The sequence below is a fragment of the Spermophilus citellus genome (assembly GCF_964194105.1).
Source record: "Spermophilus citellus genome assembly, chromosome: 2".
Taxonomy (NCBI): Eukaryota; Metazoa; Chordata; class Mammalia; order Rodentia; family Sciuridae; genus Spermophilus; species Spermophilus citellus.
Window position 1 is genome coordinate 230304402 of NC_138183.1, and position 72089 is coordinate 230376490.

A 72089-nucleotide genomic window follows, 5' to 3' on the forward strand; every position below is an offset into this window, starting at 1 on the left:
TTAAGAGCACAATGCTATGCTTTTGAGTGTCTAATATAATAGTTTATTTTCTACTACTTTCTTCTTCTTCCAGTCAATGTTGAACATTGTGAACTATTTTAAATTTTGGTGCCTAATGAATTTAGCCCTATTATTTCTCTGTATATATGATTTCCATAAACATAATAATCTATAGCGCATATGCATATTTTTGCATATCTTTTCTTCAGTTTTCCTAACACTTTTCCACTGTTCACTTTATGTGGAGAGAAATGATTGGTTAAAGCATGATGTATTTTTAGGGAATTTTGATGCAATCTTTCACAATGCTTGTCAGAATGTTGCAGAATCCTTCATATCACAGGAATTAAAATAATCCTTAACATTGTGGCAAAATATTAAGACTACAATTCTTTTCTATTATTATTCATCTAAGTTCATATATAAAATTTCTTAAGTGCTGAGCAGAAACTGCTATTACAGGTATGTTTAGGTTTGACATTTAAGTGAAAAACAAGTGTAATTTTTAAAATGTATTAAAAAGAGTAGCAGTGAACTTACTTTAAAATGAGTTTAAAGCCTATTTATGGACTTCCTTAACAATGCTAATTTTGGGTAGGTTTTGTTGTATGTTTTCTGATATTGTGAATAACACTGCTTTGGACTTACACTTCTATTTAAGGATTTTTTTTATATGTGAAAGCTACAATTTTTATATTGAATTTTAATATATTCATATTTCTATCTTTTTACCTTTATCTTATTTATTTATTTTTATGTGGTGCTGAGGATCAAACTCAGCACCTTGCATGTGCTAGTTGAGCCACTCTACTGCTAAATGACAACCCCAGCCCCTATTTGTATTTCTTTTGGTTTTTAATGTTTATCTATATAATAGCAATGCAATTCCACCAAGTTTGTTTCAAATGCTCTATGGTCTTAATGCCTGGTCACCTCAAAATATGTTCATTAAAAACCCTACTCTTCAAGGTGATAATACTAGGAGACAGAGCCTTGGCGTGGTGATTATATCATGATAGCTAAGCCCTCTGAATAGAATTAGTGCCTTTATGAAAGAAGCCTCCGAGCTCCACCATGTAAAGATACTGTTAGAAGCCACTGTCTATGAGAAGGCAGCTCCTTTCCAGACATCAAATCTCTCACAATGCCTTGAATTTGAAATTCCCAGACTTCAGAATTGAGAGACAACAATTAGTTTTTATGAAATATTTACTCTATGGCAGGTTGTTATAGCAGCCCAAACAGTCTAAGACAGTTGTCAGACTCATGGCAGCCCCTGCTGAAAGGATGCACATTTTAATTATTATTTTTTTTTTTTTTTTGCTTACTGTGGTAAAGCACTTGGGGGATATGGGAGCTTATTTCTTGCAATAAATCATAGCTTTCTAAAAGGAAATTATTCACTGTTTCCCTGTAGTTTCTTTCTCTAAGCTGTTTATGTTAAATCCCCAAATGTAATGATTAACTGAAATTTAGAGATTTAGAGAGGAGTCAATAATGAAGATTTGGGAGAGAAGGAGAAGGGACTTGGTGGAAAGTAATAATTTTAGATGGACTTAACTGATATAAATGTTATTTTTAGGTTAGAATTTAAGAGTGTTTATTCCAATCTCAGTAAGACATAGATTCTTCTACTCCTTCACTGAGCAAAATTTTAATGGAGACTACATGACAAGTTTTGAAACAATATCCCTTTAAAAATGTTAGACTGAATCTTTTGCTTCTAATCTTACATGACACATAAAATTTTTATTTATTTATCTATTTAATTTTTCTTTCATTAAGGCATTTCCATTCATGGTATATTCAGAGTTAAGATTTATGAGTCTTTGGAGAAAAGCAATGGATGTGACAGTCATCTTGACATTATTGAACTTATGATTAACTTTCTCACATAGACTATAGACTATAGACTATAATAGACTATAATAAATACCCTTAAACATTTTGCTCTTAAGTATCCAATAGAATTTATCTATCTTCATTGTTATTATAAGTAGCAAGAGGTAGCTGGGCTTTATTAGGAATATTAACAATAATGGTTAATATATTTATGAATAAACTAATATTTCAGTTGTTGTATTAATGGTTTTATCATTTGATTACTCAACATTATCAGATGTTGTCATTTATTATTATGTTCATAGAAAAGGATCATTGAATGAATAAAATGAGTATGTCCTTTTACTTAGAAATTTATTTTAATAGCATGGGAGAGAAAGCAAGAGTGATCACACCAAGATGGAATTAAAAGTAGCTAAACTCAAGAATGGATCAGGACAAACAACTGTAATGTGGAAAAAGAGTAAGGGAAATTATGTAGGGAATGAATGATAGATTTCTGATCTATAAAAGTAGGTAGTGATTTTCCCATTAACCGAGAGACTAGTAGTAAAATGATATCTGAGAGTTCAGAGGTGAAAAATAATGACCAAATTGTGGAATTGTAAAGTTAGAAGTTCACGAAAGACAAACAAGTAAAGAAGGCAAGTAGGCATTTGGATATTCAAACATGAGAAGCAGAAAAGATAGTTGGATTAAGATCAGAGATTCTTTGAGTCTTTGGTATATGAAATTGTATGAACATAGAAAAACTATTACATAATGAAGTTGTTTAACTCATGCGTTTTTAAATATGCATACTTATTCAAATTCAGAGGTAAAGAGATAATATTTTAAATTGTTTATGTATCATGCATAGTATTTCAATGACTGTAAAAATGTACCAAGGAGAATGTGATGTGGGATACATAAATATAATAATTAGTATTACATTTTCCCAGTTTTTTTTTCTATGAAAAACATAGCATCTTGCTCTAGTGAGTGATTTCATCTTTGGACAGATAAATTATTTCTTTAACATGTTTCTAAATGGAAGAAAAATAGTTCATTTTATAATCAACAGAAGAGCAATAATTAGAACCTAGCTCTAGGACAAAATGATAGGCAGATTATTTGATTGGATTGTGGCTCTTCCTTTACATGATCATTTATGGCATGCACACTTTTCAAAACAATCAATCATTTTATTACCTTCATTTTTCTTGACTTTAAGGAGTGTATAATCACATGTAATATGTGGCATATGCCAAATAAAGGGATATAGAAACTACTTTAAAAGAAGAAATAATCTGGCTCAATGTAAAACCTTGAAGAAGACAGGAAGAGGTAATGTTTACCAGCAAAGGGTGTTAATTTTTAATCCCAGTAACTTATATTTATTTTTCTTTAAAATGTATTCACAATCGGATGACTTAACCTCATCTTATGCTACAACCTTGTTCAGGCCATCACTATCTTTATTCCAAAGAGTTCAAATTCTTTTCCTGAAAGTTGCTCATGGTTCTTGCCTGATCCTTTAGGCTGGATCTCCATGAAGTGGTCACAACGATCCCTGTAAAATGCGAGCCAGTTGATGCCATTATCTACTCAAAAGTCTCCAAAACTAAGAACTTACTCTCCAAGTTCTACAAGGACCTTCTGTGCCTAGACTATCATTAGGACTCTACTCATCTCAGGTGACTTTTCTTGTTACTTTTGCGTCACTACAATGGACTTAGTACTGTTTTTCACACATGCTCCAAGTCTCAGGGCTTTTGCATTTGCCATTTTTCTGTGAGATCTTCCCCAATAACTCTTCCTGTTCCAATACCTTGCCTCCTTTCTTGTTTCACGGTTCTCAGAAAATGACAGCATGTTCTGACATAAGAGGTCCTTTATTTTATTATTATTGTAATAGCTTTATTCACACACCAAAATTCACTTCCTTCATCTATACACTTTGAAGAACTTTGGTATTTTCAGTTTTTCAACCCATCATCACAACCTAATAAAAAAAGGAGAACAGGGAGAATCCTAGGCAGCAATTAAGCTGTTCTTGTCTCTATCAAGTTAGATTTTGTGGAGATATGGTATGAAAAGAATAATAGAAAGTCTTTTGTGATTAGCTTATTTCACATAGCACAAACTTTTCAATGTACATCCATGTTGGGACACATCACCTTTTCTTCATTTCTGAACACTATATAATATTACATTGTATATATTTATCATATTTTTATCTGTCCATCAGGGCATATTCATTTGGGTTGTTTGCACTTTTTGTTTCATGGATAGTGCTATTATAATGTTTGCATACATGTTTTTGAGTGTCTATCAGAATGTGTGCTACTTATCTCCATCAATAAGAATTTAACTCTAAGAGGACAGATTTTATCAGTTTTATTTACCTATTAATTCCCATTAATAAGAAAACTGCCTATAACCCAATAAGAACACAACAGCATTTATTTAGTTTTACAAAATGACTGGGGAAAAAAAGGCAGAGTTCTATAAATATGCAACAATAAGTTATGCACAATTTAACATAATTTCAGTTGGATTGCAGGCAGGTGAAAGAGAAAGTCGACCATTTAGTAGGATCACAGTTTTACTGATATATTGTTCTTTGTTGTTTTATTAATTCATTGTAATTATATACAAAATTATGGTTCATTTTGACATAAATACACGTGCATGGAATATAATTTGTTCCTGTGATCGCAGGAACCTAGGATGGAGGCTGAAGGAGCTTCATTAACTTACCCAAACTTACATGTCTTAGAAGAGATAGAGCCAGATTTTGAGCCTACATATTCTGGCTCTAATATCTAGACTCTTAATCAAAAATTTAGATGGACCACTTTAGTAGTTATCACATCATATTCACCTAAAATATTGGCGAATTTTCATAGTTTCTCCCCTGTCCGTTTGCCCCTAGATGTCTGCATTTATAGTTGGTATATGCATTATCACTTATGACTTTCAGCAGAGTATACAATGTTCATGAATCCTGAGTCTCCATCCTCCTGCAGAGTTTCTCAGCTAAGCAGTATTCTGAAACTAAATATAACTTATTTTCTTTGGTATTCCACTAGCACCACAAACCAAGCATGCCAGAAGTCAAATTCACTACCTCTCACTTAGCATATGTGCCATTACCAATATCTCTATTATTAGTTATTAATGACAGAAAAAATATATTTGTCCAAAATAGAAAAACTAGAATTGCATTTGCCTTCTGTATTCTCACAACATATTCCAAACCTTCTATTGATCAAACTCTATAGCTTCTGCTTTTTGAATAATTCTCAGGTTTATCTCTATTCATTACACATTAATCTCTTGATTCTTAATAATTGGGTCAGTACACTAATAAAGATAATAAATTTGCGGCCTCTAGTAAGTAGTACCTTCAATTCATACACACTACCACAAACAGGATATTTTTTTTAAAAAAAAGTATCATCATATTTATATTCTATTGTAATCTCTTGGGGGGATTCCAAATAACTTTCATGACCATTTCCACATATGCCATTCCTCAGCCTCACTCTTGCATCACATTTAAGTTTATGATGTTTATTATAATAAATGAAATAAAGATTATTAAGGAAGTCGCATAGTTTGAGTCAAGTATGATTTGCCACAGACTAATTTTTTATGCTTTAAATTATACATTTGACTAAAATTTTCAATTTGAAAATTCAGGAAATATACTCTTCCTCTAGAAATTCAATCTGGGCTCTAGAATTCACTTATTCAGAAGTTTATCTTTAAAAAAAATTATATAATATGTAATTCAATCTCATATCATGGCTTTATCTTTTATTGCAACTTTTTATAAGATACTGTTTAATAGGCTATCAATTTATTGAGGGAAGATACCATATATTATTTGAGCTGATATCCTAAGGACTTAACATTATGCCTGCAATACAGTAGACACAAACACATGATTGCTTGTTAAATGAATTTAATGTTGGTTCATACAGATATTGAGAAATTATCAGGTACTGTGAAGATAAGTACTTTGTTTACAGATAACTGAATAATAAGTTAAGTCTGGAAAAGAACTCTTCATCTTTGGATTTCTGCTCTAGGAATTACAAACTGTGCTTTAGGTCAGCCCATAAAGAGGAGGCTAGCAAAACATCATTATTCCTTGTCACGTATTAACAACAGTTACACTCTTTGTTTGTTATCTTCTTCTTGGAAGTAGTAGTGCTTCTTAAAATATTCTTAAGTCTAGAGAGTTTTGCAGTAACTTTATTTCAGGAAACACTGGGTATGAAGTGCTGAAATAGAAACAGTTGACCTAATCTTGTGGTAGAAATGAAGGCATGAGCTCCACTAATAACTATGGAAATGTAATTATCAAATTGTAGCATTGTTCATGCAGAGAATAATTGAGTGCTTCTATATTTATTTAAAAAACTAGTATAGATTATACATAAGTGACTATGTATAATCTATATACAGTGTGAATTTTCTTTTCAGTGTTATGTAACTGGCATACAAAGTTTCCCTGTGTGTGTCATTGAAAATGCTCCAAGGCTGAAGAATTTCATAGTTGTAATTATTTCCCAAAGTTTTATTTCTTATATAATTTCTTTGCTAAAAACCCAGTGTATAATTTTGTGATAAAGGATCTAACATAAATCTTTAGATCATCCCCTAAAATTCAGATTTCAAGATTCAGTACTTAATAAGTGAAAATGGACAAGTTATTTCTTTTGTCTGTGCTTTGCTCTTTCATCTGTATCTAGGGAATACTACTGCTACTACTACTACTACTAATAATAATAATAACAATAACAATAACTATAGTATGCAATTATCTGAAGCTTAAAAGTATGAAACACATCAATCATTGAGGAGTTTAAACATACTATTTTTGTAAATTGGTCAACTACGTTAGTTATCATTGAGGGTCACCATCACTCTATATTCCATATTTGCTGGTGCTCCTCATTGTAAGTAAGTCTAGTAACCAAGAGATTACTTCTAATAAAAATACATATCTGCATTAATACTGTCTTTATGCCAAAGAATTCCACAAATTTATTAGTTAATTGCAAAAATTAAGAAGAAAAACCTGCATGGAATAGGTAGATCTTAAAATGGGCTTTCATATCTAAATGATATCTTCTTAGAAGAATGTTGTCTCTATCTCTCTTTTTCCATCTCTCTCTCTCTCTCTCTCTCCTCTCCCTCCTCCCAAGTTTCTTTCTGCACTCTGATCTCAACACAATCCAATCTCCTCTGAGCATGGGTCAGAGTGTGTGAAATGCATGTAGGTACATTTCATAGGTAATGTGGCGAGCTACATGCAAATGGATCAATTTAAATGAAGCACGTCTGAGTTCATCTGCTTTATAAGTTGGTTTTACTTAGATTTCTTTTTTCTTTTCACCAGGTCCTTCATTTAGTTAAAAAAAAATGAAAATCACGGTAAACCTTGGAAAGAAATCTTCTAATTAAATTTACAAAAAAACCCTATTCTAATCTATGCATATTTCTTGAAAACTACAAATAGTTTATTCTTTAACATGTCAGCTGGGTTTCCTCAGTCACATAAAAGTTAGTTTCAGAGACTAATTTTAATGTCCAGAAAACAAAGTATTTCCACTAAATTGCAGCCACATTTCTTATGTTCATGTCACATGGTCTGCTTTTGCAGTAACCCTATATAAACTTTTGCACAAAGTGAATTTACTTTATACAATAGAATATGCTGGATGTTTGAGCCAGGAGATTGAAACATGACTAGCATGACTGTAGAAATAAAATGATTTCGTGGTTACATTGTATAATTAAGTCTTTTTTTTAAAAAAAAAATTAAGCCTAAATTTAACTAGTATTCCATTTTCATTCTTTTTTTCTGTGTACTGTTTAATAAAATATTTCCCAATTATCAACTATTTGTCTCAAGCACACACACATTTTTGTTGTCTTATAGTAGAGTTGGTGGGTAATTAGTTTTTTGTTTTCACATGGTTATTTCTTTTTGTGATAAAGAAAATTTCCAATGCTATTTTTCTGTCTTCTCTGTTAATATATGCATCATCAACTATAAAGAAACATCCAATTAAGAAGTGCACAAATCAACAACCAGTTTGTGACTATAGTTATGAAGTTGAATTTTATACTCTAGCCATGGAATTAATACCATCCCCCACCAAAAAAGGAAATATTTGCTTGGTAAAATTTGCAATTAGCAGTTTGGTTGTAAGAGCTTCTTTCCATGCTCATACAATTTTGTTGTGATTTTGTGATTTTTGTGTAGAAACCTTGAATTTGATACTACCATTAAGAAGTGGGAGCTAAAATTTGTCTCTACAAGTTGCCAACAGAACCAATCAACAGGGTAAATGCAGACACAGCATCAATCTTATTAACTGGTATAAGACATCTGTTACCTGCGACTCTCTTCCAAGGCAATTTCAAAGTAAATAAGATTCCAACCAAACCTACTTTGACATTGACTACCTACCTAAATGAAGACCTGATTTATGCATATGTGCAAAAATAGTGGTTTTGCAGACATTGCCAAATCAACCATCTGAAAGAAAGATCACCGTCATCCAGGAAACATTTGAAAGAGCCCCGAGAGTCTAAAATTAAAAGCACATGTTAAGAAAGGACAGAAATAAAAGTGTGATCAGTAACCATTTGAGATAACAAAAAATAATCAAATCACAAATCCATGATTTTTTTTGTATAACATGTATTTTCTTTTTTTTTATTGGTTATTCAAAACATTACAAAGATTGCAGAATCACATCGGTTACACATCCACATTTTTACATAATGCCATAATAGTAACTGTTGTATTCTGCTACCTTTCCTATCCTCTACTATCCCCCCTCCCCTCCCCTCCCATCTTCTCTCTCCATGATTTTTATAGGAATATCTCTATGGTATTGGATAGAGAACATCCAAGAATTATCAAAAGTAATATCAATAACATAAAGAATAAGGATGTAAATATAGCTCTACTAGAAAAAATAGGAAATAAAAGGCAAGAAGGGTACTAGAAAAAAGTTTTCAAAATTTTTCCAACTTCACTAATAATCAAAAATATCATTACTTATAATAGTGGAAACAAAACAGAAATAATTTAAGTATGGGTAAGGGTGATTTATTATTGATATTCAAATGTGTGTCCTATGTGAATTATAATTATGACAGTATTTCTTTCTCAAACTTGGAATAATGTTCTCAAATTTAACTACACACTGAAATTAATATATCTTCATAAATATTATCTATTGTAGTACATTATATCATATAATTTTACACCATATTAATCTTACTCTAGGATAGTTGTGTATATCACAGCTTTTCCTTTGCCTCACATTAGTAATTATTCTCAGGTTTTGTTAGGCATCTTGAAAAATGACTACTTGCTTTATTATTATTAATTATTATTGTTATCATTGCTATTTTATTGTGATAATGACATGTAACATAAATTCTCTTACTGAAGTTTTAAGTCTGTCCTGCCATAGGCCACAACCCAGATCAATCTTTGGTATATTATGGTGAGAGACTATCCATCTCTGCTGATAATTATCATTTGGGCTGGTTTCTGATTAATTAATATTTATTTATGCTTACATTCCCTCTGTGTTTCATAAAGACTTCATGAAAATATCAATAATCAAACTCATTTAGCATGTGAAGCCACGTTTCATTTTGGCTGGTGTTCAATGTTTGCATGTCATAATAAATAGCTCTGCCAAAAATGTTACAGCCTGGAAGGTATATTTTTAGATTGTTCATCCAAGGAGATTTTAAAACAAAGTCAAACAAGTTCTGGATACATTTATCCGTGTTTTCTCACCACATAATAAGAGTGCAAAGAGCAAAGGGAACTGATCTTTTAGCTCTGGGCAACATGTGGTTATCACTAGAGTATACAGTCTGAAGATTGAAGTGGGCTTCAACTTGTCACTGTCCCTCTGCCTGCTGTTTAGCACAATAAAGGGCTAGAAAGGCAGCAGTAAAAAGTGCAGCCCTGGATAATAGAGGAAAACATACAGTTCTCTTTATGTCTGTTAATAGGGCATGACAATTGTTCCCAAGCTGCCTGGAAGCCATTGTTCCCTGTTACTCTGCAGTGCTGCATTGAAGCAAAGACAGACACAGTTACTTAACTAATGCAAGCAAAGCTTTTGCCCCACCCTGGAGATGCCAAATGCTTAGAGCACTCATGGGTTTCAGAAAGTATAAGGGATTTTTTTTTTTTTTAGGCAGGTAAAGTAATGCCTTATTTTAACTCAATTTATTTGAAATAGATCGTTCTGCTTAGACTTGAAAAAAAGGTTTTGTTTTAGAAACTGTAATTGCTGTATGAAATGATACAAGACAAGGGCTTTGTTTCTTATAAGGGGGAATGCACATTTATCAAAACATTCGATAATTAATATCATTTAACAGAAATTTGTAGTTTTCTATGTTCTTGTTGAATTTTCATTTAGTTACAAAATTCTCATAGTAATATTGTATTGTGTGTTTGTGTATACATATATTACTATCCATTTTACAGGTAGAAAAAGAAAACTCAGGCAAACTAAATAATTTGCCTACCAATATAGAAATAATAATGAACACATTAAGGGTTCAGTCCATGAAAAACATTCAGAAGGAGAGCAAGATGCTTCTACTAGATTCCATTATTATTTTTTCCAATTATTTAATTTTGTAAAAATAAAAATAACATAAGGTGTAATGCTGTACCCATTTTAAGCATACCATTCAGTAGCATTAAATATATCTATAATATTGTATAACCATTACCAATATTATCTCCTTAATGCTTTTTATCTTATAAAAGTGAAAATCTAAACCACTAATGGATAATTCCCCATTCACCCCACCCTCCTGCCACTGGAAACCACCATTCTGCTTTATGTTTCTGTGATTTTTAACTATTTTATGTACTTCAAATTAACGAAAGTATATATAATTTCTGTATTTTTTTCTGCTTTTTGTTGATTGACTGAATGGAATAGAATATAGAGCCTAGAAATAACATCATGTGTATATCTCCTAAGCACGACATCGTCAAGCTTCATCCACGTCATAGCATATATCAGTACTTAATTCTTGTTTAAGGCTTCCTAATGTTCCATTGCATGCACACATCCATTTATCCATCCATGGACAGCTTGGATTTGTTCCATGTCTTAGTAATGCAAACAAATCAACAATGAACATGGGTGTAACAATATCAGTACTCTGCTTTTGATTTTGGGGAGGCACATACCCAGTGCTGAATCCTATGGTAAATTTATTTTTATTTTTTGAGCTACCAGTATATCTCATTCAGTATTTGTGCTGTTTTACATTCTCCCTAGCAGTGTACAAATTTTCCAGTTTCTCTGTGTCATTATCAAAGCTTATATTCTATTTATTTTATAGTAGCCATCTTAACGAGAGGGAGGTGGTATCTCTTTGGTGGTGTGAATTTGCATTTTCCTAATGGTTACTGATGTGGAGCAATCTTTTCCAGTGCCTATAGACCTTCTGATATGTCTTCCTTAAAAATGTCTATTCACGTCTTTTGTTCAGTTTGTTTTGTTTGTGTTACTGTTGAGTTTTAGGAGTTCCTTCTACACACTGGACAATGATAATTGATTTACAGATATTCTGTCCATTTGTGTTGGTTGCCTTGTCACCCTCTTCATAATGATGTTCAAGGACAATTTTCATGGCATTCAGGTTGCAGATTTTTTTCTTTACTTATTTGTGCCCTTGGTATTATACACAAGAAATTATTGCCAAAGCCAATTCCATACATCTTTTACCCACTATATCGTTACAAGACTTTTTATAGGTCTAATTTTTAGATTTTTATCTTTGTTTTGGGGGGGATAAATTTGTACATGCTTTTAGGAAGAGTTCAAGTTTAATATTTATATAGTTAGTTATCCCAGGTCTATTTGTTTAAAACACTGTGTTTTCCCTTTTGAATTGTCTTGGTTTGCTTTTCCAAAATTTTTTGGAGATATATACATGATATTATTTTTAGGCTCTATATTGTATTCCATCAGTTTATATTTCCATATTTATGCCAGTACAACACTATTTCAATGTGTACAGCTTTGGAATATGTTTTGAATCTGAAAGTGTGAATCTTCTATTTTTTTTTTCAAAAAATTGATTTTGCTCTTCGGAATCCTTGAGATTTCATTTAAATTTGGATCATTTGAAAAAAAAAGACACATGAACTTGAGTCTTTAACTACCTTGATTAATTTCTGAGTATTATATTATTTTCATTTTTAGAATCTAGGGATCAAACCTAAAGACACTGAACTACATTCCAATCCCTTTTTAAAGGTCTAACTAAGTTGCTCAGGGCCTGGCTAAGTTGCTGAGGCTGACCTCAAATGTGCAATTCTCCTGCTTCAATCTCCCAAGCTGCTGGGATTACAGGCAGGTACCACCATGCCAGGTGTACAACATTCTTTTTGATGCTACTATAAATAAAATTGTCTTCATACTTTCCCTTAAGAGTTGTTCCTTGTTACTATATATACCCAGCCAATTTTTAACATATTAATATTTCATCTTGCTACTTTGATTAACTCATTTATTATTTAATGTCTTTTTTTAAACCATAATTCGGGTTCTAATGGAGATTGCTTTGAATCTGTAGATCAATTTGATTAGTAATGATGTCTTAGCATATTGTCATTTTGTCTATAACATGGAGTGTATTTCCTTTCACTTACATATTCTTTGTTTTTTCACCAATATTTTATAGTTTTTTTAAGTTTTTTTTATAAGTTCATAATAGTTAGTTTTATTTTGACACAATCATACATACATGAAATTTAATTTGCCCCATTTCAGTCCCCACTGTTTCCTCTTCCCCTTCTCTTCTTTCTCCCCTATTCCACTTCCTTTACTGGACTTCCTTCTATTTATTTCCTCATTTTATTAATTGGTACTTTATATATGTATGTGTGTATGTATAAATATATGTTTTTTCTTCTTTTTAAAATTTTTGCTGTATGAGTCTTCCATATTCTGGTTAGGCTATTTTGATATCATTCTAAGTGGAATTGTTTTTAAAACTTCCTTTTCAGATTGCTTATTATTACTATACAAAAACACTGATTTATTTTTTCTTTTTTAGACAGAGAGAGAGAATTTTTTAATATTTATTTTTTTAGTTTATTTTTTTTTTTTTTTAGCGGACACAACCTCTTTATTTGTATGTGGTGCTGAGGATCAAAGCCAGTGCTGCATGCATGCCAGGCGAGCGCGCTACCACTTGAGCCACATTCCCAGTCCCACTGATTTATTTTTTCAACTGGTGGCAGTATCCTAACCGTCTGATTAATCCATGTATTATTTCTAACACTTTTGTTTTGTGAAATCTTTAGTGTTTTATACACAAATGGTCTATTATCTGTAAGTAACATCAATTTTGCTTCTTTCTTTTTAATGTGGATTTTAAAATATATTGTTCTTTCCCAGGTGCTCTGGCTAGAACTTGCAGCAATCTTGTCTTGTTATTTTTCTAAGGAAAAATCCTTTAGTCTTTCCCATTGAGAATGATGTTTCTTTGGATTATTCATGCATGGGTTTCATTAGGTCAAGACAGATCTTTCTATTCCTTCTGTGTTGGTTATTTTTATTATGTAAGGGTATAGAAACATATCAATTTTATTTCCTGCATTAATTGAGATAATCAGATGTTTCCTCCATAAAAATATTCAGAAGGAGCTATATAATTTTTAGTATTGGAAAAGTTAGAGGAGAATCTATATGAACTAGTAGCATGAGTTCCTGTTAGAAGTTCCTTAGGCTTCATCGGTTAAGCTGTCAATTTAAGGTTTTTCTTATTTAGGAGGCTTAATCAATAAATCAATCTATTTATTGTGATAGATTTATTGAGATTTTCTTTTTCTGAATGATTTTGTCTAAATCTAAAAGTTGTGGTGGTTACTAAAAATTTTTCCATGTCATTAAAATTATTCATTTGTTAGCCAGTAATTTCCTATAGCACTTGTTTACAATTTTTTTTTTAAGTTATGGAAAATCGCTATAAAAGGCCTCAGATTTTTTACTGATTTTAGTATTTGGGTCATCTCTTTTGTTTCAACCAAACTTGGTAAAGGCTTGTCAATTTTGTTAAACTTTTAAAAACTTTTAGATGTTATTAATTTTTCTGCATTTCTATCCACTGTTTATTCATTAATAGCTTTCCTAATATTTATTATTTTTTTTCTTTCTTCTAGCTTTGGAAATAATTTATTCTGTCAATTTTTTATTTTTAAATATTTTAATTGAGTATTTCTTGGTTTTTAAATGTGAACATTTAAAGCTACAGAATGTTCTCTTAACACTTACTTGTCTCATTTCAGTAGAATCTTTCCAGGGCAGTTGGTAAGGAAGTAGCAGAAAAGAAAAAAAAAAGTGCCTAGAAAAATCATGGGAAACATGAATAATCAGAAAAAAAGTTTTTAAGAGATCAGAGACTCTTCCAAGACTTCAGTGTTGACAGGCTGATGACACTTCTTTTCTGTCATGGTTCTTGGCCAAACAGTGCCTCCTCTCCTTTGTGATGTTTTTTTTTTCCAGTGCCAACTGGCTGGAAAAGAGACACATCCCATTTTCACATTGTTTTCAATAAGATACAGGGTTTCAACCAAAACAGACAGTAAACCAATGGTACAGAATAGAGGATACAGAGACTAATCCACAAAATTACAATTATTTTATATTAGACAAAGGTGGCAAAAACATGCATTGGAGAAAAGACAGGCTCTTCAAATAATGGTGATGGGAAAACTGGAAATCCATATGCAGCAAAATGAAATTAAACCCCTGTCTCTCACCATGCACAAAACTCAACTCAAAGTGGATCAAGGACCTAGGAATTAAACCAGAGGCCCTCGTCTAATAGAAGAAATAGTAGGCTCTAATCTTCATCAAGTCGGATTAGGCCCCAACTTCCTTAATAAGATTTCCATAGTGCAAGAATTAAAATCAAGAATCAACGAATGGGATGGTTTCAAACTAAAAAAGTTTCTTCACAGTAAAGGAAACAATCTGTGAGGTGAATAGAGAGCCTACATCTTGGGAGCAAATTTTTACCCCCCACACATCAGATAGAGCACTAATCTCTAGGGTATATAAAGAACTGAAAAAGTTGAGCACTAAAAAAAAATAATAATAATAACCTAATCAATAAATGGGCCAAGGATCTGAACAGGCAATTCTCAGAAGAAGATACACAATCAATCAACAAATATATGAAAAAATGCTCATCATCTCTAGCAATTAGAGAAATGCAAATCAAAACTACTCTAAGACATCATCTCACTCCAATCAGAATGGCCGCTGTTATGAAGACAAACAACAATAAGTGTTGGTGAGGATGTGGGGGAAAAGGCACACTCATACATTGCTGGTGGGACTGCAATTTGGTGCAGCCAATATGTAAAATAGTATGGAGATTCATTGACAAACTGTGAATGGAACCACCATTTGACCCAGCTATCCCTGTCCTCAATCTATACCCAAAGGACTTAAAAACAGCATACAACAGGGACACAGCTACATTAATGTTTATAGCAGTACAATTCATAATAGCAAAACCGTGGAGCCAAACTAGACGCCCTTCAGTAGATAAATGGATTTTTAAAAATGTGGTGTACATACATAATGGAATATTACTCAGCAATAAAGAGAATAAAATCATGGCATTTTCAGGTAAACAGAGGGAGTTGGAGGAGATAATGCTAAGTGAAGTTAGCCAATTCAAAAAAAAAAAAATTCAGAATGTTTTCTCTGATATAAGGAGGCTGATTCATAGTGGGGTAGAGAGGGGGAGCAGGGGAGGAATAGATGAACTCTAGATAGGGCAGAGGGGTGGGAGAGAAAGAGAGGGGCATGGGGTTAGAAATGATGGTGGAATGTGATGGACATCATTATCCAAAATACATGTATGAAGACACTAATTGGTGTGATATACTTTGTATACAACCAGAGATATGAAAAATTGTGCTTTATATGTGTAATATAAATAGTAATGTATTATGCTGTCATATTTTTAAAAAAGATTTTAAAAAAGTAAAAAAAAATAGAAGGGTTCAATGAACTTCAGGAACAGTGTAATATTATTAGCATTAGCTGGCTTTGTCTGCTTCTATGACCAGCATCTCAAGGAGCAATTGTCCTGGCATACTTGCAAGAAAGTAACTTTCTGCTGGTTACACTAATGTACATTGTCCTTTCATTTCACCATACAAGACTTTTTAAGAATAATTTCTTACATGGAAGGCCTGTTTTTTTTTTTTTTTTTTTTTGGTTTTTTTTTTTTTTTTGCTGTGGGGGGTGGGTACTGGGGATTGATCTAAGGGGCACCCAACCACTAAGCCACATCCCCAGCCTTAATTATTTATTTTATTTAGAGACAGGGTCTCACTGAGTTGCTTAGTGCCACACCATTGCTGAGGCTGGCTTTGAACTCATTGTCCTCCTGCCTCAGTCTTCTGAGCCACTGGGACTATAGGTATCGGTCACTGTGCCCAGCTGTTCTTTCTCTCTCTTTCCCTCTCTGTAAGAATATCTTAATTTCTTCTTCTCACTTACAAGACACTTTTGCTGGATGGAGGATTCTTCATTCATAGATTTTTTTTCCCTTAAGCACTCTTAATATATCAACCCACTGACTTCTGGGCTCCAAAATTACTGTTGAGAAATCTAATAATCATATGTGACTAGTTATGTCTCTTGCTGTTTTTGTCTTTTTCTATTTGTTTTATCTTCAAAATTGGACTTCTTATGTTTCTTAGTGTGAGTCTCTGTTGCTTAGAATGTATTAAACTTCTTACATGCTAATATTATATATTCTAAAATGTCTAATTGAAAAATTAGGGCTGGGGTTGTGGCTCAGAGGTAGAGCACTTGTATATCATGTGTGAGGCACTAGGTTTGATTAAAAAAATAGCATAAAAGTATTGTGTCCAACTAAAACTAAAAAACAAATGTTTAAAAAAAGAAAAATTAGTTAATATTCTTTAAAACTAAGAAAACAGGTAGAGTGTTTATGTGATATGTTATTTTCTTAAATAGGAAAAATAAAATCTATTATTTGTACATAATTTTGAGGTGAAATGTTTTCGTGAACTGTATTTGAATGGTTAAAGTAATATTTCTAATGAACTGTTGATTTATATTCATTCTCTATTAGGAAAAGCAATTTTGCTAAAGCTCTGTCAAACAATACAATAATATAAATATGTTTTAGTTATAAGAAGTTTCAGTAATATGGATATGACACATTCACAAATTCTTAACTACTGCTCATTATCTTTAAATTGTAAGAAATAAATTAGTCTCATACACTATTTATGAAAATGGAAACTGGCACTATTACATATTCAATTAAATTTAAAACATCTTTCTATGTTTCTTGCAAGAAAATAACTTGCATCACATGACAAACATGTTCAGCAGGGTTTGTGGCACGTACCTGTAGTATAACCTGCTTTGAAGTAGGAGGTAGGGAGATCACTTGTGCTCAGGTATTCAAGACTTCACTGGGTATCCCAGAACAATTAAAGGGAAAAAAATCATAAGTTCAAATAAACAAACTAGTACAGGCCAATGATAGACTCTATGAATCTCAGGGTTTTTTGTTTGTTTGTTTGTTTTGTTTTGTTTTTTATGAACCTTAGTAAGTCATAGTCTCTAGTTAACCAATCTCTAGTCTGAGTGGTTCTATGAAGACATTTTCTAGAAGTGATTAAAGTCCCTAATTAGTTGACTTTTGTAAGGGATATTACTGTGGACCTGATTCAATCAAGTAAGACTTTAAGATTAAAACGTAAACTTTCAAAAGAATTTCACCTGTAGATAATAACTTCAACTTATGTAGGAGAGTTTTATTCTATCCTTTACAGCCAGATTTAGAACTTAAGTTTGCCTTGCAAGTACCCACAATCCTGTAGTCTGATTATATGTAATGCATCGGCTAAAACACATACACATATATATACCCACAACCTACATATATATATCTTACTTATTCCATTTATATAAGAGTTATAAGGTAAATTTGAATTTCATTCATAGCTGACGATGCTGGACACACATCATAGTCTTATTTGGACATTTTCATGTATCTTCTTGGGAACTGTAATTTTAAGTTTTCTACAGTGAATCACTTAATTTAAAATTTAAAATGTAGTTTATGTATAACAAAATCTATCTGTTTTAATATGCAGTTATGTGCATTTTTACAAATGTGTATAGACAGTCTACAACCACCATAATCAAGATTAAAAGATTTATATAATTCTTCTGAGTCTTTCATGTACTTTTTAAACAAATCTGCCTTATACTCCCACCTAGCCCTTGACTAAAGACTTATTTGTTTTTTATCCCTATATCTTTAATTGTTGGAGAATCTCATATGGTAGAGGTAATCATATAATATATAATTTGAGTCTTGATTTTTCACTTGACATTCTTTAACATTCATAATATTACATATATCAGCAGATTATTCATCTTATTGCTGGAGAGTATCTCATTGAAGGGATCAAATAGTTTTTTTTTTTCTTTTCTGGAAGTTGAAAGGCATTTAAGATTATTTCCAGGATTTTTTTTTTATTAATAATTTTATAGTTTCATGCAAACATAACTTTTCATTACACTTTGGTAAATATCTATGAATGGAAGACCATATGTCAAAGTTATGTTTATTAGAAATTGTTAAACTTTTCAAGTTTTCTTTAAAATGTTGCTGTCACTGCAGCAAAATGTGAGCGTTTAAATAGTTTATCACACTTAGCAGTGTTTGCCATTATAAAGATTTATTTTTTCCAATTTTGTTCATTTACATAGATGTATATGTAATAGTACATAATGTGGTTTCAATTTGCATTATACAAATGATGAATGATATTTGGCAACTTTAAAAATACTTATTTGTTATCTTCATAGTTTCTTTGGTGAAATACCTATTTTAAATGATATCATTATACCTTTTATTGGAAGGTTTGTTTTCTAATTTTTAAGTTTTAAAGGTTATTCAAAAATATATATATTCTAGATGCATAAACCTTACAGGATATATTTTGATTTACAAATATTTTGTCCTAGTACAGAGTTTTGTCTTTTTAGAGTCTTATCAGTTAACATAAGATCAGAATTTTATTATTTAGTTGAAGTCCAATTCATCAATTTAGATTTTTGAGGCAATTCCTTGTAGGGTATGTAAGAAATCTTTTAATTTTTGCTAGATCATTAAGATAGCCCATCTTTCTATTCTGATAGTTCATTTATATCTTTGTTGATTTCCCTTGCTTAATCCAACTAGACTTGTCAATGTTACTGATCTTTTTGAAGAACCAGCTTTTCTTTTCATTGATTTTTTTCTATTATTTTCCTTGTTTAATTGCTATTGATTTCCTTCACTTACTTTTATGATACCCTTCCCTACCTTTGCTTTATGTTCAATTTACTCTTCTATTTCTTGTTTCTAAAGTAGAAAATTACATTAGTTTTTTAGAACATTCTCCATGTCTCATGCATGCATTTAGTGCAATATACTTCACTCTATGCATTGTTTTAGCTGCATTCCACAAATGTTGACACACACACTAGTTGTTTTTATTATCCTACATGGAACATGCTCCCCTTGGACTCTGGTATCTTGAATATTTTCTCAGTGTCTTTGGTTTCCTCCAGTTTGGGGTCTGCCTAGGCTTTGCACTTTTGCTATGCAACTTCCTCCCTGTCCTCTTAGCTTCTGGGATCTAGGGTTTTTTGTTTGTCAGTAATTTAGGGATTAAAAATCTTGGCCATTATTTCTTCAATTTCTTCTGTGCTGTTTTCTCTCTTATTCCAGTTATGCATTGGCTTTCTTGTCTGAAGTTGTCTTAAAACAAATATTTTATACTTTTTATGCTTATTATTATTATTTTTTGTGAGGCATCTCCATAGTGAGGCATGGCCAAGTTTCCTTCTCACAGTTCTGATGGTATCTTTTCAGGTAATGTTCTTTCCTCTGCAGACTGCTTTGTGCTCTCTAAGAGATACATATCTGCTAGGATTTCCCAGAAAGCAACTGTTGTACTCTTTCTCCATCCAGGGCCATCAAAGTTGATTTCTTTTTTTTTTTTTTAAAGAGAGAGAGAGAGAGAGAGAGAGAGAGAGAGAGAGAGAGAGAGAGAATTTTTAATATTTATTTTTTAGTTCTCGGTGGACATAACATCTTTGTTGGTATGTGGTGCTGAGGATCGAACCCGGGCCGCACGCATGCCAGGCGAGCGCGCTACCGCTTGAGCCACATCCCCAGCCCCGAAGGTGATTTCTTAACCCATCCAGGCTGTACACATACTAGTAGTAGTTCCTGGAGAAAAAAGCCCACTCAACTTTGAAAAGCTCCCTGTGGCTATTGCCCCGGGAACCTCCCATCCTTAGCCTACAGCAGTTCTTCCAAAGTTCTAGTTTAATGTTTCCATTGCCTTTGTGTACGGCATGTGAAAGCTTTCGTTTTATTTAATATGGTGCTAGGATCCCATTTCTTCCTGTAGGTACTTGTTTCTCTCCATTTTTGGGATGGTTTTCTATCCTGTTTTGGGAGGCAGAACCCTAGAATGATATCCATAATTCCTGTCCTTCTTGTGCACATACCTTATATAATGATGGAGCTAGCAAAATAATGAAATTTGTCTTGTGGTCCAGAAACATGATATGTACAAATGAATTTAAAAAGGGAATTGTATTTGGATGAGTCTCATCTAACCTCATGAGCCCTTTAAACGTAGATCTAGCACTTAGAGGCAGGGAAGTAGAATAGAGAAAAGAAGTCAACCTTAGGAGTTTCTATGTGGGTGTGGTTGAGGGCATGATGACCAATGCCAGTGGCTTGCAAGAGTGGAGGGTGGCTCCTGATTGACAGCCTGCAATAGAACAGGGGCCATTCCTTGAACCTCAACATTTGGATTCTACCAACAACTCATAAAGAATCATGATTGCTCAGAAACTGACTTCCCACCCCTGAGTGAAGAACTCAGTCTGGTCAGCATCTTAATTTCAGTCTCCTGATAACTTCAGCAGGCAACTCAGGTGCACCTATAAACACTGCCTTGAATAACTTCGAAAAAAAAAAAAAGTCATTGTTCTTTAATGCATCAAATTTGTGGTCATTTTTATATAGCAATAGAAAATTAATATACCCATCTTCTTCATTCTCATGGGTTTATATATTTTGCTGCCTGTGTAGGATTTTTTATTGTTGTTCATGTTGTTGTGGTTTTAAGATGTAAACTTATTTATCTTCATCCATGCCCAAACTAGATCCTAAAATGTCTTGCCCTTTCATATAGCCTCTAATGTTTTCTTCAGTATCTTCATGTTTTAAATTTTATCAACATACTTATTGTGCCATTTTATATATTCATCTGGAAATATTATTGTTTATTTCATTTTATATCATTTTTATTGCTTCATTTCACCTTATTATGGGTAATAGTGTCTTATTCTTCATGTATCTAGTAATTTTTATTTCATGACTAAAATTTATACTTTATATAACTTTGTGTGGAATGTTATTGTATTCTTTTGAAGATACTTGGACTTTTTCCATATTTTCGTAAAACTTAAATGGGACTTTTTAAAGCTTATTTTTTTAAATAAAATCATAAGTAGAATACCATTTAGTCTAGAGTTAATTTCTCATCACTTGCAAAATATCTTTCTTCTCGCCCTTGTATTCAATGAGGTGCTTTTAGTTGACTACAAAAAAACAAAACGGAACTTAAGCTCTCAGTTAATTCTAAGAATTTTTGTTTCACAGTTCCCTAGAAAAATTTATTTTACTTAGAGTTCTACCTTGAATGTCCTGTTGGCTTTCAGCCTACAGAGGTCCAGATTAATATTCAGTCAAAGATGCAAGAGCTCTTTGTGGATATAGTTCTTTTGCTGATATTCTGTCCTGCAAATTCTAGTCACCTTGAAATCTAGAAAATCTTAAAATATCAATAAAACAACAACAACAGCAGTGGCAACAACAACAACAACAACAACAACAACAACAAAACAGCAGCCCATCACTTATAAGACAATCTTAATGACATTAACCATGTGGTATTTTTGTTGTTGTTGTTTGTACTAGTGATTGAACCCATAGGTGCTTAATCACTGAGCCACATGCCCAGCCCTTTTTACTTTTTATTTTGAAAAAAGATCTCACTAATTTGTTTCCAGCCTCACTAAATTATTGAGGCTGGCTTTGAAATTTCGATCCTGAAGGCTTAGCCTCCTGAGCCGCTGGGATTACAGGTTTGGGGGACTACCCAGAAACCATGCAATTAAAGATCCAGCCAGGCTATCAACCTGTCTTGCCTAATTGAAGGTAAAAGAAAAATTTTCTGACTGAAAGCAAGTTATTTCATGTAGTACTTCAAGTACATATACACAAACACAAGCAAATAAATCAAAACAAAATTTAAGAAACATAACACACCAGTAAAGGTAATATTTAGTTACATAAATATTTATAGTATAAATCCATGTTTCTTATTTTTTTCTATTCAATGATTTAAAATTTAATTATGTCAAGTAAAATGTATTAATGGATTATTTTACTTTTAATGTTTATGTGGTGTGTATTTCAACAATAATGAGGTTGACAAAGCTTTATGGGATTAAATAAATAACTCAGAAAGAGAGAAACCTAAATTTGCAGGCACAATGAAGAATAACAGAAATTATGAATGCAAAAGTAAATGTCACAAAATCTTTAAGTATATACTTGCTCTCTTATTCTAGTAAGTCTTTAAAAAAACAAAAATTCACACAAGGTAATAATTAAGCAATGTAGTGTTGGATTTGTAAGATTCATAAACTTAATAGGTATAATAATACCACAAAAGAAGGAAGTGGGATTTATCTCTGTGAGTAACAACTCTGGACTCTAGCACAACTTACTCTGCATGAATTTCAATCTTATAAAGGTGCGTATCAAAACCTTAGAGCAATCAATGTATGAATCACTGAAAACATTAGAAGAATATTAAGGTAACCACACATAAAAACAATAACATAGGACTAGAGGGACTAAAAACCATGAGATATGTAGGAAACTAAGCTAAAAAGAGAGATGTACATGGAACTGTAGAGATCATAATGTTTAATGAGACTGTATTAAACAATCCATCAAAAGACAGAGATAGAGAGGCTGAGTAAATACATGATACAACTATGCTGTTAGAGATTTACTTAAGAATTAAGATGCAGATATATTGATAGAAAATTGGGAAAAAAACCCTCTTACTGCAACCACCATAAAGGTGGGCACCTATATGGAATCTAAAACAATCAAGCAAAATACATGTGTATATATAAATATATATGCATATGTATAAATAAATTAAACTCGTGATTAAAAAAACATTTAAATTATGGAGAATCAAATCAAGAATCTATAAGAATCTATCCTCACTTTAAATATTGGATATATAAAATACCAAAACTAGGCAGATCAGCAAGGTGTTTGGAGACAAAATTATAAACAAAATAGAGTTGCAAGTCTACACAAGAATAATAAAACTTGTTTACCACAAGGACACATGAATTATTTTCGGGACAAAACATACATATGTCTTCAAAAGACAATTAAAAAAATTACATGGACAGAAAGAATTAAGAGTATGTTCCCTACACAATGCAATATAATTAGAAATAAATTTCAATCTAGATGCCCTTTAGTAGATGAATGGATGGGAAACTTTGATATATATACACAATGGAAAATTACTCAGCATTAAAAGTGCATTTGCAGGTAAATGGATGGAGTTGGAGAAGATAATGCTAGGTAAAGCAAGGTTGAAGGTTTTCTTTGATAAAAGGATGCTGACTCATAATAGGAATGGAGAGGGGGAGTGTGGAAGGAATGGAGGAACTTTAGATAGGGCAGAGGGGTAGGAATGATGGTGGAATGAGTTAGACATCATTACCCTAAGTACATGTATAAAGACACGAATGGTGTGAAAATATTTTGTGTACAGTGATTTGAAAAATAGTCCTTTATATGTGTAATATGAAATAAATTGCATTCTGCCATCATGTATAACAAATTAGAATAAATTAATAATCTAATAAAAAAGGAAAAATACAAAGATACAAAGATTAAAACAAATGAAGATACAAAATATTAAAACAATCCTCTAGCTAACACAACACTTCCACAGAATTATATAGTTGTACAAAAAGACCAAAAATCAATATCCTAGCTTTGTAACAAAAGATATTGTAAAAAGAGCAAACTGAATTTAAAGCAAGTAGAAATAAGAGCACAAATTAGTAATCTCGACAATAAAAGAGAAATTATTTCAACTAAAATTAGTACTTTGGAAATAATTAACAATACTGACCATCTTTTAGTTGGATATTTATAAGCCAGACCAAGGGGGAAAAGTAGAAAATACATTGGTAAGATAATTAATGTGAAAAGGGGCTATTATTATAGACTTTTGAAAATAAAAATAATTTAAAGAATATTAACAACAGTTGGATACTGATAAATTAGGCAACTTAGATAAATTGGACTAATTACTTGAAATAAACTACATAAACTGACCCAATAAGAAATAGAGAAACTGTATAGATCAAAAACATTTAATGATCTGAATTTATCCACAAAGAATTCAGGCCAAGAAAAATCTACTGAAGAACCTACTGAACATTTAAAGAATGAATAATAATTTACAAAACCTTGGGAAAAAATAAACGAAAGAATAGCCTTCTATGAATTACATACTTAGCCAGGTGGCAATGAATCCAGGCTTTCGAGTGTATGCAAAAACGCAGATGAATGTTGGTAGCACAACTATTCACAATTATGTAAAGATGGAAACCACCCAAGTACCTATTTGCAGATGGATGGATAAATAAAATGTGTTATATCCATGCACTGGTGTATTATTTGGCCTTACAGAAGAAGGCACAGATGCATGTTTCAATTTTGATGAACTTTGAAACACTTATGCAAAGTGAAAGAAGGAAGTCAGATAGAATCATGTTGTATGATTCCATTGGTATGAAGTGCTCATAGTAAGAAAATGAATAGAGAAAGTAGATAATGATTTTTTATGGTGGGTGGATGGGGTGGAGGAGATAGGTGAATAGGGAGATAATAGCTTAAACATACTCTTTATGATGACTGAGGTGTTATAAAACTTATTGTGGTGATGTTTACATATGCACAACAATCTAAAAGCCAGGGAATCATGCATTTTAATGACTTCATTGTTTAGTAAATGAATTAAATCTCAGTAAAGTTGTTTATTTTTTTCACCTGTAATTAGCTTGGTTTATTTGTGTAAAATCAATTCAAGTAAAATACACAAATGCTGTTTGCATTCCTGTAACACAAGATGCTGTAGTGTAAATTTGGAGAAATATGAAGAAGTATCTCATATTAACCCTGCCTCAAGAGGGAACATTCTGAGGCATTAAGATAGTCACATATTTAGAATTTTCAAAATCAATAAAATAATTTTTAAAACACAGTCAAAGTGATATTACTGAACAACATATAACTAATTACCTGATGGATTATAAAGGCAATCCTTATTTTAGTAATTGGGTGGGGGGGACCACTTGATTAGGAGGCAGCAGGAGATAAGATAAATTGTAGACAGTAAAGCTGTTTAAATTTTAGAAAGTAAAGATGTTTAAATATGGACCATTTTATTCTTTTGTCTGCAGATATCTAGTTTTCCCATTAACATTTTTCAATGAGACTGATTTTCCTGAGGTATACTCATGACTCTCTTGGTGAAGAGCATTGGCCCAGGTGTACATGGGTTTATTTCTTGATTTTGTATTCTGATCCCTTGGTCCATTGTTGGTTTGTGTGCAAAAATATTACTGTGTATATTACTGTAGCTTTGAAATATGATTTAAAATCATGAAATGTGATACCTCACTGGGTTATTCCTGCCCAAATTCCATTGTTTTTTCAGAGTTTTTATTATATGAGTTTTAGGATTGCTTTTTTTTCTCCCTAATTCTGTGTTTTTAAGTCTTTGAAATTTTGATAAAAATTGCATTAACATTCTAGATTGATTTAGGCATAATATACATTTTACCAGTACTTAGATTTCCAATCCATGAACACAAAATATATATTCCCATTTATTTGAATATTTGCAAATTTCATTCATCAATGATTTATAGAGTTTGATGAACAAGAGATTCACCTCCATGGTTTCTCAAAAGACTAGGCATAGAACCACCTTGTAACCTAGATTCACCATACCTTAGTATTTATCCTAAAGAATTAAAATCAGTTAGGCATCATGGCAGACACCTGTAATCCCAGTGGTTCCTTGAGGTTGAGGCAGGAGGATTTTGAGTTCAAAGCTAGCCTCAGTAACTTAGTGAGACCCTAAACAACTCAGGAGAACTTGACTCTAAACAAAATATAAAAGGGGATAATGGATGTGGCTCACAGTTATGTTCCCTTGGGTTCAATTCTTGATGCAAAAAAAAAGAATTGAAATTATCATACTATAATAATACATGCATACACATGATTAGAGCAGCACACTTCACAATAACCAAACTTTGGAACCAGCCTAGGTGTTTGTCAATGGATGAATGGATAAAGAAAATGTGGCATATATACACAATAGAGTTTTAGTCAGCCAAAAAGAAAAATGAAATTATGGCATTTGCAGGAAAATGGTTGGAACTTGAAAACATGTTAAGCAAAGTAGGCCTGACTCAGAAAGTCGAGGATTGCATGTTTTCTTTCATATGTGGGAGCCCGAGAGGAAAAAGGAATACAAAGGCAAGGGAATCTCATGAAAATCAAGGGAAGATCAATAAAGTAGAGGAAAGGGGCAAGAGGAAACATGGAAGGGAAAGAGAGAATACTGGGGAAAATATTGGTCAATTTTTATGGCTGTATTGTGTTCATGTATGAATACATGACAACAAATTCCACCATTATGTATAATTAAAATGCACGATAAAAGTATGAAAAAAGAGTTTTACTTCTATGTTGAATTTATTGCTAAATATGTTGTTGCTTTTGATGCTTATGGAAATTGGGTTAATTTTGCTAACATCTTTATTCAGATAATTCATTGTTATTGTACAGAAACAACTGAAATTGGGTGCTTATTTTACACCATAACAAAAATTGATTCACAATTAAATAATTATTTAAATATAAAGCCTATAACTCTAAAACTTAGAAGAAAATACAGGAAAAAACTTTCTTCACTTGGACCTTGAAAAAAGACATTTTGGAGATGACATAAAAAAAACAGACAATAAAAACAAATTAGGAGCTGGGTTTGTGGCTTAGTGGTAAAGTGCTTGCCTAGCATGCGTGAGGCGCTAGGTTTTAGCCTCAGCACCACTTAAAAATAAAAAAAAATAAAGGTATTGTATCCATCTACGACTAAAAATATATATTTAAAATAAAAACAAAGTAGATAAGCAGTATCATATCAAAATAAAAACCTTTTGCACAGCAATAAAAATATTAATTATATCAAATGGCAACATATAGAAAAATACACAGCTAACAAAAAGTTAATGTCCAAAACATGTAAGCTATTTCCACAACTCAATAGCAAAATAATAATATAATGATCTGATTCCAGAATTGGAAGAAACTGAATCAACATATCTCCAAAGCAAACATTACAAATGATGATATGTGAGAAGGTGGTACTCAACAATAATTATTAGGGGAATAAATATCAAAACCACAAAGAAACATCACTTCACACATTTTAGTACAACTATTATAAGAATTCAAAAAAAAGATACATGTTTGGTCAAGATTGAAGAAAAATGATGGTGTACGCTCTGCTTAGGAGTTAAAATTGGAGCAGCCATTGTGGAAATAGAATGGAACAACACCAAAATATAAAAAATGAGACTTTCTTATATTTCAGCAATACTTACTTCTTCACAACCCCAAAATATAAAAAAAATAAGACTATCTTATGTTTCAGCAATACCACTTCGTACTACATTCCCAAACAACAGGAATCATGATCTCAAAGACATATCTGCACACCCCTGATAATTACAGCATTATTCACAATAACTCAAACAGTGAAGCCACCTAAATATTTAGTAATGGACAAACTATTGAAACTCACAGAAGCAGAAAGGAAAATGGTAATTTCCAAGAGCTTGACTAAGGAGAAACAGACATAATACTTAAAGATTAATAATTTTTAATTATACAAAATGAAAAATGTGCAGCATGAATAGTTCATTAAAATACATAAGGTAAACAATATCACATTAGATGATTAAAATTACTAAGAGGATATATCTTTTGATAAATTTTCTTATCACAAATTTTGACATGTGATTTTCCCAATTTCAATTGGTTAGGAACAACATTTGACTGTATTTTTAAACACTGTCAAAATTCTGGCTCAGAATAAAATGTTGCATGTATATTCTAGCCAGTTTAACAGGGGTTCAAATCTACTATGATAGAAGTAATTCATCATAGTCTGAATATGGGATAAATAAATATTATTTGATTTATTGATTATTTTCATAATTTCTTCTTTAATGTAACTTCCAAGCCAACACTAAAATATATGTACAATAAAGAGTGATATTCTTTGATCTACTCAATTTTTCTTACATCTTCATGTACTTGGAAAATAGTTTAATGGAACATTCATGGAGCTGAAAAGATGAAATCAATGATTTCATGAAGTTTTAATATATTTATATTTAATATATTTATACTTTAAAATGCTTACAGATATCTTGAGTATTTCCAAGTATCAAAGAGAAATTTTTATTGTTAAGGAGTTATCACATTTATGTCAATGATTGAAACCACACACACATTTATAATTGAGTCTCTACTGAGTGTCTCACTTTGGAAATATTTTTTCTTTTTCATTTGGTACTGAGATTGAACCTGTTACCTATAACATGCTAAACAACTTCTCTATCATTGTGCTACTGTGCTACATGCCCGGCCCTTTTTAAATTTTATTTTGAGACAGGGTTTTGCCAAGTTGCCAGGATGGCTTCAAACTGGGTTTCTCCTATCCCAACTCCTGAGATGTTGAGATTACAGGCATGCACCACCATGCTTCACTTGAACATATTTCTTAATCTATTTGTATAATGTTCATCTGTAAATTAGAGTTGACTTTATTATTTTTCTTACTTCTTGATTATTAAATAATAAAATATATTCAAAAATATATGTGTATTTTAGACCTCTTTCATCCTTATTCTAATATTACTTTTCTATTCTCAGAAGCCCTTAAAGCAAATTCTGAGCTAAGGATTTTAGCTATGGAGAATTCTTATTTTTTCAAAATTTAATTACACAAAACTCATGAACTATATGTCCTAGTACTGTGATAATAGAAGCACAAAATGTTCACCTAAATTTCCAAGTAGGATGCTTGACTTTGCATCATATAAATAAGTTGAAAACAAGAACTGGTAAAGGAATCTAAGTAAAATGATTTAGATCACATTCTTGTTCTTCTTCTGCTCAAATTGCTTAACATCCAAACTCCACTATCCTAGTACAAACAGAAAGTGATGTGTTGAACTGAAAGTAGGGGTTTCTGCTGGGTTTAGATGAGCACCTCAAAGGTTGTATGCGTATCATGACTATCTGCCACTCTTGAGACAGCAAAATTACTTTGGATATCTTGCCAGACCAGCTTTTCTTATGATATATATATTTTTCTCTTTCTAAAGTCTTCAGGATAAAAGCACAATAAAAAAGCATCAATCTCTCTTCTTCTGATCCAACCAGAGTCAGAAATTCTACAAATTCAAGGTCATGAGTACTTTAGAGGTTAATGGAAGATTATAAATTTTCTGAATTCATCAAAGCAACCACTCTGTTCATACGGTAGATTTTCAAATTAGGTTGCTATTTAATTATCAAAAATATCCCATACTGTGAATTTCTAGAAATAGTTTAGTTTTGTGAGGAAGAATAAAACTAAAGTATCTCTCAGTACCAAACATTTATTCTTCATATATATATATATATATATATATATATATATATATATATATATATATATATAGTGTGTGTGTGTAGGGGGTAAATAATATGAAAGAGAATTTCAAAGTTATTTCTAATTAACAAGGAAACAAGACCTGCAAAAAATTTTCCTAATCATGAATATTTTAAAATATGTTTTCCCCTCTCTCCTTCTCCCGCCTCTCCTGCACAATAATTTTAACATTTATACATAGCTGGAAATATGATATTTTCAATACTGTGATTTTTAGTCATTAATTCAAAATACAAAATCCTGATATAATAGTTTTGTAATAGTTCATGCCATCCCAAATTATAAATTAAATCAGAAGTAAATTTTTTATTCCTCTATTGATCCTACAACTTTTTAGCTTATTACTGATATACAGAAAGCCTGGGTATAAATTGCTCTGAGATATAAAAAGTAAATGTGGTTTTACTTATCTTAATGTTTCTTAGTTCATTATTTCCCAAGTTTTTGATTTCTTGGATATGTCAAAATTTGACACAGTTGCGTTAAAATAGGTGGTAAATCATAATTTAGACCTTCTATATAATTTATATATTTTTCATGTGTACATGGAACTATATATTGTTTTTCAAATGCTCTAATCATTCACCTATTACTTTTCACAAAGAATGTAATATTTATTTCAAAAGAGTCATAAATGGGATAAACATTACTCAATTTAAGTTTTTGTAGGTGTTCTAGGTATGGGGTGATGGGATACAATGCATTGAAACAAACAACAAGGAAATTATAACAAACTTTCTGCTAAAGAAATACGTTCTGAAATAAGGTTCCTGTGACATGTTCTTAGATGACAGATACTCAAGAAAGGGAGCACCATGTCCAGTTTCCTAACATGCATCATGAAGAGTTTTGCCTATGGGATGAAAGAGGAAACTCAAATGTAGAAGAGGGATTTGCACAACCAAGCATGAGTTAGATTTAAGGAAAGCATGGCTGGGGAAAATAAAGTCTGCTGTTGAAAGCATGCAGAAAAAAAAATATTTTATCAATGTGATCACCCTGAATAGTTTAATTCAGCAAAGATTGGAGAAGCCCAGGAATATCAGGCTGGGAAACTTTTACTTTGTTCTGCAGATAACAGAGACTTGTTGACTACTTTGAAGCTCCTACATGAAGTGTAGTTATTGATTGAATGGTACCTATGGGTTTTATTCTTTGTTTCTTCATTAGTTTTTTTTAATAAAGTACTGATGAAAGAATAGTGTCAAGAGAAATAAAGACACTTAGGATAAGCACACACAAGCCCAGTATCAACCCCAGTAAATTTCACAACTGGATCATATTTCGGGGAACAGTTTTCTTCTTTCTCCACTATTGACCTTTGGTTTCAATCAATATAGGCCATTGGTATTTTATGTAGTAACACCTTTTCTTTTGGCCAGATAAGCAGGTTTTAACTTTTTTTCCCTGAAGAATAGCCACCTCCATACCAAACTAGAAGAGTGTCATCTTGATATATTTTACCTTTAGATTTAAGCAAAGCTAACATTTAAACTTCTAAAAAGAATCTTAAGTGACAAAAATATGAATCATTTATTAGATGATTCAATAAAAGTCTCTCACTTCCTTCATTGCAAATTCCTGCCAAACTTCATGACCATTCATTTTGCAAGCATGTCCCCTCACTTTAAGTTACCTGGTAAACTTAAAGTTTTAGTGAAGATTAGCTCTCTACTTTTCATTATTTAGAATGTCTTGAGCTGTGCATGGTGATGTACACTTATAATTCCAGAGACACAGGAGGCTGAGGAAGGAGGATAGAAAATTTGAGGCCAGCCTCAGCAATTTAGAGAGGATCTAAGCAACTTAGCAAACTCTATCAAAATGAAAAAGGCTCGGGATGTGGCTCACTGATTAATCAACTTTCAGTGGCTCACTTTCTGGTACCAAAAACGAATGTGTGAATTAATGAATGAATTAATAAATAGAATGTCTATTTGATAAGCACTTAACCACAATTCATTCACTGGTAATGAGGAGTACATAGATTCCCTTTTCACACCAAGTTTCTGTCTGTTCTGTCTGGTAAGCACAGTAGAAAGAAAAGGGGCTTTAAATCAACAATATGATCTTGTTAAGAGATTAATAGTTATGATTATAATTTGCAAGATTACAAACTATACTTGTGTTAGTCAGCCTTTCATTGGTGGGAGCAAAATACCTGAGAAAAACAATTTACAGAAGGAAAAGTTTATTTGGAACTCATTGTTGCAGAGTTCATTCAGTTCATGGTTGGCTGACTCCATTACAGAAACATCATGGCAGAAAGGTGTAGTGAAGGAAAGAAAGGTGTTCAGCTCCTGTTATACTAAGGAGAGAAAGAGAGAGAGAGAGAGAGAGAGAGAGAGAGAGAGAGAGGGAGAGAGGTTAGGAATAAGATATATTCTCCAAAGGCATGCAAAAATTGATCTACTTTCCTCCAGCCATGCCACATATGCCTATGGTTACCAACCAGTATACTATTAAAATTATTGTTATCAAATAGATAAACTATCTATAATAACTAGCATAATCAAATCATGCCACCTTTGCATACTTCTGCATTACCTAATACATGAGCTTTTGTGGGTCACCTCATATTCAAACTATAATAACATATTTTAAATGCACTCTTATGGAAAATATCAATTGTTAATATCATATTTAATTGCCTCCATCTCCATGAAGGTAAACTTTCCTGTAATTTAGGGAATATTCTATAGATAAGACTAGGATTGTTTCTTTGTTAAATTATATTTATTTTCTTATTGGTTATCTGGCATCTGTGTCTAAGATTTCAATGTAGCATATATATTTTTTTGGTATTTTGGGAATTTTATTCTCAGATATTCTCTCTAAGAAAAATAACTCAAAGGTCTGTCGTAGGTATTCTAGTACATTTTTGAGGTGCTATGATTATTATTTTTGTTGTCATTGTTTTTCTGTTGTTACTGTTGCATCTCCCAGAGAGGTTTTTTATAGACTCATAATACTGTCACACTTAGAGATAGGATTTATTTAATTTTTTCTGATTCATACAGGGGATTCAGGCAGGATGAAGTTCAAGTATTATTTAATTTAAGGAAGATGTACTATTTATTGAAACATACGAAAACAAGTTTTTAATTTATAATCAAATCATATTATCAGCAAGACAGATTTTTTTTCAATGAGCAACAATTGAATTTTTTAACCTAATAACTTAATACCAGGAGTATCTTGAGAAGATATAATCATATTTTCTTTCTCTAGCTCTTTCTCTATTAAAGGGCACCAATTTATACAGCAGAAGCTTGAATTGCAATGATATTGTCTATTCCTGGATATGCTGTTTCTGTAAATCTGGACCATACCACATTGTTTATCTCCTCAGAAGTGACCCCATTCTTCATACTAAAAGTGACCTTTATATTTCCAAGGTGACTTTCCTTGAACAACCACAAGAAAAAATGTGCTTCTTTATTTTTTCACAATTTTTCAATCCTGGACAGCATTCAGAGAACATACTCTAAAAGGTTTTAGAAGCAAAGATAATCTGAGAATGCCCCATTTAATTGACAAACAGATTTTTAACCTGGTATCTCCTTCTAATTGGAAAACTGCTTTTTGTTTTCTGCTCAGGTCTTTCTGTCAATACAGTCATAAACTGACTTATTCATTTATATTGGTAAAATAGCTTCAGAGGTGGCAACTACATGATGATGTTTTACAGGAGCAAAGGTAAATTACTCACACTATTCCTCCCCTTTGGGGGGCTTGGGGAAAGATGTTTCTTAGAAGTTTTTAGAAAGTTCCACACTTAATCTTTTTAGCCAATTATTTTTTTCTTTTCCTTTCCATGCATATTAATTTAGGCACTTTTCCACTGGTTTTCAATTAACTAACTTTCACTGTAGCCAATTTGTTCCTAAAAATATGAATGAAGTCCAAATTTCATGTAGTGTCTTTCTCAAATCTGCAATGCCAATTTTTCTTTTCTCTTCTTTTCTTTCTTTCTTACTTTTTTTAATTCGTATGTTTGCACTAGATACCAAACTCAGGATGATCTGTCATTAAACTACACCCCAGCCTTTTTGTTTTTTTTTTGAGACAGGTTCTTGCTAAGTTGGTGAGACTAGCCCTAAACCTGTGATTCCCCTATTTCTCAGCCTTCCAAGTAGTTGGGATCAGAGCTGTGCACCACTATACCTGGCTTTTAATGTCAATTCATTTTTGAATTTAGAGTTTCAACAGCATGTTGAAATTCATCCTCATTTCATTTCTAACCCTTAAGTTATTTTTGTTTTCTTTCTCACATTAATCACAATTCTTTGAGAAAAAAGTAATGTTGGCTGCTTCTACACTATATTTCACCAAGACCTTGACCTGACTAATGCTTCTCATTTATGATTTAGGAGAGAAAATAGTGTAGTATGAGGTGATTCTTGCTTAGGAATTGAGATAATATAAAACCTATAATTTAAAACTACATATTGCAATCTCAATGAAACACGCAATTCTTTATTTTTCTATACAAACAATACCTCTATCATCTGTGCATCTGTTTCATTTTTATTTACATTAATTGTTAATTATATTTTCTTCCAGCTTCCCATGAAAAAAAGGAGCAGCAAATAATCTGCAAGTGATATTCTATATCTCCAGAGACTATTTTTTTTCTTTTTCATAAGCAGGTAGTTTGGGTATATCAGTCAAAAAGTATAAAGGATTGGTTAGATTAACAGTAAGGCTCTGTCTACCTGTTTCAATATTATTGATCTTTCTAAACTGCTGAAGTTTTTTAAGGAACATGGCATATTGCCCATTTCTTTACCTTGAAAGCCTAAAATAATTCTGATTTCTATTTTCTAGAGTACCTCACAACCATTCCACTCTATATAGGTCCAAATTAGAGAGATGCTAGAGACTGGTTGCATGTTGGAGGCTGGCCTTCTCCCTTGCTCATCCCATTGCTAAAGGCAATACTCCCTAACTTGTGAGACTGAGGGGTGCATCACTGTGACAAAGGTCTCAGCTTAGCACCCCAACATGCTGCCTTGAAGCACAATATTCAACACAAATGTGTAGGGGAAGCCAACTGATCATTTGAGGTCTCTATGTCTCCAATTTTTTTATGCCAAACCTCAATGACCACTAAAAGGCTCCCTGAGATAAACCTAATCTTTAGCCCACATTCAGATTTTTTTTTAAAAAAAAAAGACTTACTGGGAAAAAATGTTTATATTTATTATTTGTAACAGTTAAATTATGTGAAAGAAAAACCAATGAGATCAGGGAATCCCAGAATTATGGTGGCTAGAAACAAAGCATATGAGTATCCTAAATCTGGGAGTCTCACTGCTCATGGAAACAAACAGAAAATTTTGCTGTTCAGTCTTCCTTCTTCCCTTTCTGTTGTTGAAGTCTCTAAAAACAGACTGTGAAAAGTCTCTAATACTCTTAATTTCATCTTGGTGAAATCTAAGATCAGAATCTGAAACCAGAATTTTGCAAAGTTAGGAATCATGAAAAATTGAGAGCTTATCATATTATTAATTAACCATTAACCTTTGTCCAAATATAAAAAGAAAGTGAATAAGATTTGCATATCACTATTCCTTATTCTGCATTTTTGTATAATCCTTTTAGATTTCTGTTTATATCTATATAGTAAGAAAGATAGTAAAGCAGTACCATTATTATTTAGTCCTGTGTTTTAGTAATTTTCTTTAGAATTCAGTATAAATTTGAGATATAAATATTCATCATGTGAAAGTAGATATGCTCTAATATGGTGTGTAAGTAAATTTCCAGCTCATATGTCATGAGTAGGTGCTCCCTCTCAGGATTTTTTCACTCTTGGTTGTGAACTTAATTGATAAAATTTAAATATGACTTAATATAAAGGGCTTTAAATTTTATTCAGAGTTGAAAATATGTCTAGTTTTTTTTTTCTTTTATTAAATTATTCTTTAGGACCAACAAATACATGGTTCTATAGATTTTAAAACACAATGCAATCTATGAAACTAACATTCTCTGAAAGACAATTATCTATTCTTCAATAGTTTTCACTCAAATATGTAGATATAGAGTCATAAAAGTTAAAAAAGATGTGGGACATTGTTTAACACTTATTCCCATCTTTCTTTTCCAGTAGTAGACTTATGAGCATATGGTAAATTTCCCCATTAAAAATCTTGTGATATGCATGTGTTTAGGTTGTTTGTGTATGCAACCAATAATATGCCTTCATCACAAAAAAACTCCAATGTGAACTACTTGTACCACTGCATGATTCCAAAAAATTATAATCACCTTTCTACCACAATCAATGAAATATTTGCAATACACATAAACATAATATTCACAAAGTTTAAAATTGAATGAAATCTCATTTATATAAACTAACTCATTTTATATTAGTTGTATGTATATTTAAAAGCAATGATCTTGCCTCATGCTTTATAATGCACCTGCTCGAAACCTTTTTTGTAAAGGACCAATTTCAAATGTAAGAAAATATTGATAGTACTAATTTTAAAATTGATGTGCTCATTTTCACACTTCAATTAAAATTAGAGAATTCAAAGAGTTAAACTCAGAGATAATCATCTTCCTGCTCAATACACAAGTTAAGAAGGTTTACAAATTGAATTAACTGCTTGCCTTTTAATTTTTATTAATATTTTTTCTTATTACAATTTTGATTTGTTATTTTTAGCTATACATGAAAGTAGAGTCATTTCTAACATATTTACAGAAACATGGAGTATATCTTATTCTAATTAGGATCCAAGTCTTGTGGATGTGCATGGTTTGGAAATTTAAAATCACATCAATGTTTACTGCAGCTCAATTAACAATAGCCAAAATATGGAAGTAACCTCAGTACTCTTCAATAGAAGAGTGGATAAAGAAAATATTATAGGAGGGGAGACGAGATGGCGGCGAAGGGAGTGCAGCACCTCAGTGCGCTGCGCCACTGTGCGGGAGAAAGACGAGGTGAAATGGCTGAAGGCTACCTTGGTGGGAATCCCCAGTGAAATTGAGGTGCTCCAGAATCTAGAGGACAGATTTCCAGAGCGCGGGATTCGGCTACAGTGGCTTGGTCGCGGGCGATTTCTCCGCACGGAGGGAAGCAGTACCTGGTCGGCGGACCGCCCCGTGGATGGAGTCTGGGACGCGCCCGGGATTACAGCGAAGCGGATTCTGGAGGCTCCTGCCAGTGGCGCACTGGCCGCGCTGAGTGCTGAGTTCCAGCTTTGAAACAGAGGAGAGAACCGGTCCAATTCGATTCCCGACACCGGTCGGAACACGGAGGAGGACAGCAGCCGCCATCATGGAGAGCTGATGCAATCATCCCTGTTTTCTACTGATCTCAGCTCATTCAACTACGGAACAGGTGATTCCAGGCTGGTATTTGCCTGCGTCGCGCAGACAGATCGCTCAGGCTCGGGACTGGAAAACCTGAGGAGAATACTCTTCGGGCCTCACCCCTGGCAAGGCGGGCGCCGGACTTTGAGCGGCCAGATTCTAGTTCCCCGGGTTGCTTTGGCCCAGGGCGGGAGATCCTTCAGGGACTCCGGGCAGAGGCCAGTTACAAGTGCGTGGCTCTAACTCCCGGAACAGTTTTGGCTTGGGGCCAGGGAACCCGCGGGGACTGCGTCTTTGACCCTGCCCCTGGCTGAGCGTACACTGAGCTGGGAGAGGTTGGAGCTGCCAGGCTCGGGCTCCCGGGGCTGCTTGGGCCTGAGGCTGGGGTACCTCTGTGGAGCCTGCTCCTAGCAGAGTGTGGCAGGGATCGGAGAAGCTGGGTTCTGGCTCCCGTGGCTGCTTGAGCCCAGGGCCGCGGAGCCTGCGGGGACCGCGAGCTGAGGCCAGCCACAAGTGAAACTTGCAACGAGGGGCAGCGGGACTCTGTCTCCCGGAACAGTTTTGGCCCGGAGCTGGGGAGCCCGCGGGAAGTGCGTCTTAGACTCTGCTCCCAGCCGAGCGTGCACCGAGCAGGGAGAGTCTGGTGCGGCCAGGCTTGGGCACCGAGCAGGGAGAGTCTGGTGCGGCCAGGCTTGGGCTCCCAGGGCTGCTTTGGCCTGGGATTGGGGAACCCGCGGCGGTTGCTCTGAGGAGCCTGCTCCTAGCAGAACGTGGCGGGGATCGGAGAGACCGGCTCCTGGCTCCCGAAGCGGCTCTGGCTCAGGGTTGGGGATCCTACAGGGACTGCTGGGTGCTGCGGGGGCCTGGGGGGCAGAGTGGAGCTCCCTCCTGTGCCCAGAGCAGGCTAAGGGTCCCGCCGGTGTGGTATCGCGACACCCCAACTGCAGCTGGGGCCGAGGAGAGTAGCCGCCCATGCCTGGAACAGGACCAGCGACCCGACGGCAGGGTAGCCAAGTCAACCCACTTGGAGTGGAGGTCGTGAAGAGCCGCCGTCTGATCCTGCAAGGTAGGCAGTCCTGCGTCCCACTGGCAGGACAGGCTCGGCAGTCTGCCAGTGTGGTGGACGAGTAGCATCGAGGCAGTCACGTCACACTGGTTGGAGTGGGGGTTGAACAGAGCTGCCGCCAGCGTCCGGAAGGAGCCCAGAGACCCGTTGGAGAGGCAGTTAGGTACCCCCACTGGGAGTGGGGGTTGAGCAGAACTACCGCCCAGGCCCGCAGGGTGGGCAGATCTGAGACCCACCGGCGGAACAGGCTTGGAGGCCGACCAGCGTGGTAGACATGTCACATTAATTGGAGTAGGGGTGGAGAAGAGCTGCCGCCCACATCCGGATCAGGACCAATGATCCGAGGACGTGGTAGGAACGTCACCGCAATTGGAGTGGGGGCAGAGTAGAGCAGCCACCCGTGCCCGCAGGGTGGGCAGACCTACGACCAATCAGCGTAGTGGATAGATCACCCTGATTAGAGGAGGAGCACAGCCACTACCTGCCCTATAAGAGAGATATCCCAACTATACAAGAGCAATATAAATAAACAGGGGGAAAAATTTCAAAAACACAACAGTTTCACCAAGCAGAAAGAAACGCAAGCAATATGAAAAGACAAGGAAAGAACGGAACTCAAGCAATGCAGGTCAACTCAACTCTAGAAGAGGTAATAGCTGCAACAGATGGAATGTCAGATAAAGAGTTCAGGGTACACATGCTTCAGATGATCTGGAGTCTCAAGGAAGACATGAGACAGCAAAATCAGACAATGAAAGATCACATTGACAAGGAACTACAGAAACAAATCCAGGAAGTAAAAGATCAATTTCACAGGGAGTTAGAAGTAATAAAAAACAAACAAATAGAAATCCTAGAAATGCAGGAAGCAATAAACCAACTTAAAACCTCAATTGACAATACTACCAGCAGAATAGATCACTTAGAAGATAGAACATCAGACAATGAAGACAAAGTATTTCAACTTGAGAAGAACATAGACAGTTCAGCAAGACTGCTAAGAAACCATGAACAGAACATTCAAGAATTATGAGATAACATTAAAAGACCAAACTTAAGAGTCATTGGGATACAGGAGGGCACAGAGCTCCAAACCAGAGGAATGAACAATCTATTCAATGAAATAATACAAGAAAACTTCCCAGACTTGAAGAATGAAATAGAGTCCCATATCCTAGAAGCCTACAGGACGCCGAAAGTGCAAAATCATAAGAGATCCACACCTAGACACATTATAATGAAGATGCCCAACATACAGAATAAGGAGAGAATTTTAAAAGCTACAAGAGAAAGAAAGCAGATTACATTTAGGGGTAAACCAATCAGGATAACAGCTGATCTCTCAACACAGACTCTGAAAGCTAGAAGATCCTGGAATAACATTTTTCAAACACTGAAAGAAAATGGGCTCCAACCAAGAATCGTGTATCCGGCGAAATTAAGCTTCAGGATGGAAGATGAAATTAAAACCTTTCACGATAAACAAAAGTTAAAAGAATTCGCAGCTAGAAAACCATCTCTTCAAAAAATCCTTGGCAAAACATTACAGGAAGAGGAAACTGAAAATAACATTGAAAACCATCAGTGGGATGTAGGACAGTAAAGGGGGGAAAGTAATCAAAGAGGAAAACTAATCAGGTTTAGTAACATAAATAAACAAATATGACTGGAGGAACAAACCAAATCTCAATAATAACCCTAAATGTTAATGGCTTAAACTCACCAATTAAGAGACACAGGCTAGTCGAATGGATCACAAAACAAGATCCAACAATATGTTGCCTACAGGAGACGCATTTGATAGGAAAAGATATACATAGACTGAAGGTGAGAGGCTGGGAAAAATCATTCCACACATATGGACTGCGGAAACAAGCAGGAGTGTCCATACTCATATCAAACAAAATAGATTTCAAGCCAAAGTTAATCAAAAAGGATAAAGAGGGACACTACATACTGCTCAAGGGAACCATACACCAACAAGACATAACAATCATAAATATATATGCCCCAAACAATGGTGCAGCTACGTTCATCAAGCAAACTCTTCTCAAGTACAAGAGTCTAATAGACCACCATACAATAATCATGGGAGACTTCAACACACCTCTCTCACCACTGGACAGATCTTCCAAACAAAAGTTAAATAAGGAAACTATAGAACTCAACAACACAATTAACAACCTAGACTTAATTGACATATTTAGAATATACCACCCAACATCAAGTAGTTACACTTTTTTTCTCAGCAGCACATGGATCCTTCACAAAAATAGATCATATATTATGTCACAGGGCAACTCTTAGACAATATAAAGGAGTAGAAATAATACCATGCATCTTATCTGATCATAATGGAATGAAACTGAAAATCAACGATAAAAGAAGGAAGGAAAAATCATGCATCACTTGGAGAATGAACAATAGGTTACTGAATGATCAATGGGTTATAGAAGACATTAAGGAGGAAATTAAAAACTTCTTAGAGTTAAATGAAATCACAGACACAACATATCGGAATCTATGGGACACATTGAAAGCAGTTTTAAGAGGAAAATTCATTGCTTGGAGCGCATTCCTTAAAAAAAGAAAAAACCAACAAATAAACGATCTCATATATCATCTCAAAATCCTAGAAAAAGAAGAGCAAAACAACAGCAAAAGAAGTAGAAGGCAAGAAATAATTAAAATCAGAGCTGAAATTAATGAAATCGAAACAAAAGAAACAATTGAAAAAATTGACAAAACCAAAAGTTGGTTCTTTGAAAAAATAAATAAAATCGACAGACCCTTAGCAATGCTAACGAAGAGAAGAAGAGAGAGAACCCAAATTACTAGCATACGGGATGAAAAAGGCAATATCACAACCGACACTTCAGAAATACAGAAGATAATCAGAAATTACTTTGAATCCTTATACTCCAATAAAATAGAAGATAGTGAAGGCATCGATAAATTTCTTAAGTCATATGATCTGCCCAGATTGAGTCAGGAAGATATAGACAGCCTAAACAGACCAATAACAATAGAAGAAATAGAAGAAACCATCAAAAGACTACCAACTAAGAAAAGCCCAGGACCGGATGGGTATACAGCAGAGTTTTACAAAACCTTTAAAGAGGAACTAACACCAATACTTTTCAAGCTATTTCAGGAAATAGAAAAAGAGGGAGAACTTCCAAAGACATTCTACGAGGCCAACATCACCCTGATACCTAAACCATACAGAGACACTTCAAAGAAAGAAAACTACAGACCAATATCTCTAATGAACCTAGATGCAAAAATCCTCAATAAAATTCTGGCGAATCGGATTCAAAATCGTATCAAAAAAATTATACACCATGATCAAGTAGGATTCATCCCTGGGATGCAAGGCTGGTTCAATATATGGAAATCAAAAATGTTATTCACCACATCAATAGACTTAAAAATAAGAACCATATGATCATCTCGATAGATGCAGAAAAAGCATTCGACAAAGTACAGCATCCCTTTATGTTCAAAACTCTAGAAAAATTAGGGATAACAGGATCATACCTCAACATTGTTAAAGCAATCTATGATAAGCCACAGGCCAGCATCATTCTAAATGGAGAAAAATTGAAGGCATTCCCTCTAAGATCTGGTACAAGACAGGGATGCCCTCTCTCACCACTTCTGTTCAACATAGTCCTCGAAACACTGGCCAGAGCAATTAGACAGACGAAAGAAATTAAAGGCATAAAAATAGGAAAAGAAGAACTTAAATTATCACTATTTGCAGACGACATGATTCTATACCTAACAGACCCAAAAGGGTCTACAAAGAAACTATTAGAGTTAATAAATGAATTCAGCAAAGTGGCAGGATATAAAATCAACACGCATAAATCAAATGCATTCCTGTATATCAGCGACAAATCCTCTGAAACGGAAATGAGGACAACTACTCCATTCACAATACCCCCCCAAAAAATAAAATATCTGGGAATCAACCTAACAAAAGAGGTGAAAGACCTATACAATGAAAACTACAGAACCCTAAAAAGAGACATAGAAGAAGACCTCAGAAGATGGAAACATATACCCTGTTCATGGATAGGCAGAACTAACATCATCAAAATGGCGATATTACCAAAAGTTCTCTATAAGTTCAATGCTATCCCAATCAAAATCCCAACAGCATTTCTTGTAGAAATAGATAAAACAATCAGGAAATTCATATGGAATAATAAAAGACCCAGAATAGCAAAAACAATGCTAAGCAGGAAGTGTGAATCAGGCGGTATAGCGATACCAGACTTCAAACTATACTACAGAGCAATAGTAACAAAAACAGCATGGTACTGATACCAAAACAGGCGAGTGGACCAATGGTACAGAATAGAAGACACAGTAACCAATCCACAAAACTACAACTATCTTATATTTGATAAAGGGGCTAAAAGCATGCAATGGAGGAAGGATAGCATCTTCAACAAATGGTGCTGGGAAAACTGGAAATCCATTTGCATCAAAATGAAACTGAATCCCTTTCTCTCGCCATGCACAAAAGTTAACTCAAAATGGATCAAGGAGCTCGATATTAAATCAGAGACACGGCGTCTGATAGAAGAAAAAGTTGGCTATGATCTACATACTGTGGGGTCAGGCTCCAAATTCCTCAATAGGACACCCATAGCGCAAGAGTTAACAACCAGAATCAACAAATGGGACTTACTCAAACTAAAAAGTTTTCTCTCAACAAAAGAAACAATAAGAGAGATAAACAGGGAGCCTACATCCTGGGAACAAATCTTTACCCCACACACTTCAGATAGAGCCCTAATATCCAGAGTATACAAAGAACTCAAAAAACTAGATAATAAGATAACAAATAACCCAATCAACAAATGGGCCAAGGACCTGAACAGACACTTCTCAGAGGAGGACATACAATCAATAAACATGTACATGAAAAAATGCTCAACATCGCTAGCAGTCAGAGAAATGCAAATCAAAACCACCCTAAGATACCATCTCACTCCAGTAAGATTGGCAGCCATTAAGAAGTCCAACAACAACAAGTGCTGGTGAGGATGCAGGGAAATGGGTACACTTGTTCATTGTTGGTGGGACTGCAAAATGGTGCAGCCAATTTGGAAAGCAGTATGGAGATTTCTTGGAAAGCTGGGAATGGAACCACCATTTGACCCAGCTATTCCCCTTCTCGGTCTATTCCCTAAAGACCTAACAAGAGCATGCTACAGGGACACTGCTACATCGATGTTCATAGCAGCACAATTCACGATAGCAAGATTGTGGAACCAACCTAGAAGCCCTTCAATAGATGAATGGATTAAAATATGTGGCATTTATACACAATGGAGTATTATTCTGCATTAAGAAATGACAAAATCATAGAATTTGGAGGGAAATGGATGGCATTAGAGCAGATTATGCTAAGTGAAGCTAGCCAATTCTTAAAAAACAAATGCCAAATGTCTTCTTCGATATAAGGGGAGTAACCAAGGACAGGGTAGAGATGAAGAGCTGGAGAAGAAGATTAACATTAAACAGGGATGATAGGCGGGAGGGAAAGGGAGAGTTAAGGGAAATTGCATGGAATTGGAAGGTGAGCCTCAGGGTTATACACAATTACATATAAGAGGAAAGGAGGAGTAGGAGAGACATTATATAAGTGTAAGAAACGATTTACAGTAGAGGGGGTGGAGAGAGCGAAGGGGAGGGGAGGGGGGATAGTGGAGAATGGGATAGACAGCAGAATACATCAGTCACTAGAAAGGCAATTTGTGAATCAATGGAAATGTAACTGATGTGACACAGCAATCTGTATATGGGGTAAAAATGGGAGTTCATAACCCACTTGAATCAATCTGTGAAATATGGTATATTAAGAACTATGTAATGTTTTGAACAACCAACAATAAAATAATAAAAAAAAAAAAGATAGTTGTGAGGCTGGGGTTATGGCTTAGTGGTAGAGCGCTCGCCTAGCATGTGAGAGGCCCTGGGTTTGATCTTCAGCACCACATAAAAATAAGAAAAATAAAAATATTGTGTGCAACTACAACTAAAAAATAAATATTAAAAAAATAGTAAAAAAAAGAAAATATTATATATATATATATATATATGATATAGATCATGTATATGATGGAAAATATATGCAATGGACTATATATCACAATATATCACATATATATGATGTAATATTACTCATGCATAAAGATGAATGGGTTTATGGTATTTGCCAGTAAATGGGTGTATCTGGATACTATCATGACAAGATTGAAATAAGCCAATCCCCCCAAAACAAAGGTTGAATGTTCTCTTGGACATATGGATGCTAACACAACAATGGGGCAGGGATAGATTTTCAATACATGCCTTTGACTACTATTCAGATGGGGGGAATGAGATTTTATGAGATTGCAAGGCGAGAGTTTGGGCAAAATTCTTAAATTCTGCTTTCCCATGATTCCAACTTTATTATTATTATTATTATTATTATTTGATCCAATCCATGCTCCTTTCATTTATTTTGACTTTTAAAATATAGAAAGAGCATATTCTGTTCCTAATCACTATAATGTTGAAGAGACCTTTACTTGTTTGATCTTTAATTCAAAATAAAATGGACAAAATTCAAACACTAAAACATAAATCTTGCAATTGTGTGTAATCAGGTGAGATCAGGAAAACTTTAGGTGGAAATTCCACCCAGTATCTGGCATTTTATTTCAGAACTCCCACATATTGGCTGATATCTGATTTAATGATTAACCTAATCCTAATACTGGATAACATCCCTATGTTCTTCTGTTGATTGAAACTAAATGTCAAAATGATAAAAACAATCAAGTCTGTCTGACTCCATTGAAATGTTAAAAATCCTGTAAACCTAAAATCCACAAACAAAAGTTGTCCTTATGTTAAGGACACCAGATATTACCATTTTTATGATTATTCAATTTCCAGAATAGCAATGAAGTCACATCAGAAGCCTATAAATGTTCCAATTTTATGTCTTCAAAAAAGGAAGACTGCCAAAAACCTACTAGTATTTCAAATAACTTTCCTCGCTTATAATTTTTTTTAAATCAACAATTTCCATATTAGTGAGCAGCCATAGTATAACATGAAAGTTGCAAGATAATAAGCCCAATGATTAAATACAGTTGGTATTCATAATTATTTTGAAATTACATTTGGTACCAATCACTAAGTTTTTAAGTTTTCATTTATGAAGACAAAGTGGCTATGAGGTGATTAGTCATTTGTGAAGCATGACTGCTTGGCAGGATTTTTATGGAGCTTGAAATTTACAGTAAGTGGAACTTAGTCATCCTTACATTCTTTTAGAATGAAAGGTGATAAATCTCAATGTGTATGTGCTATGTCGATGGGATGGCCCACTGTTTCGAGATGGTATATGAAATCCGTTAAGCTGTGTATTTAAATATGCATCATTCCACTGAGAAGTAGAGGGCACTGATTATGAATATATCAAGATATGTGTTTCCTCTTTTATTTTTCTTTTTATCTCTTAATCTAATTCATGATATTCAACCATGTAGAAAACAATATGGCTTGAAAAAGTAATATCTTATTGTCAAAAAAAGCTATAGGAGTAATAAAGCAGGACTGCCTTGCTCTGAATAGAATATGAGATGAAAAATAAGAAGCAAGCCCGAGTTAACTTCCTTTAGGAAATAGGGACAGATGTGAAAGATGTAGCATGAAAAATATCACACAATTTTGCTTGAAGACACTTATATGCCCCTCACACATTAATCTTTAACTAGGAATTTTTAGAATAATATTTTCCTAAATAGCTAATAGCTCTGGTTTGGGGTTGTAGCACAGTGCTAGAGTACTTGCCTAGTATGTGTGAGGCCCTGGGTATGATTCTCAGCACATCATATAAATAAATAAAATAAACATACATTGAAACTAAAGAAATATTGAAAGAAAAATTAAAAAATAGCACTGTCTATTGGCATCCTTTGTATTATACCATGAAGGATTCCTTGTTTGGATCATTCTCTTAATTAATCTATATGGCTACAGGCAAGAAGGAAAAAAAAAATGCTCACTAATGCTAATAATCAGACTTATGTTAAAAATGTGTTCCTTTAAAGAATTCAAACCAAAGGTTGATATAAACTTCATAAAATGGAAGAATTAAATGACACTCAATAAAAGGCAGACTTCTTGCCATGAAGTAGTATTAAAAAAAACAGTTCAGATATGTAATATAAGCAAAGATCTTCTCAATCTTTGGGCCCCATAGGTAAGTAAAAGTTTCTGACCAAGTTGAAATACAGCCACATAGACTAAGATTATGTGGAGGGAATAAAAATCTATACTCTGGATCTTATCATTGTGATAATTCTTTTATATTTGTTGCTGATTTTAAGAATCACATTTTAATATTAAAATTCAAGCTGAAAAGTGTTTGTTCAATTAAATATTTGTGTCAAGTATTTCCCAATTCCAAATCAGAACACAAGGTTTGGCAAACATGCTAATTTGTATACTTTAGAAAAAGTATTCAAAATATATTATTTGTTGGCTTTAATCTAATACATTGTCTTTATTAGACATATTTTGATTACAAAACCAAAAAATATTAGCAAGATATTTTCCTTTTTCCAAACATGTTTGAAATGTTAACAGTCTGTTTCTCTAGATCAATTCTAGAAAGGCTTCTCCAGAACTAACATAATAAACTTTTCCTCCTTTTCCATGGTATAGTGCAAGTAATACAGACACCAGTCAGCAATTAATATTTAAAAACCTAAATAAGTACCATCAATTAGGTGTTCTTCCAAAAGCTACTTTCAAATGATTATTCAAAATATACACATCTTATCCATTCTTCTTCTACTGTATTTCAAGGTTTTAAACTATTGATTCTGATCATCTGAATAAAGGAAACGTCCCTCAGGCCCTTTTTTCTTTCTTGGACAAGGCATATCCAATGACAGACATATTCTCCATCATCTCATGTTACAGGTATCTTCCCTTTAGTTTGTAAAGCCAAGTTCATTAATTGCCAATATTTTACATCTGGAAAGAGCTGTGAAAGCTTTTAGCATATATAAATTTTCCCCCAATACTTCCTCTTCTATACCTTGCTGAGATTATTCTATAAGGTGGTGAGAAAAAGGGATAAGAAGATTGTAATAAAAAACTTAGTCTTAATTTCAATACCGTGAGTATTTTAGGGGGATCTCTTCATATATCTGGAATACAGTTTTCTCAGTATTAACATAAACAAGTCTAGATAAACTTACACAAGTTATATATTATATGATTCTACACTTCTTTGGAAAGATCCTTGGTTTATCACAATCATCCTGTATTTCAGAAGGGTCAAAAATATGTACCAGGTTTTCAAAATACAATTTTATTATTTATTAGTTAAGTTCACTGTGATACATTATTGACTATTTCTAATGTAGAAGATGAAAATAGTTTCAAATGTCTTATATACTTGTTTTGTGTTTGATGTGATGGATTATAGCTCAAGGCTAAATTAGTATTAATTTCTTTCCCATTTTATTAAATGTTTAATGTAAATCTCTTGCTTTCTTGAATCTTTCAATGACTGATTTAAAGGCACATACTAAATGAGGCACTAACCTTTTTTCAATATATAAATAATTATGTGTATGTTGAACTCCATTAGGTGTCAGCTACATATTTCTGATGTTCCTTTCCACAGTCTATTACAATAATTTATCCAGCGTCATATTTTCCCTTTCAAATTTTAAATTCTCTGACAGTAGTAGTAACCTCATGTGATTCATCTTTATATACAAAAATGTATATTTTGTTTTATTGCACATAATAGAAACTCCATAGAACTTAAAAATAAGTAAATTCACACTATGGTAATAACCAGCATCACAACCCTATCACTGTGAGGCGCTCTTCTTCTTTTTCTTCTTCTCATTCATTGTACTTTTTTAAAAAAATGACCTTCTATAGAAAACTTATCTCTATAATATTGGAAAACATCATAAATCAACTTATAAGTAAATTTTGAAATACAATGTTTAAAATTCTATTTTAGAATTCATTTTCAAAAGTTAGTTTACATAAACCTTTTATTATTTTAAAATTATAATAGCTATACTAAACAGAAGATTTCATTAGGACAAACTAATATATTTACATAATATAATTTGATCAGTTTTGATCAATTTCATAGCCCCATATTATCTCAGAATTTAGCTTATCTTGAGACAATTTAAGAAATGAATGTGTCATTCAAAAATTTACTTTCACATCCAATACATTGTAAAATCTAGTAAAATAAATAATAGGGTTTATTATTTTCCTATAGTAATAATAAATACATTGTTAATTTTTATTTTCTCTAAGGGAATAATTGTATTGATATATCCTTGTGCTGTTTTATCAATCACTGTTAAATTAAATTAAGAGTGGCTTAAAGATGCTTCCTTGCATTACAAACACTAAACTAAATGCACAAACTGCTACCAAACTTGATAATTATATAAACAAGTAACTAATTATTAGGCAATCATAACAGATGAATTTTCTACTATTAATGGGCTGAACGCTGCTAAAACATGTCCAAGTATGGCATTTGCCAAATTGCAGCAAATCCAGTTAAGTATGCATATAATTTTGGCTCCTCTGGATGTAGTTAGGGCCTGCACCTGTAGGCGGGAGTTGTTAGAGCTGCTTTTGGTTTGCAGTGCTGACCAGCTTATGAGCCTCTTTTTTCTTCCCCTTTCAGTTAAATTATCCTAAATTTAGTGTGCCAGGTTTTTATTTTAACATTTCTCTGACACACTTTCTTTCAATGTGTAACTAGGATAATATGGGCACTTATTTTTAGTATTGCTTGATGATAGGAAGCAATAATTCATGAAAATGTTTGGCAGAGTGTCCTTCAAAGAGTAAGAGCACAATGGCAGCTAAATCTTATTAAGAGAACAGAAAACAAAAGGCTTATTTGGATCCATTATCCTAAAACATAACTATTTCCAGACTTGCTTGGTAACTATGCGGTATCATGGTTCACAATATTAAAATGTTAAAAAATTAAAGAATGCAACTCCTCATTCTTACCTACAAGCAATATTTACTCTGGGTTTTATTTAAAAAAATACAACACAGCTATGCATGAATAATTGTGAAAAATGTACTGAAGAAAGTGGTAAATTAAACAGAAGATACTGAGAGATGATTGATAGAAAAGTGAGTCATTGGATGAGTGGGAAGGACAAGAAGGATTTAGTTTCACCAGATTGGAAGTTGGGCAGATCATTATGAAAAGATTGAAGAAAAACAACAAAACTATAATGATTGGAGTTTGAGGCCCTGGCAAGTATTATAATCCTTACTATAAAATGAAAATATCTGCGGTAAAAGAGATAATTTTGTGAGTGTGATAGACACTATGAATTACTAATGATCACAGTGTAATAAGAAGTGTGGTATTGAGTTAAATTGATTTCATAATATAAGTATTGTTATGAATGTTGTGTTTAAGACTAATAAAACAGGTCATAACTTTGTCCTACATAATAAAAATGGGAAGAATAAGTGAGCAAAACAGCCCTGAATATAAATCCATTGCACTGAATGAGAGATTTTAATTATAAAGGAGTCAGAGAGCTAGTAAGAATATATGAATGACGGTCTTGGTTCTGATCTTGAAAAGAGTTGCTGAAGCTGCAGAAGTCCAGAAATCTGCACTTGGAAGATACTTGGGTTTCAATTAAAATAAAATCCATGCGTGGGCTGTGTTGTCAATTCATGAATCCCAGACAACAGAATTTAACAATGGGAAGAGGATTATATATGAAACCATGATACCAAATTAATTCTGAAGAATGTGTATTGTAGGAAGACATGACATTGACATAAAGCCACAGGCATAGAAAAGTCCTTCATTGGATTTGCTATTTTTTTTCCTTTAAATCACTTCAAGTTTATATTTGTATAAGCAAAGGAAAAAGCAAACTATAAGACTTAGAATGGTTGTTCAGAAATAAGTTGTGGTGTAGTCCAAAGTGTGTTGTACATTCAGGATAGCACTGCTATAGTTATAGAATCTTACACATATCTGAAGAGACATGCTATATTCATCATATCAGAAATTATTTTAACTGAGGGATAATTATTATTTATACTTGAATGTTCTCTTAATTTTTTTTATTTCAGATTATAAGAGTTTGATTTTCAACTAAATTTTTTTTTCTTGCTAAGAGAAATAACTTGAAGTCTCTCTGCAGATGTTACTGTGTGCTACAACATTAAAGTTGTTGTTGTCAATAAATCACTCAGTCATACTTGATTGACAAGTATGGGTTCAGAACACTGAGACAATGTCTCTTCAAAAACTTAAAATGCCTTCTAATGTTTACATTTTATTGTTCAATAATTATAGAATAAAATTTCACTGCCAGTGTATAGTACATAAAAGTATGGCATTTAACTGTTTTTTTTTAGAGAGATTTGGAAAAATGGTGGTTTAAATATTGTGGCTGTTGATCTGACCATCCTACACATTATTATGTTTATGTATCTACTACTGCTTGAATTTTCAAGGATGTGTAAGTTTTTTTCATCCATAAAGCACAGGAAGATAATCTAGTTATGAATAGAGGTTATTTGAAATTAATCCAACATGGAAATCCACAGCTGTTCTAAGTATCAACACTAGAGAAGTTCAAGAGGTTTTTGAAGGAGATGGCCCAGAAGCCAATCAAAGACACAGATGCTGCCTCTGGAAGCACACTGGATCCATCTCCATCTGGGCCCTTGGTGTGCCAAGTTTGTCTCATAAGTGGTCACAGCAGTTAGGTTCTCTGCTCCAGATGAGAGAGAAAGGCACCAAAGGGAACTATTCTCCACCCTGCAATCAACAAGAAAATGCTGTGCCAAGTGAAATAGTAATTATATATACACTGGTGCGTTAATGAGCTTTGAAAATGTTCAGTTGGATAAAAGTGTCTGGATCTGTCTAAAACAACTATGTATCTGGAAATTCAATACACATTATTAATTACAAGGCTGTGTGCCAGAGTGTGTTTGCCTGTATGTGCGCTTTTGGAGCAAAACTGTGAGCATAGTACATAGATGTTACTGTGTTTGCTTAGACATTTAGCTCCTTAAAATGCTTTCATCTGAATTAAGAAACACTTCAAATATTACCATTATATTGAAATTACCTAAGGGAAGCACCAGGACTTTCATCAACTTTTAGATAGAAACTCAAATCCAACAACAACTATCTTTGAAAAATAAACTGACTTGGAAATGTTTTCCCTTTAGTATGGATCAAATCCTAGTAATAAAGACGTACTGGGCTCTCTGCCCAGAGACCATACAGTTCTCATAGCTAGCGTCCCTCAACTGTTTTCTGTAAATTAAATTAGTTCAAGCTGCACAATTGAAAACTAAATATATCTCTTGGGAAGCAAATAAAAGAAAATCTGAATCCTTCATAGTATAACTTACATTACTTCAGACTCTAATCAGCATTACATATATTTTTGTTAAAAATTGAGAAAAAATTGTGCAACACCTCTAGAAAGCAGTGTGGAGATTACTCAAAAAAAAAAAAAAAAACTAGGAATGAACTGCCATTTATCCCACTCCTAAGCATATATCCAAAAGATTTAAAATCAGCATACTATAGTGCAACAGCCACATCAATGCTTAGAGCAGCACAATTCACAGTAGTCAATTCCTGTATGATCCTGCATATTCATTTGATAAATAAGATTTATCATTTATTTTACCTTCATCCAATTACAACACTAACTCCAGTACCACATTTCCTTGTCTAGTATTCAAATTTTAGAATTGATAACTGTCAAGTTTTTAATATAAAATTTACTATTTGCAAGGTTTCAGCATAAAATTATCTCTATGCAAGATCCATGGCCAAAGTTCCAGACTCATTAGAAGGAGCCTAGGTATTGGAGATCAATTAAGACACATCATTGGCTAGCCTTTAAGTAGTTCACTGAAGATCCATTAAGTGGCCAAATATTTATTTTTTAATAATTAGAATAAACTAAATTTGTCTCAATACAATCTTTATGTAAAAAAATGCAGTATTTAAGTAGGAAAAAAACATGGTAAAATCAGTAGATGCCATAATGTTTATTCATACAATAGGGAGAATATGCATATAATACTTATTTTTAAGATGATAAAAGAAGTACTGCAAATCTAGAATAGTAGATTTCAATTGAAAGCAAAGCCCTGAAACTCAGTGAAATTCAGTAGATTTCATCAAAACTGTACTTGAGGCTAAAATTACTCAACTACATTCCATTTAGCTACAACCATAATCTGTCTTGCTATGTAAAATATGATTCATAGACATATAGAACCAGAATCAGCATTATATATATATATATATACATTTGTTTTATATATATATATATATATATATATATATATATATATATATGTATATATATGTTAAAAATTGAGAAAAATTAGTGCAACACCTCTGGAAAGCAGTGTGGAGATTACCCCCCCCCCAAACAAAAAAATAGAAATGTAACCACCATTTATCCCACTCCTCAGCATATATACAAAGATTTAAAATCAGCATACTATAATGAAACAACCACATCAATGCTTATAGCAGCACAATTCACAGTAAAAAAGCTATGGAACCCAAGGAGATGTCCATTAACAGATGAATGGATAAAGAAATTGTGGTATATATACACAATGGTATCTTACTTAGTCATAAAGAAGAATGTCTCTGTGACATTTGCCAGTACATGAATGGATCTAGATAATATTATGCTAAGTGAAATAAGCCAAAATGTGGAAGCTATCCCACAATAAAAGTAAGGAGGAGAAGAAGAGAAGTTCAGTACATTAGACAAAGCAAAACAGAAGGAAGGAAGGGAATATAGGAATAGGAAAGACCGTACAATAAATCTAACATGAGTTTCCTATGTGCACATATGAAATTCCCTAAGTGAACTGCACCATCAGGCCCAGCCACAGCAATGGGGTCCCTATTAGAAAAGATATATCATCTGCTGGTATAATTTTATCAAAATGGATTCTATTGTCATGTATAAGTAATAAGAACAAATAAAATATGTTTTTTTAATTGAGAAACTCAGTTAATCTTGTCCAAGTCACCTAAATGCAACACCGTTTAACAAGACCTTCATGCTATTGATTACCCATTAAAATCAAAATACCACTACTCTAATGTTCAGTTTCATAAGCTTCCAAAGCTTTCTATTTTATTTATATAATTGGGCTAGACTCTAGGTCTTGACACAACTGACATACACAAAACCAGGGAGCAAAAATGAAATCACAGTGAAACAGGCATGTGGTCAATTTTGTATATAAAGATGACAGGAAATATTTAGCAATATTTCTAGACCTGTGGTTCTCATAATTATTTTCACATAAAAATCACCTAAAGAACACTTAAAATTTCCTAATGCAGGAGCCCAACACAAAGACAATTAAATTAGGATTACTAGAGGTGAGTCAGGGCTATTGGCAATTTTGAAAATCTTCCAAAGAAACGTTAGTTTTCAGCCAAAGTGAAATCCAGCACATAAGAGAACATTTAGCTGGGATTCTAATTGAATTAAATTGATCTGGGTCAAAGATTTTCAAATTTTTGTAGAAAATTGTTAGCTATATAAAGACACATTATCCAAAAAATCCCAAAATATAGGTGTCGCCCTTATTTCTAAAACACAAAAATTTTGAAATACATTTTTTTCATAGTTAATTTTTACTCAATTATGCTGAGGTGAAATTGTATGAACAATTCACCTCTTTACCATGGGGATATAAACTATGGCCAAAATTTAATTGCAAGCATTTAATCTGGAGATTGAATTGAATTATATTGGGCGATAAGGAAGGTTTTTTTAAAGTTTTTTTTTGTATAATTCTATCTAATCTTTATATAATTTATTTATTTTTTCCTTGATACAATATAGACTGCTTCCAGTACAAATTTTTTATTATTTTATTTTATTTGTTCTAATTATTCACAACAGCAGAATGCATTTTGATTCAATGTACACAAATGGAGCACAACTGTTCAATTATCTTGCTATACATGATGTACAGTTGCACCATATGTGCATTCATACATGTAACTAGGGTAATGATGTTCATCTCATTCCACCATTGTTCATACCCCTGACCCCTCCCCTCTCGTCCATCCCCTTTGCCCAATCAAAAGTTCTCCATTCTCCCCACACTCCCTCCAATTTTGGATCAGCATCCACTTATCAGAGAGAACATTTAGCCTCTGATTTGGGTGGGATTGGATTACTTTGCTTAGCATGATATTCTCCAACTCCATTTACCTGCAAATGCCACAATTTTATTCTCTTTAATGCTGAGTTATATTCCATTGGGTGTATATACCACAGTTTCTTTATTAATTCATCTGTCCAGGAGCATCTAGGCTGGTCCCATAGTTTAGCTGTCGTGAATTAAGCTGCTATGAACAATGTTGTGGCTGTATCATATAATCATTTATTTGTTATTTTTTTTATTTTATTTCTTGTGCTTTAGGAGTCACTACAATATTGAAAATGGACACCCTTACCCTGTTCTCAGTCTTAGGGAGAAAACATCCAGTTTCTCACAATTAACTTTGATGTTAGTTATAGAATTTTTAAAAGATATCCTTTATCAATTTGAGGAAGTTCTTCTCTATTCTTAGTTTGTTGAGAATTTGTAACCACATGAAAATGTTGTGATAAGTGAAATGCCTTACTACATCATTTATAAGATCCTATAATTTTTCTTTTTCTTTAGTGTGTGAATGTGGTAAATCTCATTCATTTACTTTCAAATATTGAATTAGTCTTGCTCAACTTGTATTGATTCCACCTGATGTAGTGTATTATATATTTTTAATTTGGATTTAATTTGTGAATTTTTTCATAGGAATTTTACATCTATGTTCAAGAGAGATAAAGCTCCATGGTTTTCACGTCTTAAATATTTTTACATTGTTTTGGTGTTCATGTAATATAAATTTTATATGAGGTATTAGGTTCTTTGCTTGTAGTTTCTGAGGGAGAGATTATGAAGAATTGTAATCATTGTATATGTTAATATGTGATAGAAATTCACCAGTGAAATCATCTGTGTTTGTTTCTTCTGTTGTTTTTAAGATTATTAACCATGGGTTCAATTCATTTAATAGCTGTAGAATAGTATTTGTACTATATATCTCATTTGTATTGCTAATAGCTTGTATTTTTAAGGAATTCATTCATTTCATATGTCATCAAATTTTGGGGAATAGAATTTTTCATAGAATTCCGGTTTTATTCTTTTGATATCCAAGAAATTAATGGAAATATCTCTTTCTTCATTTCTTACATAGATGATATATGTTTTCTATTATTTCTTCTTGTTTAACCAGGTAAGAATCTTATCAATTTTATTATTTATTATGTGGTGTGTATGAGTATCCATGCATGTTGACCAATGTAAAAATATTTATTATTCTCTTTTCTGAGAATAAGTCCAATGACAATAATTTTAATCATTTTTGTATGCCCAAAAAACTATTTTTGCTCTACTTTTGAAGCATCATTTTGCTAACTACAGAATAGTTCAGTGTATGTAATTTAGTCAGTTCCATGACACTGTAACAAAATATCTGAGCCATCATATTCATGAAGAGAAAGAATTATTTTGATGTATTGTTCCAGAGATTTCAGTCCAAGATTGGATGGCCTCATGACTTTGGATCTCTGGCAAATTGCAGGAGTGTTTGGGAGAGTGAACTGTTCATCTCAAGAGAATTATAGAAGGGGAGACTGAGGCTCCTTATAGGCACACACTCAGTAACATAAGGCTCTCCCACAAGGTCCGACATCCCCAAGGTACAACCACTTCCCCAAAACAATATTCTTGGAACCAAAACATTAATACTTTTGGGGGAATTTAACATCCAAACTCTATAAGTACATGAACAAATGAATCTCAACTAATTTTATTGATTTTAGTTTATTTAAATAAATTATTACAGGACTAGTGTTATTTTGATATAATTTCATTTAAATTAATTATCACTTTTAAATATTTAACATTGATTAAATCTATTAAATTTTATCTCTTTGACTTTCATTATATTCAGGTGTTTTGGATAGTGTGGATTGCATTAGTATCTTTCTTATTATTATAAAATACTTTAAAATATTTTATTTGACAATTGGCCTATTTTAAACTATATCCTATGGATAATTTTTGTGTCTAAAATTACTTGAGTTAATTCATTTGATCTATTTTTTAGTTTATTTCATTTAAATTAATTTTAATATTGGATAAATTTATTTTATGGCATGGCCAATTTTTCTGTGGATTAAATTCTATTTAATTCAATTTCAATCTTTTCTCATCATAAATTGACAGATCCTGGTTTGACTTCCACATATCTAGTGCTTTGCTTTTGATAGATTATGGGAGGATGAAAAGAGTTTTCAAAACGAAATTGAGACTAGAATAGAATGGGGGAAAAAGCAGTTTGGGTCTGGTATTTTCTCAAATGAACTTAATTGAAGTGACAGCTGAGACCATTCTTTTAGCATATTTCAGTCAAAATATGCATTTTTATATCTAAGAAATAAAATACTAGCAATGATATACTCTATTCTTAGCCAGCTTTCAATATGAATTAGTCCCAGACCCTGTGAACTTATGTGTTTAGGTCTGAGCTTTACTGTTTCCTTGACATCCCAAAGCAACAAAGTGAAATTCAGATTCTTCATCCAACAGTCAATTAAAATTTGGTCTCAATCTTTCTATGTCTTTCATTACATGAACTCTGTTCCCTGCTTAGTCTGCATTCTTCACAGTCTTGCAGTATAGAGTCTATACACTTGGTCCCAAATAGTTGTTCCTAGTATTCTGCTTGAAGACTCAACACAATAGCTCATTCCAGTTCCATATTTGCTATTTCATTATAATTTTACATTGGTCAACACACATGGTTACTTGCACATACCACATAATTTTTAATGTTTTATAAGTGCATTATTTTAAAAATAAAGAGTGCTTTTCTTGTCATAACATAATTTTCAGGAATATTTATTGTATTATTTACTGTTAGTATACCTCATGTATGTATTTAAGTACTATGGATGGAATAATTCATCAAAGTCCCCCCAAAATATTCTAGTTCAAGCCATTTCTTCACAAATGTTTTAAAACAATTTAAAAACTTAGTCATGCCACCCAAAAAGTAAGTGATATAGATAGATAGTGACCTAAGCAATCTAAAGACTATATTTTTAAACCACCAGTCTCTATTATATCGATTGCAACTTATGATAAAAAATTCAAGGGAGAAATTTGTTCTTCCAGCATATAGTGCAGCCATCATGCAGTGCTCAGGTTCTGGAACTCTGGTATTTACCTAGGTATAAATATGTGCACCATCTTCTTTTATCTATGTTACATATAGACAATTTTTTGTTAACAAATTATTTATTTTTTTGAACCTCAATTCTTTATCAATGGTAAGTATTAATTCCTTGTCAATAATTGATAATACTCAACATCATAGAATTGTGTGATGGTATACATATAAGTTAATAAATAATATGCTTTGAACTTTGATTGATTTTAATATGCAATGAATGAATATTATGTGTCATAATTAGAGAATGCAATTTCTTATCAATTCTTACATGAAATCTTCATAGCAATCTTAAGTAGTCTTACTACTATATCAATTTGACAGATCGAAATGCTGAAGTTAACATATATGAATTATTTTTCCCACCATCAAACAAGGAGTAATTGATAGAGGTAATACATAACAGAAACCTAACTACTCTCAATATTTCTACTGAGGATCTCACTGATTGTCAAGGTGAGACTTCAGTATCAGAAGCATTAAAAAATATTGGAAAATTATATAAGTGTAAATCATAGGTTCAACAAAAACCTAGAGAGTGTTAGGGATATAGTTCAGTTGTAGAGTGCTTTCTTTGCATGCATAAGGCCCTGGGTTCAATCCCCAGCACCCCCCCCCCACACACACACACACACACACAAAAGCCCTACAGAATTGAACTCTTGGGAACTGGCCTGCAATGTGTTTTAAACAGACCACATTGAAATACACATGTATCGTCAAGTATGAAAAACCTAGAGCTACACTAAAGTGTTTTGTAACTTGAAAAATCTGAAAAATGCAGTGCTTAAGTGGGACTGGTTTAGTTTTTGAAATTCAAAGGAAAGAAGCATAAATCTCTATTTGATAGGAAGATCCAAACACTCTCTCTCTCTCTCTCTCTCTCTCTCTCTCTCTCTCTCTCTCTTCTTGAGTTGGTATGTAGTGTATGTGTTGTGAAAAGAGGCATGTTGAATTTCTTTTATATTTAATTAATTTTTTAATTATATATGACAGCAGAATGCATTACAATTCTTATTACAGATAAACAGCACAATTTTTCGTATCTCTGGTTATATACATAGTACATTCACATTAATTCATGCCCTCATACATGTAATGTTCATCACATTCCACCATCATTAATTACCCCCATGCCCCTTCCCTTCTCCTCCAAACCTTCTGCCCTATCTAGAGTTCATCTATTCCTTTCATGCTCCTTCTCCCTATCCCACTATGAATCAGCCTCCTTATATCAAAGAAAACATTCAGCGTTTGTTTTTTTGGTATTGGATAACTTCACTTAGTATTATGTTCTCTAACTCCATCCATTAACCTGAAAATGCCATGATATTATTCTCTTTTATTTCTGAGTAATATTCCATTGTATATATATGCCACATTTTTATTATCCATTTGTCTATTGAAGGACATCTAGGTTGGTTCCACAGTTTAGCTTTTGTGGATTGTGTTGTTATGAATATTGATGTGGCTCATCCCTGCAGTATGCTGTTTTTAAGTCCTTTGGGTATAGAATGAGGAGAGGAACAGCTGGGTCAAATGGTGGTTCCATCCCCAATTTTCCAAGAAATCTCCATATTGCTTTCCATATTGGCTGCACCAATTTGGAGTCCCACTAGCAGTGTATGAGTGTACCTTTTTCCCCACATCCTTGCCAACACTTACTGTTGTTTGTATGCATAATACCTGCCATTCTGACTGGAGTGAGATGAAATCTTAGAGTGGTTTTGATCTTCATTTCTCTAATTGCTAGAGATGATGACATTTTAAAAATTTATTTGTTGACTGATTGTATATCCCCTTCTGAGAAGTGTCTGTTCAGGTCCTTGGCCCATTTATTGATTGAGTTATTTGGTTTTTTGGTGTTTAACTTTTTGAGTTCTTTATACACTCTAGAGATTAGTGCTTGATCTGATGTGTGAGGGGTAAAATTTGCTCCCAACAAGTAGGTTCTCTATTTTTGTGTTCTTTATATACCCTAGAGATTAGTGCTCTATCTGTTGTGTGAGGGGTAAAGATTTGCGCCCAAGATGTAGGCTCCCTGTTCATCTCACAGATTATTTTTTTGCTGAGAAGAAACTTTTTAGTTTGAGTTTATCCCATTTATTAATTCATGATTTTAAATCTTGCACCAAAGGAGTCTTATTAAGGAAGTTGGGGCCTAATCCCACATGATGAAGATTAGGGCCTACTTTTTTCTTCTATTAGATGAAGGTCTCTGGTATTATACCTAAGTCCTTGATCCATTTTGAGTTGAGTTTTGCGCATGGTGAGAGATAGGGGTTTAATTTCATTTTCTTACATATGGATTTCCAGTTTTGCAGTACCATTTGTTGAAATGGCTATCTTTTATCCAATGAATACCACTTTTTGACACCTTTGTCTAATATAAGATAATTATAATTTTGTGGGTTAGTCTTTATGTCCTCCATTCTGTACCATTGTTCTACCAGTCTGTTTTGGTGCCAATGCCATGGCTTTTTTGTTACTATTGTTCTGTAACATAGTTTAAATTCTGGTATAGTGATGCCACCTGCTTCCCTCTTCTTGCTAAGGATTGCTTTAGCTATTCTAGGTCTCTTAGTTCTCCAGATTAATTTCATGATGCTTTTGAAGTATGTTTATTTTAATAATATTAATTCTGCCTATCCATTAGGTCTTCCACACAAAAGCTGAACAAAGCAAGCATAGAACTCAAAATAATACAATCAATAACTTAATACCTGACTGATATATATAGAATATTTTATCCTTCAAGGAGAGAATACAATTTCTCCTCAGCAGCACATGGATCCTTCTCTAAAATAGACCAAATACTATGCCACAAAGCAAGTATTAGCAAATATAAAAAAGTAGAGATACTACCCTGTATTCTATCAAATCATAATGGAATGAAATTGAACACCAATGATAAAATAAGAAATAAAAGCTACTGGAACACCTGGTGACTAAATAATATGCTACTGAATAAACAATGGGCTGCAGAAAACATCAAAGAGGAGATTTAAAAACTTTTAGAGGTGAATGAGAACACAGATACAACATACTGAAATATCTTGGACACTAGGAAAGCAGTTCTAAGAGGAAAGTTTATTGCTTGGAGCTCATTCCTTAAGAGAAGAAAAAGTCAACAAATAAATTACTTAACATTATAATTTCAAAGCTCTAGAAAAATAAAGAAAACATCAAAAGCAGTAGAAGACAGGAAATAATTTAAATCAGAGCTGAAATCAATGAAATTGAAACAAAAAGAAACAATTGAAAAAAATTGACAAAACAAAAAGTTGGTTCTTTGAAAAAATAAATAAATTTAAATAAAATTGATAGACCTGTAGCCATGTTAGCTAAGAGCAGGAGAGACAAAACTCAAATTACTAACATTTGTGATGAAAAAGAAAATATCACAAAGACATTATGGAAATACAGAAGATAATTAGAAATTATTTTGAGAACTTGTACTCCAATAAAATAGAAAATATCGAAGGCATTGACAAATTCCTTAAATCATAGATTTGCCCAAATTGAATCAGGATAGTATACACAATTGGAAACAGATCAATTTCAAGTGATGAAATGGAAGACACCATCAAAAATCTTCCAACCAAGAAAAGCCTAGGACCAGATGGATACACAGCTGAGTTCTACAAGACCTTTAAAGAAGAACTAATGTCAATCCTCTTCAATTTATTTTAGGAAATAGAAAAAGAGGCAGCACTTGGAAACTCATTCTATGAGGCCAATTTCACAGTGTTTCCAAAACCAGGCAAAGACATATCAAAGAAAGAAAACTTCAGACCAATATTTCTCATGAACGTAGATGCAAAAATTCTCAATAAAATTCTGGCAAATTGAATACAAAAACACATCAAAAAGATTGTGCACCATGATCAATTGAGATTTATCCCATGGATGCAAGGTTGGTTCAACATAAGGAAATCAATAAATTTAATTTTCCACATTAATAGATTTAATGATAAGAATCATATGATCATCTCAATAGTCACAGAAAAACATTTGACAAAATACACAACACCCCTTCATGTTCAAAACACTAGAAAAATTAGAGGTAACAGGAATATATTCAACATCATAAAGGCTATCTATGCTAAGTCCCAGGCCAACATCATTCTAAATGAAGGAAAATTGAAGGCATTTCCTCTAAAAACTGGAACAAGTCAGGGATGCTCTCTTTCACCACTTCTATTTAACATAATTTTTGAAACATTGCCCAGAGCAATTAGATGAAAGAAATTAAAGGGATACACATAGAAAACGAAGAACTCAAATTGGCAAATATGCTGATGATATGATTCTAAACTTAAAAGACCCTAAAAATTCCACCAGAAAACTTCTAGAATTAGTACATGAATTCAGCAAAGTAGTAGGATATAAAATCAATACTCATAAATCAACGGCATATCTGTATATCAGTGACCAATCCTTAAAAAGTGAAACAAGGAAAACTATCCCATTTACAAAAGCCTCAAAAATACTTGGGAATCTCTTTTAGTACTGTTATTTCCACATCAGTTTTATTACTTTTTGGTACAACAGCTTCATGTCACAGAGGATTCTCAATGTCTGATTTTTAATAAATTTATATTCAGTCACAAGCAGATTACTTTCCCTTACATTTTTCATGCTGGCCATTCTTAGTGCACTTAATGCATATTTCATAGTTCTATAGAGAACTATTAATATTTTGAGCTAATTCAGGTAAGCTCATCAAAAAAGAAATCATGCAAAAAATATTTATGTGATAGCAAATAACTGTCAATATTATTTTCCATGTAATAATAATTATAGTACACTAAAGATAATAGTTATAGATTATTATGTGTAGCAGATACTTTACATACAAAATACTATTTTATCACTCTAAAAGGTAAAATTTACATAACAAATAATTTTTTTACCAATATAAATGACCTTTTCAGTCACACAGCATTTTCATAATGTGATCAACCAGTGGCACTGTCCAGTTCTAGGACATGGTCATCCAAACAGAAAGGTACTAAGTATCTCTTAAGCAGTTACTCACTTTAGCTCTTCCTGGAAGCCACATATCTGCTTTTATCCTTATGAATTTGCATATTTTAAATATTTCATGTAAATTAACTTAAAGACATGTGTCCTTTTGTGCCTGGCTTATATCACTTAGCAGAATGTCTTTGAGGCTCATTAATGTTGATTCATCTATCAATATTTCATTCCTTTCTATGGTTTCATAACATCCCATTGCATGGGAAAAAAAAAAAAAAAAACTTTTTTCCTTCACCAGTGCACTGCCATTTTTATTATTTCCACTTGTGGTTTATTGTGGGAATATGAACACTTATGTACAAGTGTTTTTCTCTTTCTTTCTTTTTTTTTTTTGGAACACCCCTTTTAAGTTCTTTTGAACATGTTCCTATGATCAAGTGATCAAGTGGCAATTCTGTTCAAACTGCTGAGTAACTGCCTGTTTTCTGCAGTGGCTGAGCAATTTTGCTTTCATCACTGCAGAGAGCTCTTTATCCTAGGTTCCAATTTATTCACCTCCTTTCCAATACTTCTTATTATCTTATTTCATAATTATAACCATACTAGTGCTTATGAAGTGACATTTCATTCTCGTTTTGATTTGCATTTTCCTAATGATTAATATTGCTAATCATCTTTTCATCTGCTTGCTTTCAATTTCGTATAGCTTCCTCCAGGAATGGAATGTTCAAGACCTTTCCCTATTTTTAAATTGGATTTTCTTACCTGCCTCTGAGCTACAAGATATCTTTTTTTTATTAGAGAATTATGTTTATATATAGTTATCTGGGTTCCTTTTGATATAATTATACATGTAAGGAATCTGATTTCAATCTCTATTCTTTCTCTCCTTTCTCCTATTCCCTCCCCCTTGAATATATCCTTGCCTCTACTGATCTTTCTCTCACTTCTCTATTTCTTTATTTTGTATTGGTACTTTATACATAGACATAAAGAAGGTATTCCCTTTGGTAGGTTCACATATGTATGCAACATGGTTCTGTTAGAATTAGTCCATAATTCTTTCCCTTTTGCTTCCTTCCTCCCTCCCTCTCTTTCTTTAATTCTACTCCACTGATCTTCACTCTATACAAGATATATGCTGGATACTAGACCCCTATTGCACTTTAATAATAATCTCAACAGGAAGATTAGAACTGACAGTGGAAATTTAAGTGTTTTTTCTCAAAATCACATAGTCAGTTAGTTGCTGAACTGGGGTTTCTACTTATTCTTTTCTAATAGAATAATAAAGCCACTTAGATGTGACTGCATGAGACGTGTACCACACTCTCATGCTTTCCTCGTTACTGAGTAGAATGCTTTCAATATGCAACTGCTTTATGAGTATTCAAATATTTCTCTCTGAAACATACTTTTAAAGTAAGAATAATAGGAGATGACTGTTTGAATTCCTTTCTAGTATTTAGTATGTCCAGATACCAGAAAAACTTGCCTACTTTAAAGTGTTATAAGTTAAAATAAGTAGTCCATGTAAAATCCTTAATGCCATGCCCAATACATTTTAAGCTATTACTGTCATTAATTTTAAAGGAAAACGGCCTTTGCATTTTTCTTTGTTTTTCCATGGATGTCAGCTAGTATAATATCTGTCTAAATATCCAGGCAGACAAAACATTCATACATAATAAATATAATTAACTTTTAATTTCCTATTATTAATAGAATGTAAGCACTATGAGGGCAGGGAATGTTTACTATTTAGTGCACAATTATATCCTGAGCACCTATACCCCGTGCCTAACAAATGAATAAATCATGAAGGAATCCTACATATTCATGTCACTTTGGACTTTCTAGAAACCCTTTCACATATATAAATACTATTGCCTGTTAGCCCTTGTGATAGCCCTGTAAAAGTTAACTTCATTATTTTCATTTTATGCTTGAAAAACTATTACTCGGACAAGTGAAGGCAGCTGCAGAAGATGCCCTGAACTTCAAGTTTTCTGATGTCTCTGCCTTCACAATTTTGTAGCCTAAAGTAAGTCTAGGCTATAGTAACTGCTCATAATATGCTGGACCTAAATGAGAACAAGACATTATTAATTGATAAGTTTTTGTTTTGGAAGGCCTATATCTCTCACTTCCAATGACTATAGTTAGAGAATACATTGATATTGGATTATCAATGCACCTAGATCACTCTTTTTGGTGAAATATTTCACACATAATACATCAAAAGGAATCATGGGTAGCTCTAGGTTACAATGCAAAATTTGCATTAGCTTAAATGGTGAATCAAAAGTCTTTCAAGGAAATCTGTGCATTTCTTGCTTCATTCTCTCACCACTTATGTTCCTGTGACACAAGTTCATTCTCTTCTCTGATTGACATTACATTGCTAGACACTTAGAAATTATTGACTGAGGCTGAGGTTGTGGCTCAGTGGTAGAGTGCTTGCCTAGCATGTGTGAGGCACTGGGTTGAAGTCTCAGCATCACATATAAATAAATAAAATAAAGGTCCATCAATACTAAAAGAAAAATTTGAAAAAATAATTGACTGAGGTATGTTGGATATGAGGTTGTGGCTGAAAATGATTTCACTGAAGTTTGTTTCTTACATTGTTATCAGATCATAATAGAATGAAATTAGAAATCAATGATAAAATAAGAAAAAAGTATCTCTGTCTCTTGTGTGGTTATTTCGTTCAAGTCTTTTTCCTGTAGAAAGTTTGAGCACATGGACACAGCCTGTTCCTTTTGTTTTCACTTTTTGTTTGTGAATTTGGAGAAGTTATTCAACATCTATAAATCTTAGGCTCTCCTCATTTATAAAGAAGATAGGAGGGCTTGCTATGTGAAAAATTAATCATCATAAGTCACTTTTGAAATTTTCGCACATGCCTAATTGCAGTAACCAGCAAAACACCATTAATAATAAGCACATTTTATAAGACCACAGATATTTTCTCATTGCCAGTGGGTATCATTTGTGTTCACTGATTAATGTATTAGGTAAACCTTTTTCATTAATGAGAACAAGAGAGAACAAAGCCACATTAGGGAAATGTGTCTCACAACCTCGCAAAATAAGAACATAGGTCAAACAGGCTACATTTGAAGGGAGATAGAGGTCAGATATTACCCTGGTGGCTTTAAATATTTGCTTCATTTATACTTCAGCAGGCTACTTAAGAATTCATCAAGAAATTAATTTTGAAATGGAAGTACTGTATCCACACTTGGCATATATTTATCTTTTTTTTTTTAATTTTGAGAAGAGCTCAATATAAAAGTGTAAAATGATTTACATATATCTATGCAGTCTTATTTTGCATTGTAAAATGCCTAAATTCTTAACAAGAAATACATATTGGTATTAGAAGAAGTATGGAATATTCCCCATTGATAATGTGTGATTTTCATGAAAAAAAATGATATATAATAAAGACAGAAAATTAGAAGATCAAAGAGTGGTAATACCAAAACATGGTCATTCATTTTATTTTGCTTTTAAATAGCCTTTGCTAATGAATTAACCTTTTTCTGTTAATGAATTTAACTCCTTTATGTAAGTATTGTGTATTCCAATGTTTCACTAAAATTAGATATTTGGTAAGTGCATTAATTCCATTTTGATCCTTTTGAGTCTATGTTCTTTTACCCAGCTCTTTTCTGAGGTTATTTCATGCTGTTGTTTCTAAAAATACTTTGTTACCTGCATTTCTATAGAGTTAGTCTTGCTTTGATTGCATATTATACAACTTATTTTTAATACATTGTATGTTGAGGGGTATTTAGCTTGTTTCCTCTTACGGACCATGTAGGATAATGTTGTTATGATCTTTCTTGTGCATGTCTTTTCTCGAATATATGTTCTCATATTTTAGGAAATGCTTATAAGTTCAATTTGGAGGCCATATTATGCTCTCTCTCTCTCACACACACACACAAAAACTTTGGTACATATTTCCTGATAAACTTTCAATGTAGTACTGCCATTATCTTATTTGTAGTTCCAGATGTTCCATGTGTTCACCAATATATCAAACCATCATTCACTTTGGTTTAGAAATTCCAGTGAATGAGCCCTATGTTCATTATTGTATTAATTTGCATGTTCTTTGTGAGGTCAAACATCTTTTCATATGATCATGGGTCATTCAGACTTTCTGTTTGTAAGTGCCCAAGATAGTTGTGCATTCCATGGTGTCTCCTCCCTCTCTCTCTGTTTCTGTCTCTTTCTGTGTGATAGGATATGGTCAATTATATCTATTGCAAGTCTTTTTATCAGTATGTCACTTCTCTTCTTTCTCTAAAATTACTGTTTTTGAAGAAAGCTCTCAATTTTAACAATGCATAGATATTTTGTTATCCTGTTGGAGAAATGTTTTTATATTCCCAAAGGATATAATGTTATGAATTCCTTGTGTGGATCTTATTTAGCGTGGACTTTTTTAAAATAAAATATTTTTTAAAAGGGCTGGGGATGTAGCCCAGGGGTTGAGTGCCCTTGAGATCAACACCTGGTACAAAAAGAAAAAAGTTCTAAATTTTCTTGTGCATAACTTTTTTTAAACACCCTTTTTTTAATCCCAAATACCTGAAAATGATTTTTGTGTTTCCTATGGAGTCAAAATTCACAATAATCCCATACAACCATCAGTATAACATCACTTACTGAAAAGGTCATCTTTTATCCATTCAGGTAATGTAACATTTATTAGAATTCAAGTGATTGCATATCTGCTTTATGTCTTCCATGCCCATATGAGAAACATACAATAAATCAGAATACATTATATCAATTTCTTAATGTTTTTAAAAATGACTGTGTAACATTGATCAAGTCACATGATGACTCAGTTGAAGGAGAAATTATAGGCCCCCTGGTAATCAGTGTGTAAATTTAATACAGTATTGTCTTGATACAGTTTGGACTTCTCACCATGTCTAATATTTACTCAGTTTGTTGGTAACTGTACACAGCAGAGAATTTCATTTTCAGAGAGAAAGAAAGGCTTTAGTCAGTATGTTATCTCAACTAGAAAGCTTTTGCCTTGCTTTGAAAACCCAATTATCCAGGAAGATGTTTGTAGGACAATTTAATTGGCATAACAATAACCTTTTTTTAGATTAAAATAAAGATTAAGTGGTACTCTTCTTATACTGAATGCAATATTATATAAATTGCACCAATTTAACTTTAAAAATTTTTGAAATTTACTCTCAAATATCCTGCAAAGTAGCAATGCAATTCTTACATTGCTACTTTTAAAAACTTTAAAATTTTCTGTTTCAAGTATTCTAAAAAACTTGTGACATAAAAGTCAATTTGTAGACTATAAAGGTGACTAATATTGGATTATTTCCTCGAATGAACTTATATTCAAGTTAAGAATTTGCAAGATAGCATTTAACAATTATTTTTAATAAGTTCATGGCAAAAGGGAATTTTAGAGACTATGGAAGACATTTTCAAATCTAAATAATATATAATAAAAATGAATGAATCTTAAAATATGTGTTAGATTTCTATAAGCCCAAGAACATTGTTTGGTGTATGGAACGGGAGCTAGAGGAGATGGAGAGATGGATAAAACACAATGAATCATATACCATCTAAATTGCCATGTGGAAGAGAAATAGCAGGGTCATATGAGAAAGAGGAAATTCATGAGTTGGTTTTTAATTGGATTGGGTATGGGAATGAGACTTGAATTATTCCTGGCTTTGAGTCTGAGTTATGCAAAAATTCAGTGGGAAAAAGACAAACAATAGAGAAATGTGTTTGATTTTGTAGATCCAGCAGAAAGGGGAAGAGGAAAAAAGAGGATGATTTTGATATTAAACAAACTAAATTTGATTTATTTTTTCTTGTGGTACTGGGGATTGAACCCAGGGACTCTCTGTCATTGAGCTATACCCTCTAATTTCCCCTTGACTTTTAAATTTTGAGATAGTCTTGCTAAGTTGCTGAGGCTGTCCTTCAACTTGCAAACTCCCTCTTCAATCTCCTAAATTTTGGGGATTAAAACATCCTCCATAGTTCTTGGCCCAGAAATATCTTCATAAAGAATAAAATGTTTAGGTAGAATGTTTTAATAAAATATTTATTATAATTCAAGTGATTGTGTATCTGGTTTTTGTCTTGTATGCCCATATGAGAAACATACAGTAAATCAGAAAATATTATATCAGTTTCTTAATACTTTACAAAATGTTTATACATAAATCATATATATATAGTGTTTATTATAAACACTAATATTTGGAGATGGGAAAAATGTTAGAGTAATCATATGAGTAAACCTAAAAATTGGTTTCAAGAAAAAATTTAAAAAAAGAAACTCCTTGAGTTTCAAGAGATATAGAAAGAGAGAAATCACCTTTGACCAGAATTCAGAAAGTCATCTTACATTGAAGGAAGAAGAGTGAAGGAAGGAAACAAGGACAAGCATTTCACAGAAGTCTCCTAGAGCATTTTAATTTTTAATATATATGGTTTTGAACTTTCCTACATTTATTGTAGAATCCAAGATACTTTACACTTTAAATATACTTCTTTTGGTTAGGGTATCAGATTAATTATTCAGACCAAATCATGCAAATTTTGTCTATGCTGTAGACTGAATGCTTGTTTTCTCACAAAAGTCGTAAGTTAAAGCCCTGATCTTCAAAGTGATGGTATTTGGACCTAGGATCTTTGGGAAATAATCAAGTTCTGATGAAGTCATGTGGTTGAGCTTCCATGATGAGGTTAGATGAGATCAGACTTCTCTCCTCCCGCATACAGATTACTTACCCTACCAAGTAAGAATATAGCAAACTCAAAAGACTTTTGCAAAACAGAAAGTCCTTTACCAGTCTCTAGGTACATGGTATCTTGAACTTGAAATCACCAGCCTTTAGAAATGTGTTGTTCAAGCTACACGGTCTATGATATTTTATTACAGCAGCTCAAAATGACTAAGGTAGAATTGTTATTCAAAATGAGACTGCTACTATAAAAAATACTTAAAAATGAGGAGGCAGTTTTGGTACTAGAAAATGAGTAAAGGCTTGAAGAGTGTTTAAAGACATGCTAGAAGGAGTTAATAATGCCCTAAAAGGATTGCCAAGAGAAGTCTGAGAATACTAATATAGGACTGTCCAATGTGATAACCTAAGTTGATCTTGTGGATATAAATGATTCTTCATGTATATGTGTGTGTTTGTGTGTGTATCACACATAAATATATATGGATGCTTGTTTGTGCATTTTTGAACACTTAATTAGATCACAGGGGAATATATATTTGTTTCTTTCTGACTGAAATTTAATTTTTATGTATTGTCAAAATGATTTATTTGCTACCCCAGACAGACACAATGTGTAAGGGAACTAAATAATTAATTGTGCATAATCAATTTGCTAAAAGTTAGATCCTAATGAGCCTCTCAAAGGAATATTTCTTTTAAAGGGATTTTAACAAATGACACCAATCAGGAGGAAATAACATTACAACTTAATCAGAAATTCTGTCTTGCCATTAAATCATTTTGAAAGACTCTCATAACACCCGTAACACTATGTATTAGCTATTGCAATAAAGGGTTTTACAAGTACTGTATGATCATCATGGAGGAACTGCTTAACTGCCTGGGAGACACCAATAGTCATCCTAGAAAATTGGGTCCAGATGACAGAGAATACTAGTTATAATCAGATAAATTTTCTCTTGGACCAAAATTATGTTTGGGTTCTGTTGGGAACACATAGAGCACATGAAAATAGGGTGCGATTTTTGTTTTATTTTCCTTTGTTTAATTATTTCCTTCTTTTTCTTTAAAAATAACTTCACAGAATTTTCAATAAGTAAAATCAATGTACATTTTAAATCCATTAATCCATTCTCACACAATATTTTTTTTATGAAAAGCAAGAATAAGATATGTACTTGTTTTATTTTTAGATGTGTCACATACTGTTGATAATTTTATAGTTTTCCCAAATTTATCAGGTATAAGTAAGGGCCAGAGCCTAGTATTAGATCAAATAGATCACAGAAGTCACTGACTCTTTGGGAGTTTTAACCAATGATTTTACTGATCTAGATGATAGCATTCAGTGGAAACCATCAAACTTCATAATAGAATAGCTGAAAAAAAATGGAGAAATTTAGGGGTTTATTATTTCTTCCAGTGAACATCTGCATGTGAATATGTCCCTTCCAAATTAATTTATTGGGACTTAAAACCAATAAAGAGGTAGGGCACTGGTAGTTGATCAGGTCTTGAGGCCACACCCTCATCAAAGGAATTGATGCTCTCATCAAAGAAGCTTCAGAGAGGTTTTGGGCCATCCATCTCTTCTGCCATTTTGGCCCCCTTTCATGATGTGAACACCTGACAAGAAGGTGTCAAATGAGATCAATAGGCCTCTGTGAGAGTATCCTGTCTCTGTTATCATAGACATTTCTTCCCCCAGAGCTATGAGAAATGAACTTCTGTTGTGGACAAATCATTCACCTTAATATGTTTTAGTGTAGAAAAAACAGTTCAGTGTTTTCATTTGTACCATATTTGAAAGGATTCTTGAACTCAACATCACATAATTTTGTTTTTCAACATCAATTTATCAGGGAGTATTATTCTCATTGCTGTGGAGTTTGGCCAAATATTTAGCATGCATTAATTATTTTACATCATTTTAATGAAATATCCTAGAAGTCGTACCCCCTTCTTTTAATGCTTCTTTGACTCCTTTTTTTTCATACTGTTTTTCTTAGTGACAATGACATTTTGGATGGTAGGTATGATATTGGTATGTTTCAGGTTTGTCTTGGCAAAAATCAGGCAGGAACAAGAGGTGCTTGTAGGTAGCCTGATTTCCCTTCCATCTTTCCTCCTTTATTTTTCTTCTTTCTTATTTCTCTTTCTTCTTTGTCCCAAACATTATTCTTTGTAGGAACTATTGATTCCAGCTTGGGGAAAAGGGTACTTACACTTTTGGTGAATGAACCAAATGATATTAGCTTTCATACCTATAAAGTGGCTATTTCTAAAACCAGATGTAAACAAGTACAAAATATATTTATGTGTGTGTGCTTATATTTACAATTATATATGTGTGTATAAAATATGTAAATTAGATGGTAGAGTCTTATTATATTTACTTTTGCTAATATAATATCACCAACTGTGTAATGTATAAAGAAAAGTGATTTATTTTATCTCACAGTTCTGGTTTAAGTTTGAAGGACCACATTTTGTAATTTGCTGACAGAGTCCCAAGGCATTCAGGACATTACTTGGCAAACGACATAATGTTTTGTCATATTGTCTCTCCCTCATCATATATAGACACAGGCATCCCATCCCAGGGAT